Genomic DNA, 72,089 nt, shown 5'->3' with positions numbered 1-72,089 from the left:
GTGCACCATTTTGGGAAAGTAGTAGAAAACCTGCAGTGGTCCAATACTGGTTTTGTGGCACACCATTTGGGAAAACAGGCAGAAAACCTCTCATTGAGCCAATACTGGTTTTGTAGCTGCACACCATTTTTGTCAAAACGGTGTCATAAAAAAACCTTTTCGGGGCCAATCATGCCAATACTGGCTTTGGCAAAACGGTAAAGAAATATGTTCTAATTACTAAACCGACTTGATATTTAAAAAGGAATTAGCCCATGCAAGTTATTGAAGCTGGGGTGGATTTCACAAAGAGTTAAGACTAGTCTTATCTCGAGTTAGGAAGAGTTAATCGTCCTAACTTAGAACTAGCCATACGTTTCTTATATCTCCAAGGACTATTTCCTAAGTTAGGACTAGGCCTAACTCTCTGTGAAATCGACCCCTGATGGTACCGGCATTTTGAGAAACCGAATACTATTAATAAAACAAAATTCTAAAATGTATACCTCCTTTATTATTTTATTGGTTTTTACATAGCATTTTAAATTTGAATTATTCATTGCTGCTGTTTTTTTCATTTTTTATGTTTTGTGTTTATCATGGACAACTACACTTTATTGTAATGAACTTTTTTATTGCAAAGTAATTTCATTTAAATTTAATATATTTGTTATACTTTTTGCATTTTTACTTTATTAATAAAAACTTACGAGTTAAAATGCTGGTTGAATTTTCGTCTGATAATGAAAGTTTTACTTTCTGTCATCTGTCTACTGGTTTTTTGGCGCCACACCATTTTGGCAAAATGGTAGAAAACCTCTATTGTGCCAACACTGGATTGAACCGACATCGGTTCGATACCGGCCCAATGGTGACCGTTACCAAATCAGTATTGGAACACTGATGTTTTATACCATTATTTGCCAAATTTCCCATGGTGTTTTCCCATGGGAAACCCATGATGATTTCCCATGGGCGATTCCCCATGGGAAACCCAAAGAGAAATTGGACCCCATGTATACATGGGAGAACTTCCCATGGGATATTTCCCATGGATTCACATGAGGTTTTACCCATGCCCTCTATGGTGTTTTCCCCCTATACCCATGGGTTTTTACCCATGCACCCCATGGTGTTTTCCCCCTATACCCATGGGTTTTTACCATGCACCCCATGGTGTTTTCCCCCTATACCCATGGGGTTTTACCCATGCACCCCATGGTGTTTTCTACCCTATACCCATGGGTTTTTACCCATGCACCCCATGGTGTTTTCCCCCTATACCCATGGGGTTTTACCCATGCACCCCATGGTGTTTTCTACCCTATACCCATGGGTTTTTACCCATGCACCCCATGGTGTTTTCCCCCTATACCCATGGGGTTTTACCCATGCACCCCATGGGGTTTTACCCATGCACTCCATGGTGTTTTCTACCCTATACCCATGGGGTTTTACCCATGCACCCCATGGTGTTTTCTACCTTATACCCATGGGTTTTTACCCATGCTCCCTATGGTGTTTTCTCCCATAACCCAATGGGGTTTTACCCATGCTCCCCATGGTGTTTTCTACCCTATACCCATGGGGTTTTACCCATGCACCCCATGGGGTTTTTCTACCCTATACCCATGGGGTTTTACCCATGCACCCCATGGTTTTTTTCTACCCTATACCCATGGGGTTTTACCCATGGTGTTTTCTACCCTATACCCATGGGGTTTTACCCATGGTGTTTTCTACCCTATACCCATGGGGTTTTACCCATGCACCCCATGGTTTTTTTTACCCTATACCCATGGAGTTTTACCCATGCTCCCCAGGCACCTTGGTGTTTTATAACCAATACAGCTCATGGGGTTCTATTCGAACCCCCATAATGGTCTGCACTCCATTTGTAGGTTGACTTACTAGGCCTATGAAAGTAACTATATTAATTCAAAAGACGCAATCATTCTTTAGTTACAATTGTGCTCTGGAACACGTTTATTTGATACTGATGCAACAATTATTGGAATTAGAACTTTGAAGTTCATAAAGATCATGGCCCAATTTCATAAAGCCTGCTGTTAGCACAAAAATTTGCTTAGCATGAAATGTCTTCCTTAACAAAAACAGGATTACCAACCAAATTTCCACACGATTTACAGTATAAGCAAACAACAACCGAATGCCAGTAACAAGCAATACGCGACAAATTCAAATTTGGCTGGTAATCTTGTTTTCATCAAGGAAGAAATTTCATGCTAAGCAAATTTTGTGCTTAAAGGCTTCATGAAATTGGGCCCATATATATGTACAAACAATTATAGTGAATTTAAGAATACTATTATCTTGACTTGAAAAACACTTCACACAAAGATTTCTGTAACTTTTTCTGTGAAATGCTTTTTTATAGGTGAAGAGTGTTTGAAATATTACTTTTATTCTCGACTCTGACCAAGCAAGGTAATTACAAGTAGTATGGCAAGATGGTAACAGTAGCACATAATTTTCAATTAGGCCTTAACCATTAAAACCAATTGAAAGTGACAACAAACAAGTTAAAGTCTGTACTGCATTTTCAAAACTAATGGGATGTTGATGCTGCACATTGGATGTTGATTCTACCCTATACCCATGGGGTTTTACCCATTTTGCTTTTATTGAGTTGTTTCAATATAATACAAGGCTTTACTGTAGATTATTTACACAATAGTCTTTTGGGGGTTACTAGATACTTTGCATCTTAAAGGTTTGACTCGTCAAATCATAATGAGGATCATTATCCAAACAACTTAACTCGAGCACCAAGGTCATTGTTACATAGACGATTTTGGAAAGGGTCTGAATGGAGGTCTTGGATTATATTTTTGTCTATCACATGCTTAATTGGGATTCTTCCAGATAATTATCTAAGACATTGGTTACTGTTGGTACAAACAAAGTCTTGCAATTCTTTTTGTGAAGAGCTCGTAAAGTTTAAACATGCTGTTGCAATAAAACTGACGAAGAAAACTGCTTGTGTATCAATTATGTGTATTATTCAACAACTGTGTGTGATCCTGAAACAAGAAGAAAAATAAAGAAACCTTGTATAAGTACAGGTACACACTATAATGCAAAACTGAGACAAATATCCTTAATCTAGCTAATCTGAACTTGTGCAAACCCTAGAAAACTCTGACTACACTAATGCCTAGCAAGAAATCACCCAAAAAGGCAAAAACACACCCTAACTACACTGGCCTAGCTAAAGCCTAGAAACGACTGCAGCGAGACCTCTGGGCGGCGACTCACCAACCTACACAGACAAATATCAGTCCGCGTCACTGAATGACCCTAGCACCACTATACTAACTTGCAACCAATCACAACAAAAAGTAGTGCGTTGTAACGATCGCCACGTATATCAAAATACACCAAAAGGAATCAACTAAGAAGGACATTAGTAAACACCTGAACCTATCGCAGATAAATCCTAAACTCCTAGTTATTTAAACCACCAGCACTTATGATAACTAAAGAGGGGCAATTCCTACGCAATATCTGAGCAACCCTAAACATGGCGCAGGCTACACGCTGAATGCATACAACTAGGCAGGACTGAACGGGGAATTTCCAACAAACGATCTAAACCTACACTAAAGAGCTTAACAAGGAGTAATGCAAACCTACAGACCTAACCTGCCTTATCCTGAAATAATCCTACGATAGATAAGTAAGATCTACATACCTTATAACAACATAAACTTGAGAAAAATACGGGAATCTCGAGAGTAAACTCTAACGTTGAAAACTTTACGAACTCGTGTGTAGAAGTGGCTAGTCTAGAACTCAAGGCGCACAACCTCAAACTTCACACATCTTAGGAAACTATAGTAAACAACATGTCATGTCATGACACTTTTATCAGAGTCTATTTCACTAAATGATTTAATTAATGCAGTAATTAAGTTAAAGAAATTTGTGTTTCTCGTAGAGGAGCTGTATGCCTAAAAGCACATGACATACAATGTTCACCAACTACTTCATGCTGTTGATACTGTTCATAATTGGGTCCTTTATGGTCCAATTCAACATTTGCCTTTGAATCTTATAATGGCAATCTTGGAACTCAGGTTTCATGGTTTCATGGAACTCAGGGTGTGCCTTTGCAAATTATCAATAACTTCACATTATGGAAGTACATTCCAAAACTTATGACATCATTTGTGTATAATAAATCTCCCCAAGTAGAGACGTACTGTAAATCTTTATTAAGTGGCTTGTTGTCTACACTAAATATGCATTCCATGTTAATAATGATGTAACCGTTCTTGGTTGTACTAAATTTTGTCAGACAACGTTTGAAGAAAGGCTTGCCTTAGAAAGGCTACTTAAAGACCCTGTTCCTGATAATGTTGCCTTCCATGATCGTGCCATTGTACACAACAAACTGCTTCATACAAAAGCATACACTCGAGTGAGAAAAAGAAATTCTTCTGCTGTAGTGTTTAATGATGGTTCCTTTGGTATAATTACTAGAATTTGTATAATTGAGGGCACTTGTTTGATTATTTACAACCCTGTAGTATTGTATGACCATAGAAGCATCATAACTGACAGACAAACTGGTGCTTCAGCCCCTCACATTAAGGTTGTAAGATGTGTTAGTGAAGTTCTTGGAGCGTGTAAAGCTACTGCTATAACAAATAAGTGTATTTTCATTGAGAAAAAAAAGAATTTTCCCTGATTCTTTCATTTGCATGTTTCCAAATACAATTGAGAGTGATTAAACTCTTCCGTGAAATTGTACCGCCTTTTTACAATGTTTTTCATACAACTCCAGAGTTTTGTCTACAGCAACATTTTTGTATACAATGCATACTGGAAATTTGCTGTTTCGTAGCAAGCCCAAAACAGCTCTTGTGACATCATCATATGACTTTTTTCATGTCTGCACCTTTAAGTCGTAAATTGCTATCTGAACATGGAAATACTGACTGCTATGAGGGGCACTTAAAGTTATAGGCCCAAAGTGATGTCAAAACCATGACCAGTATCCACTGCCTTTAACCAATTGCTTAACAATTGGAAATAAAATTTGTTGTATTTTTCTACAAAATTAATGAAACTATTCAACTCAGTTCATTTCGTTTAACTAATCAAATGATAAATGCACATTATATTCGTGTTTTTAATTTGTAAATAAAAGGATGATTTTCTTGAATAAACAAATTCAGTCGGTCTTGGAAAGGCTTCTATTTATAATCAAAGTTAATACATTGTAACATGTTAACCAAAGTATTTCTACATTCCAGTTAAAGCATGATGTAACATGTATGTACATGTACATGCACCCCATCCTCCACAGGGATTTCAAATCCGATTCTTGGTACATGACACATGGTTTTAAAATAGTGAGATTACACCCCCATTGGAACCACATAATATATTGTCATGAGATACCATGGTTGGGATTTTTTCCATGCAATTATTGAGGGGGTGGAAAGGGGTATTCTTTTGGATCCTCCAGGTTCCCTCATTGGGCCTCCACGGATTTCCATGGTGAGGGCAAAAGGGAAATGAATGCTCCTACTATTCCATAGGGATATGATGGTTGATTGGGGAAAAATACTCCCATGGGGTCCTCATGGGAACACCATGGTGATTGGATGGGAAAGGAATGGTCCCATGTCCCCAATGGGAACACCATGGTGATTGGATGAGAAAGAAATGCCCCCATGGGGTTCCCATGGGAACACCATGGTGATTGGATGGGAAAGGGATGGTCCCATGTTCCCCCATGGGAACACCATGGTGATTGGATGAGAAAGAAATGCCCCCATGGGGTTCCCATGGGAACACCATGGTGATTGGATGGGAAAGGAATGGTCCCATGTTCCCCATGGGAACACCATGGTGATTGGATGAGAAAGAAATGCCCCCATGGGGTTCCCATGGGAACACCATGGTGATTGGATGGGAAAGGGATGGTCCCATGTTCCCCCATGGGAACACCATGGTGATTGGATGAGAAAGGAATGGCCCCATGTACCCCCATGGGAACACCATGGTGACTGGATGGGAAAGGAATGGTCCCATGTTCCCCCATGGGAACACCATGGTGATTGGATGGGAAAGGAATGGTCCCGTAGGGTCCCCATGGGAACACCATGGTGATTGGGGGAACACCATGGTGATTGTATGGGAAAGGAATGGTCCCATGGGGTCCCCATGGGGTCCCCATGGGGACCCCATGGTGATTGGATGGGAAAGAAATGCTCACATTGGTTCCCCATGATATTACCATGGTGATTGGATGGGGGAAAAATGCTCCCATGGGGTTCCCTTGGTGATTGAAAGGGAAAGGAATGCTCCCATGTAATCCCATGGGAACGCCATGGGATTCCCATGGGGACCAATAGCAAAGACCCATGGGAGGACATGGGGAAAACTTATTCCCCATGGAACCCCATGAGATCCCATGGGAATCCCATGGGATCTCATGGGATCGCCATGGGTATGCCATGGGACATTTTTGTAAGGGGTGCCACTTCGAAACCAGTATTGGCCTAGAAAAAGTTTTCTATACCATTTTGTCAAAATGGCGTGGCGCTAAAAAAAAGTATTGGCCCAGAAAAGATTGTCTATGGTGCAGCTACAAAACCAGTGATGGCACAATAGAGGTTTTCTACCATTTTGCCCAAATGATGTGCAGCCAACAAACCAGTAGACAGATGACAGAAAGTAAAACTTTCATTATCAGACGGAAATTCGACCAGCATTTTAACTCGAAAGTTTTTATTATAAAATAAAAATGCAAAAAGTATATCAAATATATTAAATTTAAATGAAATTACTTTGCAATAAAAAAGTTCATTACAATAAAGTGTAGTTGTCCATGATAAACAAAAAACATAAAAAATGAAAAAACAGCAGCAATGAATAAATCAAATTAAAAATGCTATGTGAAAACCAATAAAATTAGAGGTATACATTTTATAATTTTTTTTTATTAACGGTATTCGGTTTCTCAAAATGCCGGTACCATCAGGGGTCGATTTCACAGAGAGTTAGGCTTAATCCTAACTTAGGACATAGTCCTTGGAGATATAAGAAACGTATGGCTAGTCCTAAGTTAGGACGATTAACTCTTCCTAACTCGAGATAAGACTAGTCTTAACTCTTTGTGAAATCCACCCCAGCTTCAATAACTTGCATGGGCTAATTCCTTTTTAAATATCAAGTCGGTTTAGTAATTAGAACATATTTCTTTACCGTTTTGCCAAAGCCAGTATTGGCATGATTGACCCCGAAAAGGTTTTCTATATGACACCGAGGTTTTCTGCCTGTTTTCCCAAATGGTGTGCCACAAAACCAGTATTGGACCACTGCAGGTTTTCTACCACTTTCCCAAAATGGTGCACCGCCACAAAACCAGCATTGTCCCATTAAAGGTTCATCATTTTGCCGAAACGGTGTGCCGCACAAAACCAATATTGGCTATAACCAATAAAAAAGGGTTTGAACATAGGTTGTGAAGTACCAACATAGGTTGTGAAGTACCAAAATAATTGTCCAAGAAAGAGAGGATCATGTGAGCGCGGAGCGCAAAGCATCTATGGTGTGGGGGTCCGGGGCCCGCGAAAGGGCACCGGCAAATTTGCATTATAGACGCTCTATGGTGCAATCTTGCGTCTTTTGGATTTGGGCAAAACTTTAGTTATCACTGCAACTTTAAGACTTATAGTGCTTTATTGTCTTGTTAATCGCAAAGGGTAGGGTGCGGGGGTAATGTGCGGGGTTATGTATAGGACCCAGTCATCTTGGGTGACCAGCGGTAAAGGGACCTGTAACGACTCATCTGGGCCAAATTTCATGGCTCTGCTTACCGCCGAATTCTGCGCTTTCGATCACCATTCTCTGCTTACGTGCAAAAGCCGAATTATCAAGAGCCCGCTTATAACCGTGAAAGCTTGTCATAAGCACATAATTCCCTGCCTCCACAAGCGCCCATTCCGTATGGTACGCAGACCCGTGACCCCCCCCCCCCACCCAATGGTTGGTTGGTTGTGTGTAAAGCAGAAGCTGGGTGTGATTTATTTTTGTATGCCCTAGTTTTAGAAGGGGGACACAATTAATTTGGTTAATAGTATCTATTATTTTTAAGAGTGCTCGTCAAAGATGACGCCAAAGTATAATCCGTTCCGTCTGGACGCTCACGATCAATTAACTGGTATTGACTATTGTGTTGTTCATTTAGATAATTATTGTTTCCTACGGGTATATAATGAGCATGCTGATTAATAACAGTAGAAGTTGTATCAGTTGGCTGTTGTGTTCGGCCGCAGTGGGAGAGATAGATTTTGATAGTCACCATGGGTGTTTTCGGAGTGTCGACCGGTCTAATGATCATCGCAATTATTTGTCTTAACAGCTCAACAGTTGCAGGTATTTATTTATTTTTGATAAATCATACACGTTTTGTGAATACATTTTGTTTGTGTCTCTGCCGTTATGTCTGCCAAGCAATGAAAGCTTTCAAGAATTTTAGGAATATATATCTATATTTTGTTATAGCACTTATACTTTCCCGAACTTTGTGAGCAAAAAATCACAGGCATTGGTTGCATCTATAGCTGTATGCGTACTAGGCAATCTCGGTGGACTAGTTGGTAAGACACTGCTCTAGAATTTCAAAGGTCGTGGGTTCGAACGCCACGCTGCGAGTTATATCCCTGTGATTTTTGTTCACAGAGTGCTAACAGTGCTAACACACATCGGTGTAAGAGTAAAACTAAAAATTAATATTATTTATCCCCAATGCAAATAATATTATTTAACATACAAAAATAAATTAAATAAAAACTAATAGATGGAGCCATTTATCATACTGTTTTAAAGATAAGTTGTTACGCTTATCTTTAGTTTGAGTAATTGCCAATAGTGTCCAGAGTTTTTACTGGCAGAAAGCACCCAATAAACACTACATCCTATCCAAATTCGACTGACTGTATACTTTCCTTGCCCCGTCCATTGCAACTCAAAAATGGTCACCAGAGACGAGCATCTTGAACAAGTTTAGTTGCATCAAACTAAAAAATAAAATAAAAAATGCGAGCCCAATTTCACTAAGCCTGTATAAAAGAATTAAGCACAAAAAGTGATGAGCACAGGAAAGTGTTAAACGACGTTAACGGCAAAAATTACATTAAGTTTTACATTGTTCTGACTGGTGCCCACTCATTTTGTTTTGCTTAGAAAGTAAAAAATGTAAGCAGAGAGCAGCTTTATGAAATTAGGCAATGAACCCTTGAAGGAGTGGGGCGGGGCAGGAGGGCAACTTTTCCCTTTTGCCTGCCAACATTTTATGCCAACGGTTGTCGCAAGATGGGTCAACCACAAAATGCATGTGATCAAAATATAATTATTATTATTGATTGGCTGTACTATGACGACGCCAATAAGAGATAACTCAACGCTGATAATCGTTAATTACCTTGATCTAGTTGTCGATTTAAAGAGCTATTGGTTTGTTCAAATCGATCGAGGGTCAATAGTTGGATGAGATGATTGACCGTGGGAATAGTAAAACAAAGCACGTAGGTTTGATTTTAGTTTGGAGAAAAGCATTTTTTTTCCTTCATTATTGTTGTTTCTAAAACCGGGTAAATCCAGTCTGTTTTGCTTAATGTTGGCTCAGTGGTTTCTTTGCCTGCCTTTCACCTCTGTGGACCTTGGTTCGAATCCTACCTCAGACCGGAGCATTCAGGTTGGCTCAGTGGTTTCTTTGCCTGCCTTTCACCTCTGTGGAGCTTGGTTCGAATCCTACCTCAGACCGGAGCATTCAGGTTGGCTCGGTGGTTTCTTTGACTGCCTTTCACCTCTGTGGACCTTGGTTCGAATCCTACCTCAGACCGGAGCCTGTAGGTTGGCTCAGTGGTTTCTTTGCCTGCCTTTCACCTCTGTGGACCTTGGTTCGAATCCCACCTCAGACTGCAGCCTTCAGGTTGGCTCAGTGGTTTCTTTCCCTGCCTTTCACCTCTGTGGACCCGGTTCGAATCCTACCTCAGACCGGAGCATTCAGGTTGGCTCAGTGGTTTCTTTCCCTGTCTTTCACCCCTGTGGACCCGGTTCGAATTCTGGACCGGAGCCTTGCATGTGGGTATTATACAGTCCCTCTGGCTACGTGTGTTTTCCTTGTCTGGGGTTCTTCCACATCTACATTATGCAGATGCAGATTCATGTTCACTTCTCTCGATATTATGTAGTCTTTATGAATTCAATTCAAGAATATATTTATTTCCATACTCTCGTTAAAGAATAACAACAGTTACATGTATTACGGAGTAAAGCAAAACATCTTTAAGTAAGAGTAAACATGAATAAATAAATAGAGTACGGGCCGTTTTGGTAAGCATAAGCTTGTAAAAAACAGCCAGGGTGACAAGAAAACGAGACAACCAGACAGACAGACAGACAGACAGACCGACCGACCGACAGACAGACAGACAGACAGACATACAAAAGGACAAAAGGACAGATAAACATAATTACATTAAAATAAACAAAACAAACCTGTGAAAACTTGAACTAAACTGGTCTTCAAAGTTGCGAGATAATCATTGAAGTTGTGTGCTTTTAGATGCTTGATTTCGATCGAAATCAATTCACATTTTGTACTGAGAAATTACTTCTTTCTCAAAAACTACGTTACTTCAGGTCGGAGGCCGATTTCACAAAGCAATAAAATTCATAGCAAGACAAATTTTCTGTTTATTACCATAGTGATTGTATTGTGGCATCACACTTTGCTTAGCAATTACGATTGATTTGCAGTTAAAGGCAGTGGAAACTATTGGTAATTATTCAAAATAACTATTAACATAAAACCTTACTTGGTAACGAGTAATGGGGAGAGGTTGGTATAAAACATTGTGAGAAACGACTCCCTCTGAAGTGGAGTACTTTTCGAGAAAGAAGTAATTTTCAACGAATTTGATTTTGAGACCTCAGATTTAGAATTGAGGTCTCGAAATCAAGCTTCTGAAAGCACACAACTTCGTTTGACAAGGGTGTCTTTTAATATCTCGCAACTTCGGCTACCAATTGAGCTTAATTGTCACATGTTTATTATTTTATGCATAATGTTGAGATATGCGACAAGTGTGAAGACTGGTCTTTGACAACTACCAATAGTGTCCAGTGTCTTTGAGGCTGTATTCGAATTTACGACTACGGCTACGGCTACGGCTGTTGCTAAGGGTGTTGCTAAGGACTTCCTATACTTCAACCCATAATGAAGCGGAAATCTAGCCGTAGCCGTAGCCGTAGCCGCTAATTTGGACACGCCTTAAGATCAGTGTTAGGTCTTTATGAAATATCGACCCCAAACTACCTTTGACCATGAATAAAGGTAAATTCTGACCCCGGGAGATTGGAGTGTTGTTTTACCCCCTTGTTGTTTTTTTGTTGCGATAGCCCAAGAAATTGAGTGCCACGGTTTGGACCAAGTTGACTGCCTCACGAAGTGTAATTCTCAGTCATGTAGAGATTACATTATGGACGGCGAGCCAGACGAAGCAGACTGTGCGTATGAGGAGAACGTATGTCTTGCACTGGGAACCCTCCCAAAATGTGGATGTCTGGCAGGTACTAAGTCACAGTGGATGCAGTACTACACGGAATGTATCTCGAAGGAACAGTGCGGCTGCAAAGTCGGAGACGAGTATGTTAAGGTAAGCATTGCTTGAAAGAGACCCAGGGCCCAGTTATATGAGCTGCTTGAGCAGAAAATATTATTGCCGAAAACTAAAAAAAAAAAAAAAAAAAATCCAGTCTTACTATACAATAATTAAACAAATTCAAAGTTTTACATGTTACATGGTATTTTTAGGGGGCTGACTTCTTTTTTCTTTTTTTTTCTTTTTTCTTTTTTTAAACCGTGCAATTGATGTTTTTTCCCGATTACTCATCATTTTTCAATATTAATGTCATGCTTTTACTTTCAGTTGGACGAGACCTTCGTTAAGGCAGACGGGACCACTTGCAAATGTGAGACAGGCCATCAATGCAATGCGATCGTTGGCCGCAGGCCTCCTCCCGGTAGGCGGTAAGTTTATTTTCGTGTCCTGTTTATGGCCCAAGTTAAATTAATTAAGCTGTGAGCAGGAAATTTTGCTTAGCAAGAAAAATGAATGACCGGGGTACCAGTCGCAGCAATAGAAACTTTGCATTCTGGCTGATCCCTTTTTTTTTGCTCAATTAAAGGCAGTGGACACTATTGGTAATAATTGTCAAAGACTAGCCTTCACAGTTGGTGTATCTCAACATAAGCATAAAATAACAAACCTGTGAAAATTTTAGCTCAATCGGTCATCGAACTTGCGATATAGTAATGAAAGAAAAAAAACAATATTGTCACATGAAATTGTATGCGTTCAGATGGTTGATTTCGAGACCTCAAGTTCTAAATCTGAGGTCTCGAAATCAAATTCGTTGAAAATTACTTCTTTCTCGAAAACTATGACACTTTCGAGGGAGTCGTTTCTCACAATGATTTTTACCATCAACCTCCCCCCATTTCTCGTCACCAAGAAAGGTTTTATGCTAATAATTATTAGTGTCCACTGCCTTTAAAAGGCCATTGGACACTTTTGGAACAGGTCACAGATTTACAAATAACCAACAGGGTTTACAGAAGGTAATGGTGAAAGACTCTTGAAATATTACTCCATGACATGCTTTACTTTTTGAAAAAAAAAAAAAAAAACATTAACACAAAATTGTCGATTATCGATTGTCGATTATCGGATTTATGTCACGACACGGAAAACACGGGTGGGTTTTCTCGTTATTTTCTCCCGACTCCGATGGCCGATTGAGCCTAAATCTTTCACAGGTTTGTTATTAACAATAAACGTAAGTTGTGATACCCGAATTGTGGGCCTTTGGACAACACTCTTTACCGAAAGTGTCCGAAGGCTTTAAACCAAAAGTTGTTTTAGCTAAAAGCAAGTTTTTGTGTACTTACAGGCTTTATGAAATTGGGCCCTAACTACAGAGTGTGGGTTTGAAACCACCTTCTTTAATATTTTACATTTTTTTTCTCTGAATCCAGATAAAGCGTAAAGAAGGTTTCTGACGGGACATGAGGTGGAAGCAGAGACTGTATAAAGGAGTGTTTTTGTAACGCCAAGCAAGGGGTCCAGTCAGACGGTTTCAAAAAGCGAACTTTTTTTGAGCTTTTATTTATTTTATTTTATAAAAAAGTTGTCTTTCTTTGACAAACTAAGGTATAATTTTAGTGGCATGACCAAAATAATAAGCTATTATAGGGAGGTGGATATTGTTTATCACTTCTTGCCAATCTAATCCGTAGTTTTACACTAAGTGTAAAACTACGGAGTCTTACATCTGTCCTTTATAACAATGTCTCTTTTCAGTGCTTTTGTTTACTAACTTTTACCATACTCTGGCGACGAGGTAAATACGAGTACATTGTCTGCTTGGATAGAGAAAGAACATTGAGTAACTAGCCGTCGATTAAACAAGTTTCTTCCTAACTAAGGATTAATCTTAAGACTTAGGACGGGTTCAGATCCGTATCCAAATACTTTTAGGAGGCATTGAACCTTCCTAAGTTAGGACGGGTTACTCATTTCAACTCGAGTTAGGACTTATCCTATAGCGTTTTGTGAAATCGGCTGCAGAGTTATAAGGTAACATGGTAAGCTCACTATGAGGTGTAACATTTCAGTCGGGTAATTTTGGATCTTAAAATTCCAGACTTCTAACTTTGGGGTGTGTGCATGCCACCCCCCCCCCCCACTTGCCCTCTCAATAAAAACGCTTATTTTGAACATAATAATATCAAGTTTGCTTGGTGTGTAAACGAAAGAAGCCAGTTCCCATTATCTTTAATTACTGGTTTCATTTGAGGTGCCAGTAAGTATAGCCTCACCACACAGTTGGGGGACCCAAACTCAATCAGTAGGCTAGGCCTACATGACGTTCTGCAAAACTATGATTTTTGTATAGCGCCCTCTTATGAAAATAAATGCAGGCCTGTTATCTTTACGTTTTTTTGTTTTTTTTTGGTTCATTACTATTTTTAACACGAGCATACAATTTTTATTGTTTACTTTGTGCATGCCGCTTATAGTTAGGCTACTGAATTCGTAATTTATTAAGGAACAGTAGTTGACGTTAAAAACTGTGTTTGTTCGAACATTTTGACCCGTTTTTATTGCAGTATAAAAAAGGTCCAGCATAATGACAAAGTTTAGTTATTCAAAAACATTGTTATAACACGCTATAAAAAACACAGGCTCACTACAGGCTAAAACACTAACATGGAAGAATCTCACTTTGGATTATCCCCGTGACATTAACAGACCTCCTATTAAAGTTAGTTGAAATGCCCCCAAAACGTAATTAGTATTCAACTGATTTTGAGGGCTTACAAATTATAATAACAATTTGGTGCATGAATTAATTTGGCTCATTAGTATTTTGTGATGGGTATTACTAGTTGTTCTAAAATAATTAGTTAGTGATAAAAATAAAAAAACTAGACATTAATTGTTTGTGAACAAACACGAAGCTGTTCCGTGATGTTTTACTTGGATTATGTGCTTCATTGCTCAAGGAATATATAACTGGAAGAAAAAAAAGTTTCAAAAAAGTTGTGTAGCTCTTGGTATTAGGTCACACTTCCCGGTTGACCCGCAAGTAAAGGTCAAAATGGGATTAGGCTGCCACAAAAACGTGTACAAACACTATGGGATTTAGGGAGAAACAAAGAATAATAATAATAATAATAATAAAAATAATAAAAATCTCGACGAAAACAATAGCTGTTCCGACTGGATCGGAACAGCTAATAATAAAAATAATAAAAATCTCGACGAAAACAATAGCTGTTCCGACTGGATCGGAACAGCTAATAATAAAAATAATAAAAATCTCGACGAAAACATTAGCTGTTCCGACTGGATCGGAACAGCTAAAAATTGTAGGTGTGAAACCTCGTTACAGAAATAAATCGGACTGATTTCCCTAATTTCACTAATATGTAACACTCCCGAGTTCACCTAGTTATGAGTTCACTGTGTACAAGTTGACTCACAAGTACGAATTTATTTGGGTACGAGTTCACTTGAATACGATTTCACCTGGGAACGAGTTGCATGTGGGATGAGTTTACTTTGGGACAATTTGACTTAGGTATACTTTGTACACGGGCCGAGTTGACTTGAGTACTATATGATCCGAATTCTTCCAACAGGTCAACTCGTGCCACAGTCAACTCGTACCTATGTCATAGCGTACCGGTTATAAACATACGTTGTACTGCAGATCTAGAGGAGATGTTTGTGGCATTAATTTTCCCCGTCTTTGGAAGGCGGCTTCCCAAAACCCACATTTGAATAGCACAGATTAAAACAAAAATGATTTGATTATTCGTCTTAACCGTAAATGGAGTTCCTCTAATTTCAAAATATTTAATAATAACATAAAACAAATCTAGTGAATAAATCAACTCAAAAGGTGTTGAAGGTTTCGAAAATATCCCACAATTGCCTACAAAATTAAAAAAACAGGTTCATATTATTTTTAAAAAAATTGTAAGTGTGAAACTTCGTTACAGAAATAAATGAGACTGATTTCCCTAATATAACTTATTTGTAACACTCCCGAGTTCACCTAGTTTAAAGTTAACTTTGTACAAGTTGACTCACAAGTACGAATTTAGGCGCCTTGTCAAAACCTCCCGGGCGTTCCTCCGCTGACAGTCTGCGGACTGGACAGCAAATACCGCCGTTGCTAAGGACCTCGGACAGTCTGTGAAGAACGGCGATGTGCGTTGAAGCGCGGCGAAGTTAATGAGCTATCCTTGCCGGGCGCTATTGTTAGTATAACAATAAGTCTCATGAATAAACAAGTTGTATTTTCAGGTCGTAAATATCAGCGGCTTGGACGCGGACCGGCCGTGCTCTTCCAGAACAATACATTTTCTACTCATGAATAACATCCTCCTGGAAGCGGACAGGCCACACTGACAAGACAATTACACCATCCAGCGCTTGTGATAATCAGGGAACGATTTCGCCTGTATCACATCGCAATTTGTGATGCAATTTTGATGATTTGCTATGCAATTGTAAAAAGTGCATCGCAAATGTTGCGATCCAATTTGCGAAGCATAATTTGCAACATTTATGCTTGATACAAAACAATCGATTTTTAACTTGAAACCATTCACATTGAATCGATTTTCCCGCAAGAAAAACGATGCTAAATTAATAAGAAATCACCGCCGCCGCGACTACTTAACGTTTTCTTCCATGATGTTGAATACAATATGCTGCTCTGGCAGTAGGGCAAAATCGACCAATGAAAACATTCGTTACGCGCTATATGTAAATTCAACAGCCAATAGAAACACCGGTCTCTAAAACTGTGGCTCCCCCCCAGACATTGGACAAACCAGAATATCTGGTTGTTTTGACATGGAGACACACTCGCACAGGTGTGTAGATTTGTTTATTGGTGACGGTGACTTGGGATTTTATAAATAAGAAACTAATGTTTTCCGCTTGGAAAGTAAGAACGAACAGTTAAAATTGTCCCCTGGATACTCTGACAACCCTCTAGTCACTGCACCGCCCGAGTTTCTGAAAACCAATTTTTCAAGATTCTTGCAGTAAACAACTGGAATCGTAGTTCAATTTTTAAAAGATAGCTTAATATTCATGCACAATTTTTTACCCTTTCGGTAATGTTTGTATAAAAGTACAAGCTCCCATTGGGAACAATAATCGGCTCTCGAATATTTTTTTGTAAGGATAAAATGGACACAATAGCTTTTCAAGGCTTTTATCTGACTCAATGCTCAAACTAATTAAATGCAAAGGCGTTAGTTTTCGACAATATCAATATTAATGATGAATAAATACAGTTTCCTTTATGTTTACTAATTGGTATGAGCTAAATTATTTCATCGTCATTAGCTTCGATGAAATAATTTAGCTCATACAAATTAGTAAACACAACGGAAACTGTATTTATTCATCATTAATGATGATATTGTCGAAAACTAACGCCTTCGCATTTAATTAGTATGAGCATTGAGCCAGATAAAAGCCTTGAAAAGCTATTGTGTCCATTTTATCCTTACAAAAAAATATTCGAGAGCCGATTATTGTTCCCAATGGGAGCTTGTACTTTTATACAATCATTACCAAAAGGTTAACAAAATTTGCATAAATATTAAGCTATCTTTTAAAAATTGAACTACGATTCCAGTTGTTTACTGCAAGAATCTTAAAAAATTGGTTTTCAGAAACTCGGGCGGTGCAGTGACTAGAGGGTTAGCTTACAACGGAGTTTGCACGTAGCCTTGAACTTTTGTCGAATCCGGGAATAAAGACAACCATTTTTACAATTCATGTTTTGGTAATGTAGGCCCAACCAAGTCTTAAAAATCACACATTGGAGGAAATGGATTTTAGTTACACATCCACCCTCGCTTTGCTTTTTAATCTGCAAATTAAGGTAAAACCATTGTTAACCACCTACGTTCCTCCGCGGTTCCGCCGGTCAGCTCATAAGCTGGACCTTACACTGGCCGACCGGTCGCTCCGCGGAGCCCCCGGAATATTCATGTTTATTGACATGTAAATGAGCCGTCGTGGCCGTGGACATGCCCGGTTGCTACGGGTTCTTTTGTTACAAAAATCCGCGGACTCCCGCAGAATGCACGCGGAATGGAACAGCTTGGAGGTTTTGACAAGGCGCCTTACTTGGGTACGAGTTCACTTGAATACGATTTCACCTGGGAACGAGTTGCATTGGGGATGAGTTTACTGTGGGACGAGTTGACTTAGGTATACTTTGTACACGGGCCGAGTTGACTTGAGTACTATATGATCCGAATTCTTCCAACAGGTCAACTCGTGCCACAGTCAACTCGTACCTATGTCATAGCGTACCGGTTATTAAACGTACGTTGTACTGCTGATCTCGAGGAGATGTTTGTGGCATTAATTTTCCCCGTTTTGGGAAGGCGGCTTCCCAAAACCCACATTTGAATAGCACAGATTAAAACAAAAATGATTCGATTTTTCGTCTTAACCGTAAATGGAGTTCCTCTAATTTCAAAATATTTAATAATAACATAAAACAAATCTAGTGAATAAATCAACTCAAAAGGTGTTGAAGGTTTCGGAAATATCCCACAATTGCCTACAAAATTAAAAAAACAGGTTCATATTATTTTTTTAAAAGAAAACATCCCTTAAAAATTGTAAGTATGAAACTTCGTTACAGAAATAATGAGACTGATTTCCCTAATATCACTTATTTGTAACACTCCCGAGTTCACCTAGTTTTAAGTTAACTGTGTACAAGTTGACTCACAAGTACGAATTTACTTGGGTACGAGTTCACTTGAATACGATTTCACCTGGGAACGAGTTGCATTGGGGATGAGTTTACTATGGGACGAGTTGACTTAGGTATACTTTGTACACGGGCCGAGTTGACTTGAGTACTATACGATCCGAATTCTTCCAACAGGTCAACTCGTGCCACAGTCAACTCGTACCTATGTCATAGCGTACCGGTTATTAAACGTACGTGGTACTGCTGATCTAGAGGAGATGTTTGTGGCATTAATTTTCCCCGTCTTGGGAAGGCGGCTTCCCAAAACCCACATTTGAATTGCACAGATTAAAACAAAAATGATTCGATTTTTCGTCTTAACCGTAAATGGAGTTCCTCTAATTTCAAAATATTTAATAATAACATAAAACAAATCTAGTGAATAAATCAACTCAAAAGGTCTTGAGGCCTTCGAAAAAATTGCACAATTGCCTACAAAATGAAAAAACAGGTTCATATTAATTTTCTGAAAGAATTGTTTTTAAGAAAACATCCCTTAAAAATTGTAAGTGTGAAACTTCGTTACAGAACTAAATCAGACTGATTTCCCTAATGTCACTTATTTGTAACACTTCCGAGTTCACCTAGTTTTGAGTTCACTGTGTACAGGTTGACTTAAGTACGAATTTACTTGGGTACGAGTTCACTTGAATACGATTTCACCTGGGAACGAGTTGCATTGGGGATGAGTTTACTATGGGACGAGTTGACTTAGGTATACTTTGTACACGGGCCGAGTTGACTTGAGTACTATATAATCCGAATTCTTGCAACAGGTCAACTCGTGCCACAGTCAACTCGTACCTATGTCATAGCGTACCGTTTATTAAACGTACGTTGTACTGCTGATCAAGAGGAGATGTTTGTGGCATTAATTTTCCCCGTTTTTGGAAGGCGGCTTCCCAAAACCCACATTTGAATAGCACAGATTAAAACAAAAATGATTCGATTATTCGTCTTAACCGTAAATGGAGTTCCTCTAATTTCAAAATATTTCATAATAACATAAAATAAATCTAGTGAATAAATCAACTCAAAAGGTGTTGAAGGCTTCTAAAATATCCCACAATTGCCTACAAAATTAAAAAACCAGGTTCATATTAATTTTCTGAAAGAATTGTTTTTAAGAAAACATCCCTTAAAAATTGTAAGTGTGAAACTTCGTTACAGAACTAAATCAGACTGATTTCCCTAATGTCACTTATTTGTAACACTTCCGAGTTCACCTAGTTTTGAGTTCACTGTGTACAGGTTGACTTAAGTACGAATTTACTTGGGTACGAGTTCACTTGAATACGATTTCATCTGGGAACGAGTTGCCTTGGGGATGAGTTTACTTTGAGACGAGTTGACTTAGGTAAACTTTGTACACGGGCCGAGTTGACTTGAGTACTATATGATCCGAATTCTTCCAACAGGTCAACTCGTGCCACAGTCAACTCGTACCTATGTCATAGCGTACCGGTTATTAAACGTACGTTGTACTGCTGATCAAGAGGAGATGTTTGTGGCATTAATTTTCCCCGTTTTTGGAAGGCGGCTTCCCAAACCTACGTTTGAATAGCACAGATTAAAAAAAAATGATTCGATTATTCGTCTTAACCGTAAATGGAGTTCCTCTAATTTCAAAATATTTAATAATAACATAAAACAAATCTAGTAAATAAATCAACTCAAAAGGTGTTGAAGCCTTCGAAAAAATCCCACAATTGCATACAAAATATATAAAAAACAGGCTCATATTACTTCACTTAGTTACGAGTTCATACGCTTCGAGTTTACTTGCGTACAATATTACTTGGGTACGAGTTCACTTGAATACGGAATCACCTGGGTACGAGTTAACTATGGGACGAGTTCACTTGGGACGATTTGCATAGGAGACGAGTTGACCTGGGTACAAGTTGAATAGGGTACGAGTTGACTTGGGTACCTTATGGTCCGAATCCTTCCATCAGGCCAACTCGTGCCACAGTCAGACACATATGTCCTCTATGCAATACTATCCGGAAATCGTGTCCGCCCGGACGCTGCTGCATAATGCAATTGTGTCCGCCCGGAAACAATTGCATATTATAGAGTTATGTCAGCCCCCATGCAAAACCGTCCTTGCAGTAAATTAAACGCCCTAGGTCGGTTCGCTTTTTTAAGTGCATGTCATGAATGACATGGGATGGTCGGCCGTTGGGTTTTCGCTGCAATCATAAAATACGTGAATATGCTGTATATACATAGCCCCGGACACGATTGCATATGCAAAAGTGTCCGGAGCGGACAGTAGTGCATGGCGTGCACATTAGCATCTGACAACGGGTAACGTACGTTGTAATACAGAGGAGATGTTTGTGGCATGACTTTTCCCGTTTTGGGAAGGCGGACTGTAAAAAAACCCACGTTTGAATAATACAGGTTGATAAAAAATGATTCGATTTAACGTATCAACCTTAAAGTTTCCTCTTATTTAAAAACGTGCAATAAATAAAACAAATCTATTAAACTAATAAACTCAAAAGGGGTTAAGGCCTCTGAAAAGAAACACAATTGCAAACAAATTAAAAAGTAGGTTCTTCATAATAATTTTCTGAAAGAGTTGTTTTGAAGAAAACTAAAAGTCTGCAAAACAGTATCCGTTATATGAGCTCCTATATCCGTTGCTAACGTGTATGCAAAATACGATATTCGCGGCTACGCGTCACGTGAACACACATTGTGTCGACTTAGTATCTGTATCCGTACGCATGCGAAACTAACCGGTGACATTATTCTAACCGGTAACAATTATGTTTCAAAAATGGTAGCGGTTTTTTTTTTGTATAGAAATCGCTGAAAAATAACAAAACGAGAGAAAGTTAGAACCAACATCCTCACTACGTTTCTTCTGTTTAACTATCATGTTCAATGTAAAAATCAGACAAAAGTCATAACATTACACGAAGACTATGAAACTGAATTTTTAGTCGGGAGTTTGTATTTGAGTTTGGTAAGTTTTACAAAAATCGTGTTAGGAGCCTACATAACCAAAACTCCCCTTCCCCTCTTGTTGTATACTATTCATTTAGTGAGTGTTGCCTTCTAAATTTGGTTCTCGGACAGTAGTCCCACAAGCTAGCTTTTGTAATAGTGACCAGTATGCTTGAAATAAAATGTACCGATAACTGGTCGTGCTCTGATAGAGTCATTTTCAACCAGCCTAGTTTGGTCTTACTTGGTAAGAGTTTCAATTGCCTCTGTCGCGTTTAAATGAGCGCCGCTTTCTTAAACGACTTTAAATTGAGGAAGATTATCAACGTGCTGTTTCACGTCACAAAGTCCTAAAAACACAAACGGTCAAGAGACCATGGTCGGACTTTTTTTGGTTTGTAAATTAATCGGTTATGACGTCATCTATTGACCACTGACCACCGATCTACTCTGTTGGTTTATCTTGCACCTCGGTTCAATGGTTCAACCATGGAGGAAGGAAACGGACTATTAAGAAAAATGCACACAATGTAAGGCCTACACCGTGTAGCTATCCAGCTCCATGTGGACACCTTCCGGTCTCATTAATGTTGGTACACAAAGCAGACCTACGTTTCCGAAAGGAAGCATATCTTAATGTACAGTTATATAAACTGCATTTAATATCGACAAAGATCATTAAGCTTTTTGAAGGATCTGTTCGAGCCTATTCCGACGATGCTTTAAAACACGGAGAAACAGATGGGATTTCCACATAGGCCTACATACTGTGGATTTTTTATGTACACACACCTTTGACTTTGGTGAGTTTAATTCCATGATTTAAAGCGTGCCTCAACCTTAGATTTATCCGACAAAACTAACGAATACATCTGTGTAACATAACCAAGTCATTTTTCTATAGCGACATTATTAGACCCAGTCCACACAATTTGTCTCATCAAGCCCGTGGCTGTTTTAATGTCACGTCAAAGTGTGTTTATAGCAAAGACTATAGAGCACCGAAGGCGCAAGATGCGAAACTCGGGCTGAAATGTGAACGCCATTTCGGCAAGTAACTTTTTGATACAACAATACACCAGTGCAGCTCAGTGCAGACAAAGGCCATTTCTATCAATAGGAATCAAAAACTTTTACTTGCTGGAATGGAGCCCATGCGTATGTACAAGTTTCAGTTCCGCATGTTGCGCTTCGGCACTCTTTTTTGTTTATAGTCTGTCACCCTTAGTCGGAGAACACTTTTATGTATAACCTTAGTTTAGGTTGGGCACTAAAATGTAGGTTGGCAAACTAACAGCGTGTAGGGTATTAAGAAGACTCGTTTAACTTTCCAAATGGCGTACACTATTTACCAAGGGAAGGTTGTCAATATCTTATTTGTTAATTGATATTAACCGACAATATTAATATTAACTTGATAAACTTAAACTTAAATTAACTCAAACTTGTTTGTGTATGGTAAAATAATTGTACAACATTACTTGCTATGCTTTGCAAAAGCTCCTTAAGGTTCCGCGAGATCGATTTTCTTTTCAGTAATTCCCTTCTGCCGATCAGGAAAATAATGAAATCAGTTGAAATTACACTTTCAGGCACTCCAGCTGGATCGGCTTAATGCTCGATGTACTTGTTCATGGTTGCCCTTGCTCCCCAAACGACGATTTCAAATAATTGAATCACCTTTAAAGGCACTGGACACTATTGGTATTATGCCTACTCAAAATAGTTGTTAGCATAAAAACTTGGTAATGAGCAATCGAGAGCTATTGAAAGAATAAAACATGGCAAGAAACGGCTTCCTCTGAAGTAATGGAGTTTTTGAGTAGGAGGTAAATTATCACTCAAGTTATCACTTCAGTTGAAGCCTTTATATGCATCTAAAAGCCCACAAAGTAATTGAAACAAGGGTGTTTTTGTTATTATTATTTTGTAAATTCGATGACAAGTTGAGCCCAAATTTCCACAGGTTTATTATTTTATGCATATGTTTGGACACACTAAAGTGAGAATTTTGAAAATTAAAAAAAGGTGTCCCGTGCCTTTACCGAGTACCTTGAGTTGTACAGGTCCTTCACCGGCGAATGTTGTTGCATTTGTAAAATGCACATTACGGTATCATGTTCGTGAGCGTACGGTCAACAGTTGCCCCTTTATAGGACCTTTCCCACTGTGTTGTACAGTAGTAGTATAATATGAAATCTAAAGGCCCATGGCTATTGCGTACCAATACACCAACACGATTAACGATTGTGAAATCTAAAAACCAAGGCGAAATTAGAGTATTTAATAATACGTACCATATAGTCGTGAGCTTTCTGAGTAATCTGATTAGTCTTGGTTTGACGGATCTAATAATATCGGAAATATGTAGAGCTGATGTCAAATTTCACTATATCAAGGGGTCTGGCAGGCAAGGCAAACCCTCTGTTTACACTAATCAAAAATATATTATGTATTCAAGACACTGGACACTATTGGTAATTGCCAAAGACCAATCATCTTACTTGATGTATCGCGTATGCATAAAATAACAAACCTGTGAAAATTTGAGCTCAATCGGTCCTCGAAGTTGCTAGATAATAATGAAAGAAAAAACACCTTGTCACACGAAGATGTGTGCTTTCAGATGTTTATTTCGAGATCTCAAAATCTAAATCTCAGGTATCGAAATCAAATTCGCGGAAAATTACTTCGTTCTCGAAAACTATGTTACTTCAAAGGGAGCCGTTTCTCACAAGTTTTATATTATCAACCTCTCACCATTACTCTTTACGAAGTAAGTTTTTATGCTAATAATTATTTTGAGTAATAACCAATAGTGTCCACGGCCTTTAATTCTTATAATAACGGAAATGTATATTGTGCAATACCTGTTTATGAATATACTTTGCTGCGCATTATGCTCCCAACAAGGGAACTGTAAATAAATGCATTGTGAGAATCATTAAAACAGCTGAACAGGCTGAACGAAGTTTCTTAGACAATTTAATATTTTCTGAGTGTGTCAATGATAGTATAGACCTGAAACGAAGAATATAAATGTGTGATTGGCAATGAATTAGTTATGAACTAATTAGTGGTTTTGTGATTTCAGCTGCAGTAAAAGTGTAATTGTGAAGGGTTGGGCCACAGCACTGTTTACCGAACGGTCAATGGGTAACATTTGAAATATAGTATTAAAGGCTTTGGAACCGCTGGATTGTTTCAATCATAAATGTAGATGTTTATACAACAAAACTAATCTGTGAGCATTTCATTTAAAAATGTTTTTATTTTATTTTTTTTTATTTTTTTTATTCGGAGTGGTTATGTTCACACAGGGAGAACAATCCCCAATACGAAACATAATCAGAAACGCATTCTCATATTGTGTTTGGTAGCTTTGAAAATCTTGTATAAGAGCAAGATATACCTTTGGTTTTTGGAATCGTTTGATTGTTTCAGTCATAAATGTACATGTATATACAACAAAACAAATCTGTGAACATTTCATTTCAAAATGTGGTCGCGTTTTTTTTATTATTGAAAATCCAGAGCGGTTATGTCCGCGCAGGAAGAATAATCCTCAGTAGGAAAACACAATCAGAGCAGCATTCTCAGGTTCAAATTTTTGTACAAAAAAACTAATCTCTTTTTACATAACCACATTTCTTCCAAGTGAAATATAACCCAAAATGCTGTTTACACTATCGAAAACTGCTGTAGGCTTAGGCAACAGTTGTTTTTTTGGCCATTATTTTTAAGAGTAATCACCAGGCGTAAACAGACCTTCAACAAAAATTACGCGAATAAAATATGACATTTTATAAGCTTTAACAAACTTTAGTTTTTTATTAATGGGAAATTAATGGGATATTCCTTAAGCGTAAGAACAAATAAATGTTCACAGTGTGCTTGCAGTGTGGTATACGGGCTGTTACAAAAAGATGACTCTAGCATTTTAAAAGCGCCTTTTACATCTCTACTTTCAAAGAAAAGACTGAGGCCTTAAAAAACTTTTTTGTTGTTATCTTAATACACAAGAAAGGCACACAATATGCACATAACAGTCGATATTATTTACCCCCATGCTGTAACCAACGTCTACAAATTCTTTTGATGGACAAGCACCTTAAAATGGCCTTCATAAAATGAATGCTTTAGGCATATATAGTGCCCCATCAAATTAATTAGAATGTTGGTTTGTCCGTATGGTGGTTCTTCTGCTGTCGGTCATTGTTGTATTTACTAATTGGTTCAAAGCGTCTATTTTGTTTCCATTATGGTGCATTGTGTAATATTTTGATCGTAAACATAATCAACGGAGTAACCCGAGGCGGAAGGGGGGGGGGGGTGCAAATGTCTTTCTTTTAGGGGGCTTTGCTGCAAGACAACGTTGTTTTAACTTTGTCTGGATGTGAACAAGGGTGACCCCCTTCCTTCTGTTTTTCCTGTCCATTTTTTAACATAAATAATTTGAACCGTCTTGTTCCATTATTATTGCTATTATAAAATTATGAACAAAAATTTCTGATCTGGATTTCTTGTAAACTTCTGTTTTGTGTTTAGCGCCATGAGTACTTTGACGGATTTGTGGGCTTTTTAAGTTTTCATTATTCATATTATTATATTCTATCCCTTGTTCCTCAAGCCCAGACAAAAAGGTGACGGGATAGAATTTTCTATCCCTTGCTCCGCAAACCAAGCAGAAAAGAGGAAGGGATATATTTGTCTATCCTTTGCTGCTCAAACCAAGCAAAGAAAGAGGAGGGGATAGATTTTTGTTATCCCTTGGGCTACAAACATGACAAATTGTGCGATATTGCAAACAATTACTAGAATTTATAAACTTTTTAAATGTAAGCTTTACAAAACTATATTGATGTCTAAAATCTGGAGCATGTATTTCACAGTTTAGAGGAAAAAATGGTAAAGACAAATTTGTTGCTTTAAAATCCTGTTTCGATTGAAATTTTTGGACTTTTGTGATAATTTGAAGCAGTAAACTTGAACGTGAAAAAATGCAGTTCAACGTGAACCTGTTAAAGAGACATGTAAATAAACAACCATTTAAAATGACTAAAATCTCTCATTAGTGAAACAAAATACACAAAATACTACTTTACAACAGAGACTAAGACACGACCGTGTCTTTGTTTGTGTTGTGCACGGTTTGTGTCCTTTTGTCAAGTGTCTTTTCTCTCTATCGTCATTGTTCTATCGTATAATGAGTCATAACTTTGCAATATTGGTAGTCCTACTTGGTTTGGAGGCGCATCATTAGTTTGGAGGCGCATCATTAATTTCATGAAATGTGCACCAATACCAAATGAATATTGAATAGACCACTTAAAAATATATACTTTAGTCTCTTACTACTCATATAAGGATGTATAGGCCTAGGCAAATGTAACGGCAGACCATTGTTAGAAAACAAGATTGCAAGCAAATAATGATCTGATACTTTATTTCGCGGCCGAAAACTTTGCATCATTACTAGATGAATAATTTAAACACCTAATTCTAGTTCTAGTCACATACGGTTCATATACAAATGTAACGACAGACCATTATTAGAAAACAAGGTTGAAAGCAAAGAATTACCCTGTGGTGTAATAGTGTTCGCTTTGATCGTGTACTTTATTTTCGCAGCCGAAAACTTTGCATCGTTACCAGGGCCCAATTTCATAGAGCTGCTTAAGCACAACACTTTGCTTAAGCAAACAATTCATTGCTTAGTAAAATCAGATTACCGGCCAAGATACCACTCAATTGGTATGCTAAGTAAACAACAGCTAAATACTAGTCATAAGCAATGTATATGGCATGACATTTTGGGCAGTAACATGTGTAAAATAAGCGAGCTATTTTCGTGCTTAAACAAATTTTTTTTGCTTAAGCAGCTCTATGAAATTGGCCCCAGATGAGTAAAACACCTAGTTCTAGTTCTAGTCACATATACGGTTCATAAACAATTGTAACGACAGACCATTATTGGATACAAGGTTGAAAGCAAATTACCCCTTGGTGTAATAGTGTTCGCTTTGATCGGGTACCTGCACTTCGCTGACCCGAAGTTAATATCATAACCAGGACAACATTTCTTAAAACCTTTGAGGACAACAAAAATCGCTAAATACAGAATATTATTGCTTAGAAGAATCAGGTTACCAGCCTTAATTACAATAAGTTTACATTGTTGTGGCTGGTGCCTGACTCAGTTTTTGCTAAGCAAAAACATCGTCAAGTAGTTTTTTTCTGCTTAAAGCCATTTGACACTTTTGGTAAACAGGATTGTCCAAAGAGTAGTGTATCACAACTTATATATACAAATAATAACAAACCTGTGAAAATTTAGGCTCAATCGGTCATCGGAGTCGGGAGAAAATAACGGGAAAACCCACTCTTGTTTCCGCGCGTTTCGCCGTGTCATGACATGTGTTATAAACAAATCCGTAATTCTCGATATCAAGAGTTGATAACTGTTTTAATGTTTTCTAAAAAAGTAAAGCATTTCATGGAATAATATTTCAAGAGAAGTATTTCACCATTACCTTCTGTAAACCCTGTAAGTTATTTGTAATTCTGTGAACTTTTTTTTTCTGTTCCCAATGGCTTTAAGAGCTTTATGAAATTGGGCCCAGATGGCCCATTTAAAAACCTAATTTTATACTCGCATACAATATATAAACAAATGTAACGACAGGCCATAAATTGAAAACACAGTTAAAGGATTTGGGTACTTTTTCAAAATGTCCATAGATTTACATTAAACTTACAGGGTTTGAAGATAATGATAGTGGAAAGCTTCTTACTTACTGAGGTGCTGTAGTTTTTGAGAAATGAGTAAGACAATGTCATGAAAATCCGTTTGTAAATGATAAAAATAATTTTCGTCTCATAAGACGAAAATTATTTTCATGACATTGTTTTACCCATTTCCCAAAATCTACAGCACCTCAGCACGTAGTATTTTCAGGGAAGCTTTCAAATATCATTATCTTCAAACTGAGTAAGTTAAGTGTAAATCTGTGGACATTGTGTTTTTTTGTCCTACAAAAGTTACATAGACCCTTTATAAGCCAACCCATGTGTGGTAAGTGTAGGCCTACTTACTTTCGCTGATCGAAAACTTGCCATCATTATCAGATGAATAATTTAAAAAACTATATTTTAAACTCGCATACGGTTCATAAACATATGTTAACGACAGGCCATTATTGGGAAAACAAGGTTGAAAGCTAACTCCGTGGTGTATTCGCTTTGATCGGGTAATTTACATTTCAACCGCGTGCACAAGACGTCACTTAAGTAGGGCACCCTCGGCACACGTCAAACGAAGGTAACTCATTGGCTCAACAATTGCAACAAAGGTGAATATGAATCTATGTATGAATATACCTTTAAAGGCCAGATTTAACGAATTTCTTATTGAACGAATTTTGACAGATGATGCTGTTTTCTGAACAAAAACACTTTTCGCATTTATGCCTTGGAATATTCACAAAATACATGTAATTTGCAAAAATGTTTGTACGTGGTTTTGAACCTGAACTATTGTCGGGATCTCAACTATTATTCATTTTCAGTTTTGCGTTTTAATTGTCAATATTATCATTGGTTGACATTTTCGTGCAATGCCAGAATAGAACCAATAGCTTTTTTTAAAAACGTAAATCATGTTGTTCTTCTTCAAATCGGCAAATCTTCAACAAAGTACCTAAAAAAACTCTGAACTTTGTTGTCTTCTCTAGAGAATGCGTGTAACAAAAACAAAAGTCCACTGATAAAACTCAAAATTTACTGGACATTTTTCACCAAACTCTCACCAAAGGGTTATTGTCTCTTCCTCTTGATAGAATGGCAAAGAAAAGTGTGTGCACTTTAAATGCATCATTGTAGTCAAAACAACACTATTAATTAGTCATTTGAGACATAATTTGACGTAAATTTATAGTCCAAATCATGTCTCATATGACCATAATTAGTGCTGTTTTGACTAATCAATTTAGAAAACAAAGTCCCCATTGGAAAGCACTACGACAGTGGCAACTTTGATGTACATAACAAAATTGCTGTCCAGTGGCCGTGCGCACACACGAGCCATTCGCCACGTGTGTACTATATTGTTAGACCCGCAATGTCTTGCCATCGTCGGTGATGTTTGGGTAAGGCAGACTCAAGGTTTACTTCGTTTTCCGAGAGGAGAGATGCGGTTTAGTATTCCCAGTCGAGGGCTCACGTCTTCGGAAATGTATTGATGTAAGAGCAGCGTGTTTCAACCTTCAAGCGTTTACATACGCACACAGTCACTCTCATCAGCGATCGCACACCTGTGATTCAGAAAGGCGAAATACGGTCATTTAACACGAATCCTTGAAATGGAACACTGCCTCATTTCAGTTTCTTCACGGATGCGGTCTTGACTTGTCCTATTCGCCGTGAAGATGAAAATCGAACTACTCGATGCTATCTTTCGCGTGGTTTGCTTTTCGCATTGCGTTCAAAGCATCAACTCTCAACCCGATGGGCCACCGGAGATCCGGGCAGGTCTCTTGCTCCAGACGGGTGGAGTTGAAATATTCGACCAGGTCCGCATCCAGCCTGCCGTAGATATCGCCATAGAGAAGGTCAAAGCTCTGGTGGATACCGGGTCATATATGAACTTCAGCCTGTCGTATGTCTTTCAATCTACCGGTGCGAAGTGCAGTCCATCCGTCATGATGGCTCCTGGTGTTGCGTCTGATCTCTTCTACCGGCACGGAGTGAGGCTTTTCCTGGGACCAGCTTGTAGCTTCGAGTGTAAAGGAGTCTCGGACTTGGCAGCGTTCTGGAATGTTCCTGTTCTATCCGGAGCGTCAACGTCGGGTGACCTCGGTAACAAAGCACAGTATAAGACCCTCACGAGGACTGCTTTTCAGCTGGGTGCAATGGGACGTTTCGCCGTAGCACTCTTCAAAAAGTGGTCGTGGACACGATGCTCGATAATCTGGAATGACACGAGTATTTGGAAGATAACGGCCACCAGTGTAAAAGGCAAACTTGAAGAAGCGGGTATCTATATCAATCCAGTTGTACTTGGTCTACAGGAATCCAACCAGGCTGCGTTAGACGCTGCTGTGCGGAGAGGAAGAAGTAAGGTTCTAACAAAACCCTAAGCGGCAAAACTTTAAGCTTTAAATAAGGTCGTACCCGAATTGGCGGATACTGACGGCTTATATGGATGTCCTGTATTGGTGTCCTATATACTTCAACCCATGTGTGACGCAGAAACAAAGCCGTAGCCGTAATAACCGCCAAATTCGGACATACGTTCCCCATACGTTACTCCGTGTGTCTCATACACTGCTATCGAGTAATTGCAAGCCAACTGAACTTTGCTCTGTTGGTTTAATGTCCATTGGCAAAAATGGTGCCGAAAAGATATTTCAACCGTTATATAAAGTTGTTAGGGCTATTTGAAGTATAGATCCATTCAATATAATTTGCACTTTCTTCGATCTCATTTTTGCGTGAGACCCCCCTCCCCGGTAACGCGTCTAGAATTTGTCTTGAACGAATTTCAAAGATTCGATGGACGATGTGAGGTATGTTACCATTGCCATCCTTCTAGAAAGGAACCGGCGTCATATTTCGTGCCCAATTTTGACCAAAGTCTCCCATGTGGACGTGAATTTTGTTTCCATACATCTTTGCACGTACACCCTCATTGAAGTTGCCCTTCCACCCTTTGAACTTTGTCATCTGTAGCTTTTCTTAAGGATACAGGTCAATTTTTTGGCCGATTTGAACCAAGCATTATACTTTTAGGTTCGAGAAAGCACCAACTAGTTATTTTGCATGTTTTTCTTGAGAGCCTCATCTCCTGTTCATTCAGAAAGACAAATACACATTACAATATAAGTTTATATTTTACCAGCCTGATGAACTTCTTTCATCACATTATAGAACTAATGAGAAAAGTAATCGTCCAAAATCTGGCCATGCATTTTAATTGTATTAAATTCTTTTTTTAACCGAGGAACCTTGGCGTGTACTGTACCCTTAAAGCTTTCATCCTAAACAACACAGTAATAAAACAATTATACTAAACGAATATTAACATTTTGTTCAATCCTCCTTCCCTGCAGTTATATTCATAATAACACCCGTTGAAGCAGTACGAGATATCATGTTGAAGGCCTACAGAGCGGGCTACATTAACGGTGAATACGTCTTCTTCTCAGTTCACCTTTTCAACAACACGTGGAGGTTTGGAGACTCGTCCTGGCAACAGGTATGTGGGAAGCATTTGAAACTCAAAATTTCATTTAAAATATCATAATATTTGGCTCATTGGCATTTTAATTGGCTCAGTGCATTCTAAAATCACACATGAGGCCTTGGGCCATTTTCACGAAGAGATAAGTTTGATCTTCATAAGCAAGGGGTGATGTCACGATACAGGGGCCAATTTCATAGAGCTGCATAAGCAAAAATTTTGCTTAAGCACGAAAATAGCTCACCTATTTTACACATGTTACTGGCCAAAATTATGCCATATACATTGCTTGTGGCTGGTATTTAGCTGTTGTTCACTTAGCATAACAATTGAGTGGAGTCTTGGCCGGTAATCTGATTTTACTAAGCATTTTTTTGCTTAAGCAAAATTGTGTGCTTAAGCAGCTCTATGAAATTGGGCCCTGATCACTATGGTTATACCAGACAAGTTACTCATCTTTAAGATAAATCTATGTGCTTTGTGAAATCGAGCCCTGTTAATTGTTTGGGTCAGATTGACCCAAAATCTGTGTCAAACTGACCCGAAACTGTGCCCAACTGAGTTAAAATCCAGATTGTTGCCAGTTTTCAGTATGACTCAAAAATAGGTCAGGATCCCTGGGACCATGGTGTGTTTGTTATATTATATTCCCTGCCATTACGTCTATGTCCCCGGTTCGAGCCCCGGCCCAGGACGAGGCCTTGCAAGATGGTCGGGTTTAGTATTATTGTGAAGGTTTTATTCAGAAACTGAAATTGTTGTCTTGCCTAAACATCTTCATGCCTATTATATTCATCTCTTGGACGAGACAGTGATATATAGATATATAACTCAAGTAAAATGTGTCTTTGTTCAACACAAAATCCTGTTATGGTTTCCCTTTTCGTGTTTGGTTGGCCTAATCTGAAATAAAAAGTCGGACCCCCTTAAACTCATCCCCTGGCTGTCGCTTTCCACGTTGTGTCATACGCTTGGGTGTGATCCTTGGTTAAACGGCAGTAAACGGTTGTATGGGTTCTCGTAGAGCACCGGCGCGTTCAAACGGCGGACTTTTGAAATTTGACTTTTTGTTCAACCCCAATTTGTTTTACAATTTATCCAGTCAGTTTGCATGGTGTTGTTTTCGTTTGATAATAATTTAAGTAATGTTTTCCTTCAAGCCATGAAATGTGTTTTTGCATGTTAGGACCTTTTGGCTGGTAAGCTGTTTGCAATGGCTAATTCTTTAATATCAAACAAACAACTTGGGTCTCAGTCCTCCCTTTTAGTCGACAAGTCTATGTTTTACTTAGCCAGAGTTCGTAAACAGCACACAAAAGGGGGCAGGGCTTGCTTACCTTCGATTTTGATTTCACCGACCTGGAAACAAATCAATTGATGCTTTCATCCAACAAAAGAAACGAGAAATATGAAATGTCCGGAACTGGAAAATATGAAATTGCCATCTTGGTCGGTTGACAACTGTTCTGGTAAAAACACGACATATTATGCTTGATTTAGTAATATTCACTACATTATGAAGTTTAATCAATAAAGGGAACAAGAAAGGTCCCCATATGGAATTTCTGAAAGCCTGAATTATGTGTAGGCATACAGAGTCTATGGGAGGTTCTTAAAGTCAGGGACAAAGGAAGGAAGAAAAGATGTCTCCACATGGATGCAAACAATCGAATGATGGTTGTTGTGTGTTATTGAGTTTTATGTGATGTTTTGTCATAAACCGGTTAGCGGTACGCATACAGTGTGTGCTGCAATAAAGACATCCATAAGGACATTCTATTATTATTATTATTATTAACAAGATTTATATAGCGCATTTCCAAAATAGACCAATGCGCTCTACAATAAAAATTGAAATTAAATACAATAGAAAGCAAATTTATGCACACACATAAAAAGCACAAGAAACAGCACATTAGAAGAATATTAAAATATATAGACTGGATAGCCAACCGATTTGTTGGAAAACTATGGAAGGCCCTAAATGCAAATCAAAATCAGATAGGCATAGTTTGTAGAAATGTTACACAAATATTTCATTTTTTTAATTTTATTTTTTGCTAACATTCGGCCGGCCATATGCCAACCGGCGCACTTTTGTTTATAATTGTTTGGCAAACGCTTATGCGTCATGCCGCCATCAGTTTAATAAACACCCTTCCCCTAAAAAAAATGAAACTAAACAAAAAACAGCCCGTGATGTTAGTACGCACGATGTTCGATTTAAATACTAAACTGGAATTGCTAAGTTCATGACTCTGCTTACTGCGAAATCATAAGCTAACGGAACCGCAGAATGACGTGTTTTACATCGCACCATAAGCACCGAATACTGCAGCAAGAAGCATTCTTGGGCCATGTTAGGGTTAGACTTAGTGGGCACTATGCTACTCCATGGTCATATCAAACCGACCCCACAAACGGGTAGGCTTAACCCTTTAGTCCCTGCACCGCCCGAGTTTGCTGAAATCCAATTTGTCAAGATTCTTGCAGTAAATTACTGGAACCGTAGTTCAAATTTTTAATTTTAAAAGATAGCCATGGCTTAATGTGTATGCACAATTTGAACCTTGATATTTGCATAAAAGTACAAGTTCTCATGGGAACAATAAATGCCTCTCGTTAAACGGCTACGGTAATTTTTATGGCGAATATTGTTGTGCACGGATAAAATGGACACAATAGCTTTTCAAGGCTTTTGTCTGGCTCAATGCTCATACTGATTAGGCGGCTGGGCGGTACAGTGGCTAAATGGCTAACTAGTAACAATCGAAGAAATATTCCCTTGAACCGTTGAAACTCATAAACCTGTAGACCTTGACAAAATACTATTGAATTATGTAAAAAGAACTTGATACTGAAAAAATCGCTTTGTGTATACACAATGTATCAGTGACGATTCAAAGCAATTAATTGTGTAGATGGATAACAAGGGACGCACACATCCTTCAAAAGGCTTAAAGGCAGTGGACACTATTGGTAATTACTTAAAATAATTATCAACATAAAACCTCACTTGGTAACGGGTAATGGGTAGAGGTTGATAGTACATTGTGTTGATAAAACATTGTGAGAAACGGCTTCCTCTGAAGTGACGTAGTTTTCGAGAAAGAAGTAATTTTCCACGGATTTGGTTTCGAGACCTCAAGTTTAGAATTTGAGGTCTCGAAATCAAGCATCTGAAAGCACACAACTTCGTGTGACAAGGTTTTTTCTTTTTCTTTCATGGTTATCTCGCAACTCCGACGACAAATCGAGCTCAAATTTTCACAGGTTTGTTATTTTATGCATATGTTGAGATAAGCCAAGTGAGAAGACTGGTCTTAGACAATACCAATAGTGTAAAGTGTCTTTAAGTATACGTAGAGCAAGAATAAGTAAATGAAATACACTAATAGAATAATCAATCAAATGCATTTAATGTATTGCTATACAGAACACAGAACCGCCCAAGGTGTATGGACGGTTGGGGCACAGTAGGTTTTGATTTCCCAGCGAGCACCATCTATGTTTAATATTTAATGATAATACGTGTGCACAAAATGTAAAAACTGAGGGCCATCTCTCTCCGCCCAGGCGTGTGCAGCCTTCAATTTGTTGGTACTTATTGTATGAGTGGGGTCTCTACTCGACAAGCTGATGCTTCTTGGAGACCTCCATCATCACACAACATTCTAATGTCCTTATGTTGTCATAATTATTATAATATAATGTAAATTCTATCACTTTTGTTTTGTTGTGTGTGAGGCAAAAGAAAAATTAATAGAATGAATAAATGAACACAAAACACAATGTCCACAGATTTACTTAAAGGGTGTCGTGGCCGAGTGGATAAGAACACCGAACTCAAGCTCTGGTGTTTCTGTTCAGCAGAGTGTGGGTTCGAATCCCGGTCGTGACACTTGTGTCCCTGAGCAAGACACTTGACTATAATTGCTTCTCTCCACCCAGGGGTAAATGGGTACCTGTGAGGGCAGAGATGGTTCTTGTGATTGATTTAGCCGAGTAGCGCATATTAATGTTGCACAAGGCTGTATACTCCCCACCAGGGAGCTGAGATGGGTTTAAGGAGTGACCAGGGGTAATAATGTGAAGCGCTTTGGGACGCCCTCCGGGTGTGAAAAGCGCTATATAAAAACGGGTTATTATTATTATTATTATTATAATTACTTTAAACTTTACACAGATTAAAAAAAATGATGGAAGAAGGCTTTCCTTGAAATCTTGTTTTGCTGTGATGCTGTAGTTTTTGAAAATTTAGTATAACAATACCATGAAATTAGTTTTGTTTGTCTCAGTAAGACGAACATTATTTAAGCACGTGCAACGTGTTTTCAAGTACTGGTAAAGATACCATATTTTATGTCATTGCTCGTTGCCAAGTGAGTTTTATGCTAACATATGTTTTGAGTTATTACCATTAGTGTCCAGAACATATATTTTGAGTTATTACCAATAGTGTCCAGTGCCTTTAAATTGGGTTTCATCTTGATCAATTTGTTTGTATTTCCATAGGGAGACGGACAAGACGCCGAAGCTAAACAAGCATTTGAAGCTCTGATGACGTTCCGCCTACTCGAACCAATCACAGACAAGTATAAGGAGTTTAGGAACGAGCTCCAGCTCCGCCGTAAACGTGTATTTAATTGGACAAGCCCTCCAGGAGACGACGTAAGTCACTTTCTCTTATCGTAAATAAGTTACAAGGGAAGCCATACGTTTGGTAATCACTCTTAAACATAATGGCAATAGCAATTTTGATAGAGGCCTACCGCTGCTTTCGCTATTAAAAAGCTTTTTGAGGAACATAAACTTCCAAGTAATGTACTTATGAACAAATATCAGTTTATATACCCTCAAATGAGAGTCTTGAAGGCGTTACTACGTTGTTACAGAGTTAAAATAATACTGAACAGTTCCAAAAAAACAAATGTATTGCCTTTAAAATTGCCATTTACAGCATTAAATGGGGGGGGGGGGGGCATTTGTTTCAGGGTTAACAATTTTCATAACCCGTATTTTTACCCCTCAGTTCTTGTCGCGTTAAATGTTTTGTCATAATTCAATGTTTTCAATAATTCTTTTTTTTCTCCGCGAATTTTGGCACACTACTATTGTCGAACGTCGCATTTTCAAAATGAAAGAGACCATTATACCAAGCAGAGACAACTTAATCGTGATGCTTGTGAGAAAACACTGAGATTTATTCCTCTTTTTCAGGAAATTTGTTTAATGACCACAGCACGAGTTCTTTATATAGCCAGCACTCCTACAAAGAGATTCTATAAATGGTTGTAACCGCATCTTGACTAATTAAATTGAACAAATTCTTATATTAATGATTGTTTCGATTGGACATATCAAAATACCCATTCAACATTGTTCCCATTGTTTGAGTTCCCGGTTAGTTGGTTAGGGTATGAGCAAAACGGGGTATAAATAACTAAGCAAGCCATGCATGCGATCAAACCGGTAGTTGGAAACATAATGGTCTCTCATGTGTACTGGATGCTATTTACACGACCAACCCCCCTCAAATTAGGTCTCTAGCGATGATTGCTTTTTAAATAATTTATCTTTTTTTTCCGTTGACGGTTCTCATTATGGACTGTTACGCCAAACCTGTGTATTGACGGAGTTGCAACACGGAAGGCCAGTTTTAAGTTCTACAGGGGTCGAATTCACAAAGAGTTTAGGACTAGTCCTAACTAGGAGATCTTAAAAACTGAATACTTGTCAGAAGTTAGGACGAGTAATTCGTCCTTACTCGAGATAAGACTAGTCTAAACTCCTTGAGAAATCCACCCTGGACACGTGTTTGCTGGAGCACAACCAAATTAATGATCTGTCTAGCCTGGCACCTTTTTATGTGACTGAAAAACGTGGTTTCCAGTTGCAAAGTTTTGCAAGTCTTACACGTTACCGAAGCGAGTGGCTTTGGCTACAACTGTTGCCACATGCCACTCCCGAAGCCACTCCCGAAGCCGTCAATTTGGACACTGTCTTTCAATATACCTTACATACCTGGCCGTGGAATGAGGTGCATGTTGGTTTAGCTAGTGTTCAAGTTTGATCCCTAGCTAGACCAGCATGCACCTCTTTCAACAGTTAGCACTTGCGCAATGGGTATTTGCGAAAATGTCTATGCTCAGCTCCGATTAATACGTCATTTTGTTTTTGTTTCACAGTACAACTTTTTCACCAATGCATTCCATGACGTCATCATCTTGTTTTCTCTCGCTGTCAACGAGACGTTGAGTGACAATGGTAACCTTTCTGATGGGCTGGCACTAACAAGAAAAATGAGGAACAGGACGTTTGAAGGTAAAATAGGCTTAAAGGCAGTCGACACTATTGGTAATTACTCAAAATAATTATTGGCATAAAAACTTACTTGGTGACGAGTAATGGGGAGAGGTTGATGGTATAAAACATTGTGAGAAACGGCTCCCTCTGAAGTGCCATAGTTTTCGAGAAAGAAGTAATTTTCCACGAAGTTGATTTTGAGACCTCAAATTTAGAACTTGAGGTCTCGAAATCAACCATCTAAACGCACACAACTTTGTGTGACAAGGGTTATTTTTCTTGCATTATTATCTCGCAAGTTCGATGACCGATTGAGCTCAAATTTTCACAGGTTTGTTATTTTATGCATATGTTGAGATACACAAACTGTGAAGGCTAGTCTTTGACAATTACCAATATTGTCCACTGCCGTTAACTGTGTTAAAGGCATAGGGTCCTAGAATGTTTTTGTTTGTATAAAAAAGTACAAAAGTCACACGAAAGTTTCATTTAATTTATTTTGTTGAGGAAAGTTTAGAATGTCGAAAAAAAGATATACAATGTCGAATTCACCAACGTTAATGTTATTGAATTTCATTTGTTAATGCTGGTTTGGAAGCCAAGGAATGTTAAAAAAGTGAACTTAATGCTAGAAAGTGAACTTAAACCAAGAATGTTCACTTACTTCTGCTAAATAAAGTTCTGTAGACAAAAAGCCCAGAATTCACAAGAGATAGTTTTAAAGGTTAAACTATTGACGGGGGGCCCTTTACCTGCAGCCTTAGATCCAAAACCGTGTACAAGGCAAAAACACACTAGCATGCTCTCTGTATTATGACAGATTGTATTTTGAGTAACAATTGATAGAGAACGGAAATAAAGAGGTGAACATTCAAGGATTGTGCCCTTGAAAAATAAAAAAAAATTAAGAGTTGGTATGTAATACAAATTTCAAATGCATCCCCACACTCCAACATGTAGTAGTATTTAGTATGTGAGCAGGTGCCTTAAGTGGTAATGGTTTTCAGATGGAGTTATTTTCTCTAATGGGTTTTATGAGTTTGAGTGTTCGGGCCGATTAAGGTGGGGTTGGGGTGGGGAAGGGGGCGGTTAGATGAGAAAATGCTCTTCACTTTAAGCATGCAATTCTTTTGTTAAGCGGAGGAGAATTGTAAAAAGAAAATCTTACATACAGCGTCTAGAACACATTATAGCACCTGGTTTAATTTAAAAAAAAAGTTAACCGACCATCACATTTTAGCAGAGTATGTGAAAGTCAAAGATCTATATACATGGATGGCTTTACAATGCTAGACTAGTATTGTACAATAGAACATGTAACCTAATTTAAACAAAAAAATGAGTGACCTAGTGTATTCCAGGGCCTTCCTGGCAGGCAAGACCGTATAACTTGTGACTCTTGGAGGAACACACAGCGCTTACGACGGGTTTTTAGTTTGTTTGTATAGCATGGATTTTGTCTGATTTTTTATATTAATTTTTGACATTTGAAATGTTGTGCCTAAATTTCGACACAAATTAAAGAGTTATAGAATGAACAGCTGGAATTAGTATGGGGATATCTCCTTTTATTCTTATCAAAAGTTAATACAAATCAGACAATATCCATGTTTCATTCGAATTAAAGGAACACGTTGCCTTGGATCGGTGGAGTTGGTCTTTGAAAATCGTTTGTAACCGTTTGTTATAAAATGCATATGTTTAGAAAGATATTTTAAAAGTAGCATACAATGATCCACACAGGTATCCTCGAAATTGCGTAGTTTTCCTTTTACCTCGTCGACCAACACGGTCGGCCATTTATGAGAGTCACATTTTTGACTCCCATAAAAGATGGCCGACCGTTTTAGTTCGCAAAGTAAAAGGAAAACCACGATATTTCGAGGCAAATTTGTGGTGATCATTGTATTCTACTTTTAAATTATCTTTCTAACCATATGCATTTTACAACAAACGGTTACAAACGCTTTTCAAAAAACAACTCGACCGATCCAAGGCAACGTGTTCCTTTAAGCACCCCAGCAATTAATATTTTAATTCAAACCTTGTAAGTTTAACGTAAATCTGTGGAAATCGGTTTTGTTTGGTACAGAAAGTAGGCCTATACCCAAAAGCCCTCAACCCCAGATTCTGTTTACTTTTAAACAGGTATTTCTGGCTTGGTTACGGTGAATGAGAACGGTGACAGAGATGCTGATTATTCCTTGTGGGACATGACGGATACTTCCAAAGGCCAATTTACGGTAAACCAACTTTTAACGTTAACATCAGGCAATGACATACTACCTGGGCCCCAAAAAGCCTGTAAATAAGTGTCAGCACAAAAATATTGCTAAAAACAGACAAATATTGATTAACAAAAGCTGGTTACCAGTAAAAAATTCCATAAAGTTTACATTGCTGCAACTATTACCCCGGTCATTTCTAGCAAAGAAAATTGCTAAGCAACATTTTTGATAACAGCTTTTTGATAATAGGGCTCTGGACCCTGTTTCCCAGCTCTGCTTACCGCCGAATTATGTGCTTACGATCACCATTCTCCGCCCACTCCGCTTTCTGTGATGTAAGCGAATGATGTCTATTTAGGATGGAGTATGCACTAACACAAGCAAAAATTTCCTGCTATTCCTGTGAAATAAGTTCGACGTAAGTGCGGAATTCCCTGCTTCCGTAAGCACCATTTCTTTACTCGCGGCAAGCAGAGCCATGAAATTTGGCTAAGATCACGGTTACTCTGTGTTCGGGTATTGCTCTCTCTTGTGTTCCCCGTGCGTAGTTATTGGCGATCGATATGTCGTATGGTGTACCCCCCTACCAATATTATGTATTCACTGAGGTCTGGGAATTCTTTATGAGGATTTGCATTATAAAACAAAAAGTGTGGGGTGTAGGCCTACTGATTTGGACCACAACAACAATGTCCAGTGCTGCCTCAAATTCGAGCTTGTTTTGGTACAAACCTAATTATACTAAAATCAATTCCGCTGACCACGTTTCTACAGAAGTTATTTGCAAGAGATCTGTGTGTCCTGAAAGCCTCAAGATCTGATTAACTGATTTCCTCCACAGAAATGCAATAGGGATACGGACAAAACTAGGGCATTTCTGTACTGATTTATACGGTTCGTACATACCTTGGTAACTCGCACAAATACAGATTTCCCGTAAACACAGCCTCTAGTGAATATACATGTATCATGGTGCGACCATCTTGATTTCTCCCATTTAAATCAATGATACCAAACCGAGGCTTGAAGGGCAAATAGTCCGGTTCATTTTTGTTCAGTGAATATTGGCATATATTACTGTTACTGGATACAGGGAGCATGACCAAGATGGTGGCAGCATGACAACATGTTGGGATAATAATTGTTTGGAGTATGTTTATGGAAATCGGAAAATGGACATGTACTTTTTAGCCTTCCTATTTGTGAAAAGAAAAACAGATTGACCGTTGTTCTCAGTGCATTTTTCAATTTGTCTGCTTTTCGCCCCTTGTGAAGCAGATTTAGCCAAGATCAGATTTCAAAAAGGGCTATAGGCCCTACTTAGGGGTTGAGCGGAAAACCTAGTATTCTTATTTTTGCGGTGTTGATTCGGAACATGATGGATACGGTTGATTTTGAGTCCTTGTACCTGAAAATCACATTTAAAACAGCACATAAAAAGCAAGCAGACTATAGTTATTGAGATGCGAAAGTAGTCAGGTTTTGCTTTAGTTCCATTTTCGTAGAAACCCAATTTATAATTCCATGATCGTATTCTGCCGCAAGGCCCGTAGGAATAAGCTTTACGCTGACAAATTTCACACGACGCGTAGAACACAAACCGGTAACGAGTGCAGCTGAGATAAGTGCAACAATTGACCAAGTCGCTCAGCTGACGCCGTTTGTATAGCAATCGATTGGTGAGCAACTCACTCGGTCCCAGGTTGAATACGAACCTTGAATCAACGTTGACATGCTGGTTTAGCATGCTTGATTTGGGGGCTATGGTTTATTTACATTAAATAAACCTTTTCCTCTAAAGGTTTTAAAACATCGCTAAATCAACTTTGATTACTTTAGGTTTCCATGAATTGCTCATTTTTTGGGTAAATACAAAAACGTCAAATCAACTTTATTCTATGTTTTAGTGGTTGGTCTATTTGCATTGGTAAATTTTGTTTTTGAGGTTTATGTATACTGGACGCTATTTGTAATTACTAAGAAATAATTGTTAGCATACAAACTGACTCGGTAACGAGCAACGGAGAGCTGTTAGAAGTATACAACATTGATAGAACGGATCCCTCTGAAGTGACGTATAGTTTTTGAGAAGGAGGTAATTTCTCATGCGTTTACTATGTACTCATTGAGTTGACATTGAAGTGATATGCCAATATAGGGAAAAATTAATACCTCTAGGTAAATTAGACGACAATTGTTTGTTTTATCAATTTTAGGCCTATAATGAACTTAATGGTTGTTGAAGGCAATTACGTGGTTCCAAATGGCCTATACTGATTAGTTGCTAAGGTAATAGCTTTTGAGATCATCATCTCATCAAGAAACTAAAGTACATGTACCCTTTTTATGGTTATGAAATGAGCGTGGTATTGATTGTACGATTAAATGCACTGTGGACACCTTGTCAAAGTCCAGTATTTTCACTTGATGTTTCCAAACATATGCATAAATTGACAAACCTGTAAAAACGTTGGCTCAATTGGTCATCGAAGTTGCAAGAGAATAATGAAAGAAAGATAAGTACATTTTTATGGTTACGAAATGAGCGTGGTGTTGATTATACACAAAGGCACTGGACACCTTTGGTAATTTTCAAAGACCAGTGTTATCACTTTATGTAATCCCCACATATGCATTAATTAACAAACCTGTGAAATTGTTGACTCAATTGGTCACCGAAGTTGCAAGAGAACAATGAACGAAAGAAAAGTAAATTTGTATGGTTACGAAATGAGCGTGGTGTTGATTGTGAGCGTGGTGTTGATTATACGGTTAAAGGCAATTGACACCTTTGGTAATTTTCAAAGACCGGTATTCTCACTTGATGTATCCCAACATATGCATAAATTAACAAACCTAAGAAATTGTTGACTCAATTGGTTACGTTAGTTGCAAGAGAATGATGAAAAAAACAAAAATGAAAAACCCTTTGTTGCACAAAAAATGTATGCTTCCAGATGCCCAATGAAATGCTTCAGGCCTAAAATCTTTTAATATTTTGAGTGAGAACTTGCCTCTTTAAAACAAAGTTCGTTACTTCAGAGGGATCCATTTCTCAAAATGTGTTATACATCAACAGCTCGCCATTGCTCGTTACCAAGTAAAATTTTATGCTAAAATCATTTTGAGACCAATAGTGTCCAGTGCCTTTAAAGAGTGGTCGGGTGCTTCTTACATGTTAACAACTACCCCTTACCCATGGCTGAGAATGTACAGTTAGTAAAAAGGAAAACGGGTAAAAAACGCACCTCCCCGCGCGGTTGTTTCGACCGTAAGTAAAACTACAGAAATTGATAATGCAATGTCCCCTTTGACGTCATCAGTGGCTAGAAACCAACGATCAGCGTTTGGCATGCTTCCCCACGAACGAGTCTTTGCTTCGAAAACAAAACCAAATCAAGAATAAAAATAAATATGAGAACCAGAAATGATCAATAAGCCTTCATCTCAGTTTTCTTGTTGTTGATTTGTTAAAAACATATTTAACTTTTATATATTTCATGGCTAAATTGAAATACTTTACATTTGCAATTATGACATGATTTTTGTTGTACTATTCAATTCAACTCAACTAAAAAACATTGATCATCCTCCATAGGCAACTACATCAGTTGACCAGCTCCATACAAAAACATTAAGTTGTGGCTAGAAATAGAAAATATACAATTTCTTAAAAATGTCAAGATTATTTGACAATATGAGAAAGCAAAATGTAAAAATTGTTGAAACCACAGCAATTACAAACAAGTTATTACATGTAAAAACATTAATTGAATGTACATTATTACGAACCACAAAACAAATTATACATATACAGTGTAGACATATAAACAGTGGTGAACCAGACCTCCAAATAGCTGACATACCGCACACGAAAACAGTTAAAAACAATTGCAAAAAAGTCAACTATTCAGAAGTCTGGCTATAGGTTAAACTAAAGTATTTGAAAAAAAAAAAACTGAATCGCGCACACGAAAACAAAAATCCTCTAACTAACAAAGAGTGATCCTCAAACAAGAGATAATAACAAACGAACAACCTCGATAAATCATCAACAAATCATCGATAGATAAACACAAAACACCCACGGGAGCGATACAGAGTTGCTTTGCGACCTTGAGCCCCTCCAGTTTTCTCATATTATATTTTAGTTCTCAATTATATTTAACCATCATTTGATGTGAATGTACTTGCCCCTATGTTTTAAATGCCGACAATGAAACCCATACATTGCGTTGTCTGTTTTCATTTCCTCAAAGGTTGATATTAATTTGTCAACTAGAAACTAAGCACTATCAATCTTAAAGTCACTAGACACTATTGGTGATACTCAAAACAGTTGTCAACATAAAAACTTACTTGGTAACGAGCAATGGAGAGCTGTTGATGGTATCAAACATTGTGAGAAACAGTTCCCTATGAAGTAACATAGTTTTTGAGAAACAGGTAATTTCTCACTCAAATAATGAAAGACTTCAGCTGAAACTTTTTACTATGCATCTGAAAGCACAACAATTAATGCAACAAGAGTTCCTTATTCTATTGCAAATTCGATGACCAATTGAGCCCAAATTTTCACAGGTTTGTTATTTTATGCATATGCTGAGAAACACCAAGTGGGAATAATGGTCTTTGACAATTACCAATAGTGTCCAGTGCCTTTAATGGTAAAGTAGAGAGACTAATGTAATGGGGACAACAAGAAGTTGGTGAACAGTTAAAGGGAAGGTACACGTTTGGTAATTGTCAAAGACCAGTCTTCCCACTTGGTGTATCGCAACGTAAGCATAAAATAACAAGCCTGTGAAAATTTGAGCTAAATTGGTCATCGAAGTTGCGAGATGATGAGTAGGGAAAAAAACACCCGTGTTGGACAAATTTGTGTGATTTCAGATAAGAATTAAAGACTTCTGGCTAGAAGTCTTTTATTATCTAAGTGAGAAATTACCTCTTTCTCAAAATCTATGCTACTTCATGGAGCTGTTTGTCACCATGTTTTATACTATCAACAGCTCTCCAATGCTCGTTACCAAGTCAGTTTTTAAGTTAATATTTGTTTTGAGTAATTACCAAACGGGTTTCCTTCCCTTTAAGACCCTTTTTGATGGGCAAAACATTCTGAGTCTTTTTAATGCGGACATGACGAGCATACTAGAGGATGGTAGCAGTGGAAATTAAGCCCACTCAACGGCTAATAGTTTGCACGATTTGTTCACAACAAGGGAGATATAGCATCTTAGTATGGCCAGACATGGATTTGCAATTGATCTAATAATATCTTGAGGGACTATTAGTTCCTACAGACAGTACACCGATGAATAATAATCGCTCATTTTTACTACACGCCAGTAACCATCAAAAGTACAATACTGACAAAATAATGACTTATCTATAAATTTAAAATATATGATCTTGTTCATGTTAAAGCCATTGGACCCTTTCGGTTCAGAAAAAAAACAAAAAAATCACAGATTTACAAATAACTGACAGGGTTTACAGAAGGTAGTGGTGAAATACTTCTCTTGAAATATTATTCCATGAAATGCTTTACTTTTTGAGAAAACAGTAAAACAATATCAATTCTCGTTAACGAGAATTACGGATTTATTTTAAACACATGTCATGACACGGCGAAACGCGCGGATAAGGGTGGGTTTTCCCGATATTTTTTCCCGACTCCGATTACCGATTGAGCCCACATTTTCACAGGTTTGTTATTTGATATAGAAGTTGTGATACACGAAGTGTGGGCCTTGGACAATAGTGTTTACCGAAAGGGTCCAATGGCTTTAAGTAATATCTTCAAATTATTAGGGAGGTTTAGATGCATGTTGCGCGAGCAAATACGTGAACGTAAACGTCAGAAAATGGTGGTGTTTCTTGGTAACGTCACCACTTTGGACTTATTGCATGCTACACATACGTACCTAATGACATGAAAAAATGGTTACTTCGCGTATGCTAAAATCGTGAGATTTAAACAACACAATTTCGGACGTTAACGTTCACGTTCACGTTCACGTATTTGCTCGCGTTTCGTGCAGCTAAACATCCCTATTGTGGGTGTCAGTTAAAGGCAGTGGACACTATTGGTAATTGTCAAAGATTAGCCTTTACAGTTAGTGTATCTCAACATATGCACAAAATAACAAACCTGTGAAAATTTGAGCTCAATCGGTCATCGAACTTTCGAGATAATAATGTAAAAAAACACACCCTTGTCACACGAACTTATGTTCGTTTAGATAGTTGATTTCGAGACCTCAAGTTCTAAATCTGAGGTCTTGAAATCAATTTCGTGGAAAATTACTTCTTCCTCGAAAACTATGGCACTTCAGAGGGACGCCCTTCATAGACCTTCAACCGAAGAATGGTGAAAATGTACCCCTGAATGTCTACATATGAAATAGAATGACAAAACCGAACCTGATGGATGCGAAGAATGAAATCATGTGTGCCCGAAAGCGAAATTAAATGCTATGAAAGAAACCACATGGTCTGAATGAATTGGGGGGAAACACGTACATTTGAATGCGTGTTATGTACTTGCCAATATTTGCTAACATTTACCGTAAAAACCTAATAAAAATAGCTTTACAAAAGTGAGCGAGTATAAATAAAAAAAATTAAAAAATGAAGAATAAAAAGAAGATCTAGCTTGTGTTATACCATGTATTAAACAGCCCACTCAACCACAACTTAAAATTGATTGAAGGCCATGAGAAAATTCGTTAGAAACGGCTATCACTAAAAAAGCGAAAGTTGTAACGCAGGTTATGAAGGGTGCAGGTACAGTTGTTGCAGCAGCATCAGTAGCATCACCAACTGCAGCAGAATCATGCAGTGGTAGCATTATCAACAGCAGCAGTAGACAGCAGTAGCAAATAACCACAACGACTGTATAGGGAGGTTTCGCATTCGAACGGATACGGTTAGTAAGACGGGTACGTCATCATTATGACTTGATACGCCACTCGCTATCCGCTATACGTGCAGACGACACTGATGCCCTGCTTGCTACACGTGCACAAGCACGAGTAGGTTACGTAAGCACGTATCCGTTCGCATGCGAAAACTCCCTAATATGAAAAAGTTACGTTGAATGTTGTTATTAATCACAGTTTCAAAAAGTTACAACTTCACAATATCAAATTGTGTCTGACAGCATTCTAAAAAGAAACACATTAAGTAACAACAAAACCAAAACCGTTACAAAACTACTTAAACCAATTGTCCCCTTTTATTTCATACATTTGATGTGGCTCTTTCTCAGGTTGTTTATGATTTCTACGGTGCCACAGGGGAGTTAAGGGTAACCGGGGACATCGTGTGGCCGGGCGGCGCCTCCAAACCACCGCTGGATACTCCTGAGTGCGGCTTCGACAATGAAAACCCCGCTTGTCACCACCAAGGTAGTCCTATATTGATGCGCCCCACTAAATAAATTCCCATAGCATACAGTTCAAAACGGTTATCAACAAAATACAAAACAGAATTCATTGTAATTTAAGCCTCACACCTTTTTACAGGTGAACTTTTTACTCATGAACCCTGCTCGATTTTTTTCATGGAAAGTCCTTAGGCCCGTTGAGTTATTCCCAATTTAAGTCACAACACTCCTAGCCCCTACACCAGTGTGATTTCCAAAACGTCCTAGCATAAATCTTGAAAGAGTTTCCCTACACCTCTTAGCAAATAGAACCCTTATTTAGGGACATTTAATATCCAAGAAGTGAACAACCCCCAATGTGTAATGTAGAATATTTTAAGAACCTACACAAAATTACTGAGCTCGACACTCCGTTTTCTCCGTATTTAGTGGCGGGGGTGCACCCATATAGCTCTTCCAGAGATCATTGGTATGCCCTAGTGTGTTTTATGGTGTAATTAATTTTGAACAATAGCGGTGGCACGGTGAGGGTTGGCCCTGTTCCCTTTTAGACATCTTCCCCACGAGCAACCCCCCTCCCCACCCCGAAAAAACGACAACAAAAAATGCACATGCGACATTATATCGAGCACCAAACACCTCTGCCATACACTAGTGGTATAGTAGACGTTGATTAATTAATTTTTAGATTTTTATAAATTCACACAACTCCGATTCAGACGATGTATTTTAACGTCCTTTTTTCATTAATGTATAGATTCAAGTGTGTCTACAACTATCGTCATAGCATGTTCCATCGTTGCCATTGCCGCCGTCATCATCTTAGGTGTGTACAGGTAAGAACAATGCGCTTGATTACATCAACAACGAACGGGTGCCCAATGCCAATAAGCCATGTTGTTAAAAAAGGGCGAACAAGAAACAACAGACCCCAAATTAAGCATGACAAAAACAGAGTAGAAGGTCCGAGAGACTAAATAACCAGTTGGGGACATTACAGAGGGGTTAATAAGGCAGGAATCAAAAAAATTGACCAGTGTTTTTGAGTTACGTTTTTAAGATGTGAGTTTTGTGTTTTTATATTAAGTATCATTACGGGCAGCCTCCAGTACAATTTTAAATTCTATTTCTGTGAATATAAGAAAGGTTAAAGTATTTTGCCGTATTTTGTAGTAGTTGAATGGAATGAAAGAAAAAACAAAATTGCCAGGTAAGTCCTCCACATGGACAAATTACAATAAGCTCTAGGCCAACTCCACCAAAGTCTCAAATTGTAGCGTACAGCACGTGTTAAAACAAACTCTTTATACGTGCAGAATGTCCTGTCGATTCTTGGCTGCATGAGAATACAAAGCCCCAATGTTAACAACACGTGTTATTTGTTTTCAACCCCCAATATTCATGAAACTGAAGTAACACTAGCTACGGAGTCCCTACCACAGGTAAATGACTGAATTCGAGTCTTCTGCAAACTTCCATTACAAAATTTCATCCCATGATTTGTCGCTTCGTTTCAAACAAATCCATATTCACTATTTTAAAACGTTTGTGAACAACATTTACAAACGGTGGCTTCTTTTTCGTTGCATGTGTGGCTTGTTTTGGCTTCACATCTAGCTGCTTCAACCTTGGTTGGCAAAAACTCGGGCTTTAACGTTTCCATAGGCATGTGTCCCACCGGTTTAGAGCTCCGGATTCAAACTCTGGTTTTTTGGAGTCCCAGACTTGACACATGTGACCTAAGCAAGATTTATTTTTTTTGACGATGCTTCGTCCTTCGGATGGGACGTAAAGCCGTTGGTCCCGTGTGTTGTGTAACGTACGTAAAAAAACAATGCACTTATCGAAAAGAGAAGGAGTTTGCCTGGTGTTCCTTGTTTGATTGATAGCATATTGCACTAAAGCACATTGTGCTTTGTAAAAAGGAGAATGTCTCATAATTAAAACGTAGAGTCCCACAAACCTTACATGAAAACACTGATGTTAAAGTTCCTTGAGCGTCACTGAGTGACGGATATGCCCGTTATACAAGAAGCTACTTTTATAGAATGGTCTATGTAAGACTCTTATGAACGAGGTACGTCAGAACTCTCTTAAACAACAAAGAAAGGCCATCGAGGGAATACACTTGAATACAACCCTCCTGTAACAAATCCTGCATTAAATTGCAATTTAAAAACTGGCATGCTGCCTGCTTTTGTTCTTCGTTTATTTTTTTTTTAAAGCTTAGGGCTTCGTTCAGTTGAATTTAAATGATCACTAATGGCCTCCAGCATTAAGTAAATTGACAACAATAAAAAGGGCAGACTGAAAGATATTTAAAACCCCCCAGAATATCATAGATTTAAGAAAATATAATGAATAGGGTAGATGGCCTTAGCTTTCGATCCAATCCAGACCTTCTTCATGAAAAGTGTAGGATTAGAGAGCAAGTTGCATCATGATGCAACTAACAATAGTCAATTAATAAGAATAGCAAGATCAAAGGTATGATGATTTTAAAAGTAGGTATGAGGGACCTGTGGAAAAAAAGGGGGGGGGGGGTTTACATCAGATAGTTACAGTGATGAATTTTTAAAAACAACTTTAAACAAGATTAATTTATACTTTATGTACAGAATATATACAACATATAAGTTCTAAGCCCAAAAGGTTTGACTGTCTTGAGTTGGTGAATCCAGTGTGATTCTCTATTCTTACGGTGTGTGTCATCACCATTGCAAGCTTCAATCACCAGAAGTTCAACATCAATAACACTATGATTGGGGCTGTTGAAGTGGATAATATGCATAATATGCTGAACAACTCGGAGAAAGAGATAGGTAGCGAAAAACAAAAATTAAAATGGAACATAAAAATGAAACAATATAATAGGAAAACACACTGGACATAACCCATAATACTCCGTTGCCTTTGAGAAGGTCTTCCTTTCAAAGGTATTCCTTTCAACTGACAATTCAAAACCTAATAGTGGAATTTATTGAAGCATGACCATATTTTGTTTTTGTCGCATTGCACTAAAAACTCCACTATTATGTCGCAGGTTGCACAGTTTGAATGGGTAGGCATTTGATTGCTTGATGTGAGGGCAGCATAAGAATGGCGGTTACCCTTGACCGTATAGATGTGATTATTACTATTGGAATCCCGTCAGAGAACCCGCTCAACTCAAGGAGTCTCGCTGAAGATGGGCACAATGCGTGTGTGATTTTAGTGCGGGGTATAAATAAAGGAGAAATGGGGTTAATGGAGGAGAAACTGTAGTTCAATTTCAGCATGCACGTTCAATACTGAAACCGTTCTCTCCAATCTTGAATGCAATACCTATAATTGTAGGTCACCCTTTCCTATCATATGAAGAAAAAAACCTACAATTTGTCCACTCTCTCTAATTAAAAGTAAACGAACGTTATTTTTTCTAACAAAAGCATTTTAAAAGTCAAGAGTTGACCCGGAATAAAACATGACTGACTTTCAGTTTAAACCATTTCTTTGTAATTTTGAAGTAGATTCTGAGTCAAACTGACTCAGAAGTGGGTCAAGCCAAACGGGACTCTGAGTCCGGTGACATGTTGACCCGGTTTTGTTTAGAGTGTCGTCGTGGCAATGCATTAAAAATGCGGTCGTGACACTTGTGTCCTTGAGTTAAGACACTTAACTACTATTGCTTCTCTCCACCCAGGGGTAAATGGGTACCTGTGAGGGAAGGGATAGTTCTTGTGATTCAGCAGAGTAGCGCATTTGTTACACGAGGCTGTATACTCACCAGGGAACTGAGATGGTTTAAGGAATGAGTTAAATGGCCCAGTGACCAGGGATCGATTTCACAAAGAGTTAGGACTAGTCCTAACTTAGGACTAGTCCTAGGAGATATACAAATTGCGTGGATAGTCCTAAGTTAGGACGAGTAACTGGTCCTAACTCGAGATAAGACTAGTCCCAACTCTTTGTGAAATCCACCCCATGGGTATTGTAAGAAGCGCTTTGGTACGCCCTTCGGGTGTGATAAGCGCTGGTTAAAAACTGAATAATATTATTATTATCCTATTATTCATGTCTATGGACATCTCTTTATACAGAAAACTGAAGAAGGACGCTGAGATCCAAAGCAGGGCGTGGCAAATAAAGTGGGAGGAGCTTCAGTTTCAAAGTGAACTTGGAAGGGTACCCACAAGTTCCACCTTCTCCATTGTAAGTGTTATTCAGATGTTAAGTTTAAAATATAGTGGCCGTTTCTGTTTTACACTATTCGGGTTCAGTGTTTGTTGTCACGAAAGTAAACTTTCAGACTGTGCGTTCAGAAATAGTGTCTGGTGATTTATCAAGATTTCTGAGGTGTATATAATTATTTGCAATTTTTTAATTTTTTTTAAATATATTTTTTATACTGTTCATTATCTACACTAAAATACAGACTGTTTGTCTTTTCTAGTGTGAATTTCTGTGTTTTTAGGTCTTAGATTTTCTTAGTTTTAATAATGCAACTTTTTATTTTATTTTATGTAAATGTCATGAAACTCAGCATTTTTGGGGTGAAATGTATGGCCTGAACCAACTACCCCCCCCCCCCAAAAACAAAAAAAAACCACACACCAACATTTGCGGTGTGATAGAGTGCCGATGAGACAACAGTTAGCTCGATTGTTGTTACGACCTTTCAACAGATTTAGCTGTAATAGACGTATCGCAAATACCACGTGATTAGTTTCGCACAATATTGTGTCGAAAGGAAATGTGGAAAGGAAAAGGAAACACTATTCGCACCACTTTGTATCACTCCTCACAGCGCCGTTCGAACAGGTGTTATTGTGATATGCATTTAATATAAAGGCTATATTATACAAATATTGAGTGGCTTCGCCTCGTGAAATGGAACAGTCCAAATTTTACCTTGCGATAATATTCCTTCCATTCCACGAATTAAAGCCACTCAATATTTGTTTCATATAACTGACATAAAAAATATATAGATCCTTGTCATTTGATGTATTTTATGAAAAATCACACAAATTACTGACAACCAAAAATCATATAGCGCCGCGTACAGGCAACAATGCACAAATCGGATCACAACCATTTGCACAGGTGCTCCTTTGTTTTAGCAGCGGCGCGGCGGCGCTGTACTGCTCATTTTGAACAAGGATGATCCTAACTGAACCCTGTCTTAAGTGAGTGAGCCATGTTTTTTTTTGGCCCAATTAGCGTTTTTGTTAATTACTCCTCTCGTGAATGGAGTAGAAAGCCTTCCTTTCATGACTTCCTTCATTATACGTTTGAGAAACATAACGGAGAATTTGAGTGGCCTAGGTTATCGGGTTTATCTTCTACGTCCATATCAAGTGACACTGGTCCAAGGTTCTGGGGACTTCCCCATAGACATGTACTGCTGGAAAAATTGAAATTGGCAGGCAACAAGCTTGTCTGTCAACAGGTAGTACAGACTTGACTGTGCCAGCTGGCAAGCTTCACCAAAGCTTCCTAAGAGTTGTTTACTATGGTGGTCAGGGGTGGGTTGGGATGGGGGGGGGGGGCTGGGGGATTTTGTTTGACTTTTTGAATGGAGTGTCTGAAGAGAAAGGTCAATTGTGTTTATCCTCTTTTTGAGTTGGGCATAAATGTGTTCAAAAAGTAATGGGCTTTGAGTAACAAGATCTTTTTACTTGCTATCCTCCTTCCAACCCCCCCCCCCACCTCAAAGGTGGTGGGGATGCTTAGAGTCCATTTATGCAACAGTGAATCCCCCCTGTTGGGTGTATAGTGTGTACACAGTGTATAGTGTGCCATGTTTTTCATGGCCCGCTTAACAGATAGTATTTTGTCTGCTTAGCGTGGAATGCAGGGTTAACTGGGAAATGCTATTCTCCATGGGCGAATAGGTCTTTTTGATCGCCGGTGCGGATGGGAGTACTAGTGAATGTCACGTGAAGTAAGTTCAACCACTCAAATGACAAGGATCTGTATGTCAGTTATATAATGAAGAATACTGAATCTGAAGTTGAAAGTAATTAATTCAGAAACGATATTTTTCAAGGGATAACAAATTACGCAATTTTAAGCTGAAGAGAAAAATAAATATATATTTATGACAACAACTGACAACAACGAAATAATGCAAGTCCTAATTATAAAGAAGGTCATAATAGTTTCCTTTAACTTTCAGCTCTTTCCGTTTATGTCTGCATTTATGCATGTATCATGTTCCAATCACAGGAAAATGTATCCGTCAGGACAGAAGAAGGGAGACAAATCTTCACAAAAACTGCTTTTTATCAGGTGGGTTAAGCCTCGATTTTGAGGTGTAAGCGTATTTTTTTTGTTTTTATCGTAGAAGTGTTATTGTTTAGGCTTCAAAGGAGTGGGCTTGACCCTTACAAAGCGGATTGACTTTTGGCAGTTTCTGGACTTCTTTTTGAAAAGAAAAGTGTTATTGAAGGGAAGGTATACGTTTAGTAGTCACTCATAACATCTAATGCACTGAAACTTACTTGGTATAAGAAGCCTAAAGCAGCTTTCGATAGTATTAAGCAGTTTGAAAATCATTTTACTTCGAAGTAGTGTGGTTAAGGACAAATAAAGCAGAGAGGCGTTACTGTCAGTAACGTTTCTCAATTGGTGTATTCCACTTACAGATTATTCTTCCAGTGTGGGTATAATCTCTCTCTGGATTTTGGGCGATATCTCTCAAAAACGCGATTGAAAGTTTGATAATAATATATAAATATCCAACAATCAAACCGTTAAAAAAATTAAAAAGTATACATTCCCTTTTAGCCTGACTCCGGTTTATGAAGATCCTGTTATGCCTGTTATGACCCAATTTAAGAGCTAAATTGGTTCAAAAGTCACAACGCACCGACATGATTAGTCGTACGTGAACGTGATTTGTTATTGTCCTACCACCAGGGTCATACTGTAGCTGTCAAGAGATTGGACAAAGATCGCATTGACCTAAAGAGGAATCTTCTGATAGAGCTAAAAAATGTAAGTGACGTCACCCATTACCCATATTTATAGTCATTTGTAAAAAATCACTTTGGTCAAATTTCTGTAATTAATTTTTAGGTCACAACTTAATCGAGAGAGAGAGGGAGAGAAAGGGGGAGCTCTCTTGCAATTAAGTTTGTTGGATTTTTTTCCCTTTTTTTTTTTTTGAGTACCGGTGCAAATGATCGTGCGGTTCATTTGTTCAGTGCAGGATCCTTGAATTGAGTGCAGCCTGTAGCCTTCTGTTCCTTTAGAATGCGACACGCTAGCGAGCAGTAATTACAACGCGTAAATTTATTTGAATGGCTACAAATATGTTAAGGGTAGCCTCAATGTCATACTTATTATTGAATTGAATTGAATCGAATATTATGGAAAAGCCATTCATGAGCGTACCATTACCTAGAGTGCGTTTTGGCGACCCCAACCCAAAACTGTTTCGGTTGTTGGTCGTTGGTTCTGCTGTTCAGACTGAACGATAACCGAGTTGTGAGCTGGGTTACCGTTTTTGTTATGACGTCAGAAACAATAATTGGTTACAGACGCACCCCTAGCTCGCCTAAAGATGGTTGATCACAGGTCAGGGATTGTTTTTAACACATGACAAGTTTTCGTGTTTCCTCCCTGGCGATCCCAATTGGTATTGTGTAGACGCTGTGTCCTGTGACATCACTTGTTCACAAAAGAGCCACAGAGCCTGGACTTCCAGCAGGCACGATTTGTACACAGCCTAATGGAAGAAAACATAAAATCCTATATTTTATGGAGATTTCACTGTCTAATTCTTATCAACTTTTAATATGATGAAATAACTATGATCTCAGAACTTGTCCAATTTTTACTTTCATAACTCTTGGATTTATGTGGAAGTTATGACATAAAATGTAAACCTTATGACCAGTGCAGTATTTTGAATACTCAAAGAATGTACAAGGTCACACTAATTGTAAAAATAGTTCACATGGTCAATAGCTCCCCAAAAGTTAAAAAATTAAGTGTGACTATAACAAATTGTTATTTGTTATTATCCCTGTCGTTTGTTACTCTCACCATAGACTTACTCTATGCTCTCACACAGTTCAAAAAATCATGGTCAACGTGAGAATTCGGAGAAATCATTTGATAAAATGACAAAAATCAAATGATCAGCATAATCTTCAACACAGTAAACACACTGTGTGGACGTGGTGTTTGAAGTCCATATAAATGTGTGGACCTCTTTTGTTTACAGGTCTACACTTCGTATGAAACGCACACATTGTCAATAATTGGTTTCGTCCTCGCTCTGTCAAAACTCCCAGATCCCTTTAGTTGATGTCCTCGATTTCAACGGTTTAAAATATGAAGCTAAGCAGATAAAGGAATAACACAGAGCATGCAGAATTTGGTAAACAGCCGAAACAAAAATGTATGATTACTTCGTGCGACTGATAATGTTAGGTTTACTGTAAGACAGTGGACACTATTGGTAATTACTCAAAATAATTATCAGCATAAAACCACACTTGGTAACAAGTAATGGGGAGAGGTTGAGAGTTGAGAGTGTATAATTGTGAGAAACGGCTCCCTCTGAAGTGACATAGTTTTCGAGAAAGAAGTAATTTTCCACGAATTTGATTTCGAGACCTCAAGTTTAGAATTTGAGGTATCGAAATCAACCATCTAAAAGCACACACCTTTCTGTGAAAGGGTGATATTTTCTTTCATAGTTATCTCGCAACTTGGACGACCAATTGAGCTCAAATTTTCACAGGTTTGTTATTTTACGTATTTGTTGAGATACACCATGTGATGAGACTTCTTTTTTGACAATAACCAATAGTGCCCACTGTCTTTAAGTGCGTAATTGTTTTTTATTTATTTAAAACCTTTTATAAAATTGAGCCAGGGCCGTGGTTGGGATATCTGCCACAAAAATATGTCCTTCTGGACTGGGAATTTTGTTTTTTATTTTCATACGAGGCAACTTTTACAGGCAACTTGGGAGCAAACAACTCTAGTGCATGCTGCAAGACCAATTTGGTAACACATGGGTAATTGTTCAAAAAATGTCTTACGATTCACAAGAAAATTATGAGAACATTCAAAGGTGAATGGATTTTCTTATTAGAGATTGCCTGGAACTGGTTGCCAGTAAGTTGCCTCGTGTGACATGGGATTAAAGGCAGTGGACACTATTGATAATTGTCAAAGACCAGTCTTCTCACTTTGTTTATCTCAACATATGCATAAAATAATAAACCTGTGAAAATTTGAGCTCAATTGGTCGTCCAAGTTGCGAGATAATATGAAAGAAAAAACAGATCCTTGATTTCGAGACCTCAAATTCTAAATCTGAGGTCTCGAAATGAAATTCGCGGAAAATTACTGCTTTCTTGAAAACTACGTCACTTCAGATGGAGCCGTTTCTCACAATGTTTTATACTATCAACTTCTCCCCATTACCCGTTACCAAGTAAGGTTTTTGCAAATAATTATTTTGAGAATTTACCAATAGTGACCACTACCTTCAAGAGAGTACCATAGAGTGTTCCTCACTAAGTTTGTGATTTCTGTTATTAGATGAGGCACGTAGGACACCCAAATCTGGCGCGGTTTATTGGATTATGTGTGGATGTCCCCAACGTGTTCATCGTCAATGAGTACTGCCCAAAGGGAAGTCTGATGGTAAGTAAAACGCTTTGTACTCTTGTGTACTGTCTGTCTCCCACTTGATGCCAGAGTTGGAGTTATTGAAGGTATACGTTTGGTTATAAATCTTACAAAATATTATATAGGATTTGAGGCATTGCATGGTGCGGTATCAATATATATTTGGTTTGCGGTAACACCATGTGTGTATCTACTTGCCAGGTAGAGTTTGTTCTTAGAGAACTGTCTTTCTTTATTCTACTACCGCGGTTGCTCGGGTGGTCGGGAGACTTGTTCTCAGTTCTGACAAGAGAGAGAGACTTGTTCTCAGTTCTGACAAGAACTGTACTGATGTTAACTATTACCCGGGCGGATGGTATAGGAAATAGGCTGGGACTGCTAGTTTAGTTTATAGGATCGTAATTAACTGTTCTTTTATAGGTCTCAACGTTTAGAATAGCTTACTCTCGTCATCGTCAGTTAAAAACAACATACTCAGTTTGTGTGTTTCTTCCTGCTATAGGAATTATTCTTCCTGCGTGAACACATTCGGTCCGGATTCCGGCGAGTACTTAAAAACACGACCCCTCTTGAATGTTTTTTTCACATGTTGTTTTTAATCGACTGGTTCCAAAAATCAAAGGAAATTTTTGTCTTTAAAAGTCCGAGACCAATAACTCAATTTCTAAGGGGGGATACCATGATCACCCCAACGACCTTGATCAATACCTCTAATGGAGTAACAAGGCGATCTGCCGGTTATTAAGGGTTAGTACGTTCAACAGTTGTAGCAACTGTCATGCCAGTATACACACGAGACGTAGGTCTACCTATTGGGGTTAGTCATAATCTGGATCAAAATGCAATGTTGGCATTAAAATATGGTCATTCTGAAAGTTATTGGGCGGAATTTGGTAAGTGAACTTGTATACAATGTCGATGAAATGATTTGGTAAACGGGTAAATTATTCAGACAGGAATAAACAAATCAAACAAGAAAAACGCACCTTAACCTCCCCCCCCCCCATTTTACTTATGCAAACTTTTCACAAAATGTTTGCTTTTTTCTTTCAGGATATTCTGCAGAACGATTCCATTAATCTGGATTGGCTTTTCAAGTATTCACTTATAAGTGACGTCATAAAGGTAAAACCGACAACTTATAGCATCTTGAAACACAATGCCGTGATTACACCCAATGATGTGTTACGTGCTTGTTGTCTTTGTTAGCCAATTATTCCCTAGCCTTGTCCAAGGCTCCTTACGCAAGTGCTTGCGTAAAGAGCCTTGGACAAGGCTAGTTATTCCCTTATATTAAGTAAAGTAATCACTCCATTGTTGACGTCTCCATTAAAACAGTTCATGGGCTTCCCCTTTAAATAAAAGTACTTATTTCACTTAGTTTATAATGACGATGAATATAGTATATAATAATATTATAATGTATTCTATAAATGATAATAATTTAATAATATACTATTATTACATTATTATTGTTGTCAACCAAGGGCCTTCATTGTCACAGTCGTAAGTCAATTTAGAAAAGTGGAAACTGCGAGCAAAATGAGCACTTACTTAATCTATGGCAGTGGGTCAAACAGTTCCTAACATAAACAAAACCCACGAAAAATGAATTAAGATTTTGTTAAGTTGTCCACTTCGGAGATCGCCTCGAACTATTTGTTGTAAGTTACTGAATGTAAACAGGGTATCGAGAGCCTGTAAAGAAAAGACTGCAACATCAGGATGTTATCATTTTCTCCCAATGCATTACCAGGGGGTACAATACCTTCACCGCAGTGCATTGTCAGTTCACGGTAGACTCAACTCCTCTAACTGCCTCATTGACAGCCGTTTCGTGCTCAAACTCACCGACTTCGGGTTGCATACGCTGAGAGAGGGCGCCACAGAAGCACATGGATGCCACGCCGTCATGACAAGTAAGTACGTGTATATGTTGGTGCTGAGGTCTCGTATGGTCTAAAAAGATGTTTTTAAGTTATACAGTAGATAACCCTTTCCAAAAAGCTTACCTTTAAGTCCTAAGTTACACTATACTAAACAAGAACTTGCACGACCATCAACAGCCCATTGGTTCTTGGATGAGACCGAGGGACCGCGCGTTTTGAGCGATGACGCTTTCTCCCTCATCCCCCAGTTAGTTTGCAAGAAATGTTTTCAAGAACCCAATTATTGTTCTTGTTTTGTACAGAATGTCTGTGGATCGCTCCAGAATTATTACGAGAGCCGAAGCTTAGTATGACGAAGGAGGGCGACATCTACAGCATTGGGATCGTCATGAAAGAAATAGTTACAAGAGAGGGCCCGTACGACGCCGAGTCTAAGTACATGGATATGGCGGGTAATTTTTTTATTTCTATCTCGGATAAAAGATTATGTTTATCTTGTAGCTACGGAATAAATTACACTTGGGGAAAAAATAATTGGTTAGTTGCAGGTGTGTTGTGATTTGAGGCATTGTGGCTGTTTGTGGTGGCCCTGAATTTGTTTTTTGTTTTTAAGATACAGAAAAAGATGAGTTGATGAACTAGCAGTTGAACCAAACTAATTGACAAAATAGGGTGACTTGGGGAGCTCACCGGGAGCACTCCACGTGTACGGCAACGTTTCTAGTGTTTCAAGGTGTTTTAACTCTCAGAAATCTGGTTCACAATTTCAAAGATGAATCGTTTCTTATGCATATGTTGAGATATACCAACTGTGAAGGCTAGTCTTCGACAATTACCAAGTGTCCACTGCCTTTAAGTTGTCATTGCTATCATTCTGCTCAACGTGTCAGTTTTCATGATAATTAATTGTTTGAATACTTACCAATGTATGACTCAAGCAGACATTAGAACAATCTGTATCATTATTGCTTGTCTTAAACTATGGTTTCATCTGTTGGAAATAATCTCTATCGACTTAAAACGCTTAAAAACGCTTGCTCAGAATACAATGTGAATCATCTGTAGAATCTGTTTTCTGTGGATTATCACCTCTCCAGGTCAAATTATTGGTGGCGCACTTTATTTAAGCATCGATTTATTATTCTGATTCTATTGCTGATTGTTTCCCCATTCAGAGATACTAGAGAAAATCAGAGCTCCCCCTGAGCACGGTCCCGTGTTTCGTCCACGAGAATCAGAAGAGAAGAGGGATCCTAATCTATCTGAGCTTATGAAAGCATGCTGGGCTGAAGAGCCGAGGAATCGTCCCACCGCTAACACGCTTAGATCATCTATGGATAATTTCAACAGGTTTGTTATTCTCGATTATATCTGTTGAAACATGGAGTTACCTTGCAAACATCAACAGTGACAACTGGGAGATCCTCGCAAGAGATCGCACCAAATGGCGGCACGCAGTGATGACCAAGGGCACAAATACTGCAGAGAAGACGCGCCGTGATGTTGCAGATGCTGGTTTGGAACGCCGACATGGACGACGTGCCGTCGCTAACACCAGGACAGGGCCACAGACACTCTCATGTCATTTCTGTGGAAGACTAGTCACTGCCAGAATTGGTCTAATCTCTCATGAGCGAGCCTGTGTCAGAACTCACTCTGTTTTGAGGAGCTATCTACCTCTTTGACCCACCAAGTTGTGACTGCGTCGTTTTTTTTTATATCTTGTTTGCTCTACATAGTCGTTATCGCTGAGCGATAGACAGCCTATTTATATATACACTCCTACTTGATATTGTTATAGTTCCCCAGTTTGAATGTGTATAATTATCCACTTCACTAAACACACACATGCCTGTGCACATTGCTTTGTATTGAAGTCACTTTGTGAACATTCATTTGTTCTATAAACTATAAGACACTGTGTGGCAGGTGTAAGTCCACATAGTGTTTCAACAGATATTCTGGACTACTTTTTTTTTTAACTGGTCCACACTTCGTACGCTATAGCGTTAAAACTCACGGTAAAATGTCTTTGGTCTGTGCAAAGAAGACTACCTCAACAGTGTAGTAATTGACTGCACTCACTATATGTGGACATGTGTAAGTCCACATAGTGTTTCAATTCCCTACATTGTGTGGACTTGTTTTGGTTATCAGGTCCACACTACTTAAAAAAACGTTAACAGACACACTCTATACACATGTTTTTGTTATGTGCATTATTCCTCGAATAGTGTGAAAAACACTGTGTGGACGTGTGTAAGTTCACACTGTTTCAAGTCCCTCCATTTCGTGGACAGCTCACGTCAAAACTTCGAGTATGATGTTTAAACCTATTTATTTTGACAGAGAGAAGAACACAGGAACCAACATTCTTGATAACTTGCTAAATCGCATGGAGCAATACGCAAATAATCTTGAGGAGCTGGTCGAGGAGAGAACTTCTGCATTCTTGGAAGAGAAGAAAAGAGCCGACATGCTGCTCTATGAACTTCTGCCAAGGTGAAAACACAATATTAAGACGCATATGATTTCTATTTTTTTTTTTTTGGGGGGGGGGGGGCAGTAGGCTGAAGATGAATTCAGAATAAATAATAACAAAATAAATCCAAAGACTAATTTGTGCATATGAATGTCTGTGTTTATTTGTTAGCTATTCCTCCTTAGCAGAGACATTATAGAACCCATCTTCAAAAGCAATGCTTAAGTTCTAGAGAGCTATTATACAAATATTTAACACTGCTTAACATTTGTCTTACGAAGCACAGTATGAATGACATGAGGAACCATAATTTTTCTGGATCTGGGCCCAATTTCTTAGAGCTGCTTAAGCACAAAAAAAAGCTCAGCACATCAAAGTTATGCTCACCAGAACGGGGTTAGACTGGTGTTCTACTCATTTCTGCTTAGCAGAAAGTTGTTAAGCAGTATTTTCTACTCAAGCAGCTCTATGAAGTTGGCCCCGCCCTAGGCTTAGCAAGTATACTCTGAAGCTCACTGAACTCATTTTTGATTTTTTGCATTTGCTTTTTTTCCACTCCCCTCAGAGTTGTGGCCAATCAGCTTAAGCTTGGCAAGAGTGTCGATCCTGAAACGTATGACAATGTGACAATCTTCTTCAGCGACATCCAAGGATTTACTGCCCTCTCTGCCCAGAGTACGCCAATGCAGGTTGGAATTATGAGAGTAAAGTCTTTTACCGTATAAACAACATCATCCACTCACAAAAATAATTACTCTTATAAATCCTCCCGGTGAAAGTGGTGAACTTGAATTTTACATTAGTTGAACCAATTTCTGAGTAATTTTGACTCAGATTGCAGGTGGAACTAACCCATAAAATGAGTCAGGCCCCGCGATGGATCCTGATCCGGGTCAATTTTGACCCGGAAGTTTAAAGAGTGAGCAAAAAGTTGTTGCAGCTTCCCAAAGATAAGATGGCGGTCTCACCTTTGTCCCCTCCCCCTTTTTTAAAGAGCAATTAACTCTTTTCAATTAAATGTTTACTCTGATTCACAATAACAAAAACAAAGTGTGTGTCTTTTAATCGAGTACCATTATAACGTGGTTGATGTGGTTGTAATTTGTTGCAGATTGTTGTGTTTCTCAATGATTTATACACCTGTTTTGACGGAATAATTGGAGGTTTTGACGTCTACAAGGTAATGCTGACTCCTTTATTTTTGTAAACCATTATTGCTGAGCTTGGTAGAGTACCTAAGAAATTGGTTGTTGTTTTAGTATAGCAAGATAACTGGCAACACAATATTTTCTATTTAAATAGCTGCGGTACCCCTTGCTGAAATAAAGGATTCAAACTGCACCCAAAAGCTACCGGGCAACCTCAGTGAAGTAGTTGGTTAGACATCTGCTCTAGATTTGCACAGACTGTGGGTTCGAATCCCACCAGAGTAATCCATGCCTGTGATTGTTTTTCACTTTACACGAGAAAGTACTGAGTAGGGTATAACATGCTAACACACATCGTGCAAGGGTAAAAACAACATCAGCATTTTCTGGGTTTGAATTGGTATCGTTTCGTACATGATTTTGATCTGCAGGTTGAAACTATCGGAGACGCCTACATGGTTGTTTCCGGGGTACCAGTCAGAAACGGCGAGACGCATGCGCGAGAAATAGGCAACATGGCGCTGGCCTTGCTGGAAGCAGTGTGCTCCTTTAAGATCAGACACAAGAACGAGATGAAGCTTCAACTACGGGTCGGAATACACACTGGTAAGATTTAAAAACTTTTTAAAAACTTTTTAAAACTTTCTAATTAACAGTTATTTTTTTCACAGGACTCGGGAAAGTACTGAGTGTACAGGGCTAACACACATCGATGTAAAATTAATAGGTTATTCCTGTTATTTTGGTATCTTCCCTCTTCTGTTTGTAGTCTTGAGGGACTTCCATGTTCTCCAGTCCTACCTATGTCCAGGGGGTAACTGTGCTTAAGTTAGGAGGGGCAGCTTCACTTAATTGTGACTGCCAATGCACCTCTTCTCCCACAGTGCAAGTCATGTCACAGTGGAAGTCTGCAACTCGTCTGGCCATGCAACTTATATGTGCAATAACCAGAATATCTGTTCATGTTTTGGAACTCTTCAACCCCTTTAACGTGAGAGCAATATTTAGCAAAGGTCCCATGCTAAATTGTAGCATGGTTGTAAAATTTTACAAAATGTACCTCATGTGGAGGACAACAATTTTGTCCTACTGTCCAAATTCTCTTGTAAAAATCTTGTCAAACATTGCTACATTTAACAACAATGGTCACATTATAGCAAGGGACCCTAGTTAAATTGCTGTCGTGTGAAAAGCACTTTAATAATAAATTGCATTTCGTGGAGCCTTTACTCTGATGACTGAGCCGCTGTCCTTTTCGATTATACATTTCAATTAGTTAATACTCTTCATAAATCTATCTTTGTTTATGAATGCGTGAAAGGTCCGTGCGTTGCTGGAGTGGTTGGTCTTAAGATGCCCAGATACTGTCTGTTTGGTGATACAGTCAACACCGCGTCAAGAATGGAATCCAATGGAGAAGGTATTAATTTGTCGAGGTTTCTATCTTCTATAAAACTGTTTGGTTGACTTTACTGACGTTGTATACAATAGGTTTCCCCGGTTGATTTCGGCTAAAATGTTTTCACATTTGAGCGGTTTTTGCCTCTTCTGTGATGAAATCGTCATTCATTTAGCTTTAACACAAATCTTCCACTTACACTGCGAATTCTAATATTTATGTGGATTGTTAAATTGAAGAGTCAGAAACCCGTAGCCCAGTCTTTACCATGGGGATGGCAGAATACTTAAAGGGAAGGTACAGTATTGGTAATTGTCAAAGACCATTGTTCTCACTTGATGTATCCCATCATATGATAAAATAACAAGCCTGTGAAAATTTGGGCTCAATTGGTCATCGAAGCAAGAAAATGATGAAAGAAAAAACACCCTTGATGGACGAATTTGTGTGCTTTCAGATAGAAATAAAAGACTTCCAGCTAGAAGTTTTTTATTATTTTAGTGAGAAACTACCTCTATCTCAAAACTACGTGACTTCAGAGGGAGTCATTATCCACAATGTTTTATAACAGCTCACCAATGCTCGTCACCAAGTCAGTTTTTAAGTTAATATTATTTTTTTAGTAATTACCAAACGTGTAACTTCCCTTTAAATATGAACTTACCATTTGAAGGGATCGAGCTGTATCCAGAGTTAAAAAAACAGAAACAATGAATGGTAGCAGGTTTTGTTCGAATAAAGTTTGATACTTTTTTGACATTCAATTTTGCTCCTATCCATGAAAATATTCCAAATGTATTGCTTTCATTATGTCGAGAACCTTACCTGTAACAATTATATTCTTATTGTCATTAATGCTGCCTTTTCAAGCTCTTAAAATTCACATCAGTTCAGAGACAAAGAAGGTTCTTGAAAGCTTTCACTGTTTCGATGTCCAACTGAGAGGTTCAGTTGAAATGAAGGTGAGTAACATCTTGCTCGATAAGTCGTCTCTATGTTGATGAATCAATAACAGTGTGATGTTACTGCGATGAAAACAAAAATGGTGGAGATGTTGTTGTCGACATGTTGTGTTCTCACTCCCTTTTGCGGTGTTTGATGTTTGGTCAGTCGATTTCGACGTTGTTTCTGTAATTGGTGGGTTGCATGCCTTCTTTCTCGAGCTGGTTTGTACATACACAATATTCAAATTTATTTTTATACAAAATTTGCTGCCAGGCCCTCTTTTAGTATTTTCTATATATTTATATTTTTTTTATAAAGTTTTTGTCTTTGTACCCGTTTGTGCCTTTGTTATTTTTATTGTCTGGATCGTCTTTAGAGAGTGATTATTTTCGCTTTTTGGTTATCCGCAGGCTTGTTCTCTACTATGTAGTCATATTTGTATTGCCTATTTTTTGTATGTACTGTTTGCCTGGAAATAAATAAATAAATAAATAAATACCATTTGACATGTTTGTTAATTTTGTCCGTTAGTCTGCTCTACCATGTACTACCTTTGTGTCCCTTTGTGTCTTTCATTTACGATCTGACAGGGCCAGACTTCTTACCATATTAGTCCATCAATTTTATCAAAAATAGGCCTGAAATTGAAATATTTGCAAGGGGTAAGTCCATCGTTTTTATCAAAAATAGGTCTAAGCTGAAAAAAATAGCAAGAGGTTAGTCCATCATTTTTATCAAAAATGGACCTAAAATTATCAAAAATAGGCCCAAAATTGAAAAAATTGCAGTGGGTAGTCCATCGTTTTTTACAAAAAATAGGCCTAAATTTGAAACATTGCAAGGGGTAAGTCCATCGTTTTTTTATAAAAAAACCTTAACTGAAAAAGTGGCAACTTTATCAAAAATTGACCTAAAATTGAAAAAATGGCAAGGGGTTAGTCCATCATTTTTACCAAAAAATGGGCCTGAAATTGAAAATATTGCAAGGTGTTAGTCCAGAATTAGTCCATCTTTTGTTATAAAAAATGGGCCTAAAGTTGAAAAAAATTGCAACGGGTAGGTCCAGCATTTTTATCAAAAATAGGCCTAAAATTTAAAAAATTGCAAGGGGTTAGTCCATCATTTTTATCAAAAAATAGGCTTGAAATTGAAAATATTGTAAGGGGTTAATCAAGAATTTTTATCAAAAGTGGGCCTAATATTGCAAAAATTGCAAGGGGTAAGTACAACGTTTTTATCAAAAATAGGCCTAAAACTGAAAAAAATTGCAAGGGGTTGGTCAATCATTTTTATCAAAAATGGGCTTAAAATTGAAAAAATGGCAAGAGGTTAGTCCATCACTTTAATAAAACTGGGCCTAAAATTGAAAAAATGGAGAGGGGTTGGTCCATCATTTTTATCAAAAATGGGCCTAAAGTTGAAAAAATGGCAAGAGGTTAGTCCATCACTTTATTAAAACTGGGCCTAAAATTGAAAAAATGGAAAGGGGTTAGTCCATCATTTTTATCAAAAATGTGCCTAAAGTTGAACAAATTGCAACGGGTAGGTCAAGCATTTTTATAAAAATAGGCCTAAAATTGAAAATATTGCAAGGGTTAAGTCCATCATTTTTATCAAAAATGAACCTAAAATTGAAAAAAAGGCAAGGGGTTAGTCCATCATTTTTATCAAAAAAAGGCTTGAAATTGAAAATATTGTAAGGGGTTAATCAAGTTTTTTTTTTTCAAAAGTGGGCCTAATATTGCAAAAATTGCAAGGGGTAAGTACAACGTTTTTATTAAAAATGGGCTTAAAATTGAAAAAATGGCAAGAGGTTAGTCCATCACTTTATTAAAACTGGGCCTAAAATTGAAAAAATGGAGAGGGGTTAGTCAATCATTTTTATCAAAAATGGGCTTAAAATTGAAAAAATGGCAAGAGGTTAGTCCATCACTTTATTAAAACTGGGCCTAAAATTGAAAAAATGGAAAGGGGTTAATCCATCATTTTTATGAAAAATGGGCTTAAAATTGAAAAAAAAAGGGTTTAGTCCATCATTTTTATCAAAAATGAACCTACAATTGAAAAATTGCAAGGGTTTATCATTCCATCATTTTTATCAAAAATGAACCTAAAATTGAAAAAATGAAAAGGGGTTATTCCATCATTTTTATCAAAAAATAGCCTTGAAATTGAAAATATTGTAGGGGTTAATCAAGAATTAAAAAAAAAAAATAGGCCTAAAATTGCAAAAATTGCAAGGGGTAAGTCCGACGTTTTTATAAAAAATTTGCTTAAAATTGAAAAAAATTGCAAGGGGTTAGTCCATCATTTTTCTCAAAACTGGACCTAAAATTGAAAAAATTGCAAGGGGTAAGTCCAACGTTTTTATCAAAAATAGGCCTAAAACTGAAAATATTTGCAAGGGGTTGGTCTATTATTTTTATCAAAAATGGGCTTAAAATTGAAAAAATGGCAAGAGGGTAAGCCCAGCATTATTATCAAAAATAGGCCTAAAATTGAAAAAAATGGCAAGGGGTTAGTCCATCATTTTTATCCAAAGTATGCCTAAAATTTAAAACATCGCAAGGGGTTAAGTCCAGAAGTTTTATCAAAAGTGGGCCTAAAATTGAAAACATTGCAAGTCAAGCATTTATCTAAAAAATAGACCTAAATAAAAAAATAAAAAAGCAAGGGTTAAGTCCATCGATATTATCAAAAACGGGTCTAAAATATGCAAGGGTTAGTCAAGCATTTTCATCAAAAAAGTGGGCCTTAAATTGAAAACATTTCAAGGGGTTAGTCCATTGTTTTTATCAAAATTTTGCCCAAAATTAAAAAAAAATTGCCGTGGTTAGGTCCAGCATTTTAATCAAAAGTAGGCCTAAATTTTGAAAAAAATGCAATGATTTTTAGCAAAAATCCAGCATTTTTATAAAAAAGGTGCCTGAAATTGAAAAGAAATTGACATGGAGAAGGTCCAGCGTTTTTATAAAAAACTTGCCTAAAATTTAATAATGGCAATGGGTTAGAGTTAGTCCAGCATATTTATCAAAAACTAGCTTAAAAAAAAAAAAAAAAAAAAAAAAGGGCAAGTGTGGTAAGTCCAGCACTTTTCTAAAATAAAAGATCCTCCTTAAATTGAAGAAAAAAAATGGCAAGGGGGGGGGGAACAGGTCAACCATTTTTATCAAAATTAGGTCTTAAATTTAAAATAATGGCAAGGGTTGAGTCAAGCATTTTAATCCATATCAGGCCTTAAAAATGAAAAAAAAAGTTAAAATAAAATAAATAACAAGGTGTAAAATAGCACTAAAATTGAAAGAGATTACAAGGGATAAGCCCAGGTATGTCTAGCAGTTTAATCCAAAATAGGTTTAAAAATTTATTCAAAAAAAGGCAAGGGGTAAGTTCAGCAATTTGATAACGTTTTAGCAATTATTGAAACATTCGCAAGGGGCAAGTTCATGATTTGTATCAAATAGTGAAGCCTCGTGTTTAATTTAAGAGCCCTAAATTCGCAACATAGATTTTTGCAATAAATGAATAAAGCGTTGAGCAATTCCAACTACAGTGGTGGGTCTACTATGTCGTCGGTCGCCTGTGACGATTTCCAAACTCTTCAAACCACTCCGGAGTCCGGGGCACTGATGAACTAGCGATTTCAAGTACTCTCACTAGCATCACACTTCACACTTAGATACGGGCCATCTGAAACTGTATAAATTAAACTACAGAATTTAGGCCACAGAAACCTCATGATTGCACTATTAATTTAAAATCTTTTACGCTCGATCAACTTCACAAGGAGATAACCAACCTTCCTCGTTGATCAAAGCCATGAATCAAACAATTCTACAAAGTATAAATTGTAAAATGGCTTGCTTAATTTCTTCAAGTTTTTAAGATGTTTAAGGGAAAGGTACACTACTGAAGAAGCATAGATTTGTAGAAAGAGGTAATTTCTCACTAAAATAATAACAAGCAGAAGTCTTTTATTCCTATCTGAAAGTAACAAACTCGTCCAACTAGGGTGTTTTTTTCTCTCATCTTTTTCTCGCAACTTCGACGACCAATTTAGCTCAAACTTCCACAGGCTTGTAATTGTATGCTTATGTTGCGATACACCATGGATACACCAAGTGAGAAGACTGGTCTTTGACAATCACCAAACGTTAACTTTCCCTTTAACTGATTTTCATTATGAGAGACTTCTTGGAATAACGAATTTATTTGAAACAATTACTTACGATTGAAGATCTGTCGTCCAACCTGTCTCTCTTTATAAGCTTCTAAAACCCTTACAGCAGCTAATAAAAAATGTCTGAGCTTGTCAAGCTGGTGCAAAACGGAATGTGATCACATCACACCCAATCTTATTGCTCTCACCCCCTATTTTCATCTCTTTTTCATGCACTCCGTTCCCTCACAAAACACACCTGGCCAAAGCTTGTTCTTATTCAAACTTACCTTTAGAATATGCAAATAAATGGACCCTAGGATAGTCTGAGCCCTTACAAACCTTCGCGAGGTACAAATGGACTTAGTTACAAAAGACATTGACTGTTAAATGATCATGCGGGGTTCTGGACAGGCTGGGTTTACAATAGATAACAAGGACACTATGTGAATCACAGGCAAAAAAGATAAAATAATTCTTACCAAATTTAAATGCTTGTTTTCTGTGACAAAGAGATATCGACAAACACACCACTGTTTTCAGGAGTTCGTATCTGAAGACACTGTTAGATAAATCCGATCAAAGTTCACCCTCCAAATCATGTGTGCTGGATCTTATACCAACGTCTTTGTTGACAAAATGCCTATAATTTGCGACTTTTGGCCATTTTCCCCTCGATTTTGACAAACAAAGGGTTCAAAGGGAACTTAATTTGATATGTTTAGAGGCCTTAATAAAGTTTCATGTATTTTATCTCCTATTTTGTCTCCATAAAATAGGGTTGGTATCCTTGTCTATATAATAACATACTTTGTTTGAGGACAAACATAAATTAAACCTTTTCTGCCGTAATGTGTTATTTATTTTATCTGTAATTATTTACTCATTTGTTTTTGCAGGGAAAAGGTATCCAGACGACCTACTGGCTGTTAGGGAGTGACGATAGACGGTGCCAAAAAAGCATCACCAAAGACCAAGATATCATGCTCAAATCATGAAACGCCTTCTAAAAGTTAGAGTCTGTATCCGTACAAACAACGATTGATGTACAGCAGTCGACGAGATGCGCCAATAATCACAACTAGTGCTGGACATTATTGAGACATCCATGCAAAGCAACAATTTATCTGTCAGTTTGGAGTATAGTGGTCGCTTGCACCGCCACCTCTCGGACCCCGGTTCAAATACCAAGCGGCACTACGCGGATTGGGTTTTCAGTCCCCAACCTAACTTAATGGGTTTCCAGAGAATACTTCATTGTGGCTATCATCCCACATCTGAAACTGGAAATTCTTTATTTTCTTCTCTCCATTGGGTTCTTGGCTAGTAAAGTGATTAAGTTCTCTGATCCGAGAGTCCTTTGGGAATGACCGTGGCTTCACAACCAGAATAAATTTCATGAAATGAAATGATTTTGTTTGTCATTGTCACACCGAGGTCTTCGCACCCTCTAAAATATGTCACACATTAAGTCTTACCTAATGCCATTGAAGAGATATCTTCGGCTTTGGTCGTGGAGTTCAAAACTGCATAATCTTTTTGTAGGCCTACTTCGAATGATTGGCAAAGCATTTGGTTCTAAAAGTTCAACAGTTACCGTCGAATTATCTCTGAAAGCACCTCTCGCACAGTATTGCATTCACTCTGCGTTCATCCCTTTGTTGTATACTAAAGAAAGACATATCTTCAAAACTGTTTAATACACTGCGTGAACGTTTGTAAGTTTACCTATTGTTTCAAGTTTTATGGGTGGACTTGTTTTTGTCTGAGGTCCACGCATTCCCATTTTTTCCCTGTGGATTTGTTGTTTCCTTTGTTTGCACTTTGGCTTCGTTCCAAGTGCCCTCAATTATTTAGTGATGGTGCAACAATGTGAATTATAACACACCTCTTGCTTGTTCTGTATTCTGGTTGGCTGAAACACTGCATAAACTAATTATTAGTGATCGCGCGCGCATGTTTTGCGGGAACAAGTATCCAAGCGGGCACCAGTCTTTGAAAATAGACCTTATCGCAAATACCAATGCGCAAGCGCAGACTGTTGAATGAGGTGCATTGTGGGATAGATATGGATCAAATTTGGATACCAGCTGGACCACAATGCACCTAATTCAAAGCTTTACGCGCGCGCCCCGGTATTTTCGAAAAAATAGTGCCCGGTTACAGCGCCCTCTCTTGACTTGAACCATGAACAACAACTACAAAACTTCTTTTCTTTTCCAGATTTCTGTTCTTATTTGACATTTAAGACCGAGCGAATTTTATAAAACACATATTGACTGGCATAATAAGGTAACTAGTGTACGTCTATTCCCCTCGGGCCTGTGAGTGACCAGAAGAGCGACCCATTTCCCTCGGCCTTCGGCCTCGGGAAATGGGTCGCTCTTCTGGTCACCCAAAGTCCCTCGGGGGAATAGACGTACACTGGTTACCTCATTGCCATTAAAATATGTGTATAATATCACCTGGAAACTTATGTAAAACTCTTTTGGAAATTGTATTTCGTTATTTTGAGCCGTACACATTATTATTCATGTTCGACTATAACTAACCTGATTCATATAAATTATTTACTGTTTGTTGTTTTCAATCATCACATTAATGTGTGTATGTTTGTGACGTATGTGTTCACTATGAAATGACTTAATTTGCATAATTTGTGACATTTTCTTGGTCAGGTTGATCCGGAAAATGATAGAAAGTAACGGGTTTTTAACTCTGGGGTCCGTCAGTTTGACCCTGATGGGGGTCATCTTGGCACAGATTTTGGGTCGAACCTACCTTGATGGATCAGGTTCCACGGGACACGAAATCCCGGTCAATTTCGGGATCTCCGGGGCAGAATATCCTGCCTCACCGGGATCTTGTTTACTTCTATTTTGCCAATTTGTTTTGCCACCTCTCACATTTGCACAC

General features: G+C 38.1%; 1 protein-coding gene across 1 annotated transcript; it reads left to right on the top strand.

The window, feature by feature from the left end:
- The first annotated feature begins 30,187 nt into the window (after positions 1-30,187).
- Positions 30,188-71,227, top strand: LOC117288396 (atrial natriuretic peptide receptor 1-like). The gene is made up of 22 exons (XM_033769241.1): positions 30,188-30,465; positions 31,461-31,606; positions 36,107-36,262; positions 37,780-37,915; positions 40,046-40,140; positions 47,399-47,537; positions 48,273-48,351; positions 51,595-51,706; positions 53,726-53,788; positions 54,419-54,496; positions 57,062-57,166; positions 58,205-58,276; positions 58,908-59,070; positions 59,343-59,492; positions 60,216-60,390; positions 61,390-61,542; positions 62,088-62,211; positions 62,634-62,702; positions 63,102-63,276; positions 63,992-64,090; positions 64,940-65,031; positions 70,073-71,227. Exons 1-22 carry the CDS (start codon positions 30,261-30,263, stop codon positions 70,169-70,171), a joined length of 2,685 nt encoding a protein of 894 aa, XP_033625132.1. The 5' UTR covers positions 30,188-30,260; the 3' UTR covers positions 70,172-71,227.
- Positions 71,228-72,089: the final 862 nt, after the last annotated feature.

This window comes from Asterias rubens, chromosome 3 (assembly GCF_902459465.1).
Source record: "Asterias rubens chromosome 3, eAstRub1.3, whole genome shotgun sequence".
Taxonomy (NCBI): Eukaryota; Metazoa; Echinodermata; class Asteroidea; order Forcipulatida; family Asteriidae; genus Asterias; species Asterias rubens.
This window is presented reverse-complemented; position numbering and strand designations above follow the sequence as displayed.

What these genes read in the sequence shown, in the direction of transcription:
- LOC117288396 (XM_033769241.1), top strand. Translation starts at nt 30,261, where the DNA reads ATGGGACGTTTCGCCGTAGCACTCTTCAAAAAGTGGTCGTGGACACGA. An exon ending in CAAAAACTGCTTTTTATCAG is followed by an intron (nt 53,789 to 54,418) that starts GTGGGTTAAGCC and finishes TCCTACCACCAG; the next exon opens with GGTCATACTGTAGCTGTCAA. An exon ending in TTATAAGTGACGTCATAAAG is followed by an intron (nt 58,277 to 58,907) that starts GTAAAACCGACA and finishes ATGCATTACCAG; the next exon opens with GGGGTACAATACCTTCACCG.